At 67.7% G+C, this 60,911-nt stretch overlaps 6 protein-coding genes across 11 annotated transcripts; 3 read left to right on the top strand and 3 right to left on the bottom strand.

Moving 5' to 3' along the window:
• Positions 1 to 483: 483 nt before the first annotated feature.
• On the bottom strand, positions 484 to 1,792 carry LOC128903599 (cell surface glycoprotein 1-like; the record flags this gene model as incomplete). Its single annotated transcript, XM_054187604.1, has 2 exons — positions 1,719 to 1,792; positions 484 to 1,549 (listed from the first exon to the last, which is right to left on the bottom strand). Coding segments are annotated over exons 1-2 (1,130 nt in total), but the record flags the coding sequence as incomplete, so codon positions are not given.
• Positions 1,793 to 1,812: 20 nt separating this feature from the next.
• Positions 1,813 to 10,290, bottom strand: GPAA1 (glycosylphosphatidylinositol anchor attachment 1). 2 transcript variants are annotated; one of them, XM_054187615.1, is made up of 12 exons: positions 9,930 to 10,290; positions 9,664 to 9,843; positions 9,456 to 9,567; positions 9,174 to 9,321; positions 7,299 to 7,400; positions 7,022 to 7,218; positions 6,111 to 6,283; positions 5,835 to 5,988; positions 5,656 to 5,739; positions 5,370 to 5,566; positions 4,248 to 4,418; positions 1,813 to 2,065 (listed from the first exon to the last, which is right to left on the bottom strand). In XM_054187615.1, exons 1-12 carry the CDS (start codon positions 10,001 to 10,003, stop codon positions 1,822 to 1,824), a joined length of 1,836 nt encoding a protein of 611 aa, XP_054043590.1. In that variant the 5' UTR covers positions 10,004 to 10,290; the 3' UTR covers positions 1,813 to 1,821. The 2 variants fall into 2 exon arrangements, with proteins under 2 accessions (XP_054043590.1, XP_054043589.1); XM_054187614.1 differs by having other exon boundaries at positions 6,087 to 6,283; positions 9,930 to 10,288.
• Positions 10,291 to 15,569: 5,279 nt separating this feature from the next.
• TMEM276 (transmembrane protein 276) lies at positions 15,570 to 18,484 on the top strand. Its single transcript, XM_054187608.1, has 3 exons — positions 15,570 to 15,644; positions 15,726 to 15,829; positions 17,976 to 18,484. The coding sequence occupies exons 2-3, from the start codon at positions 15,755 to 15,757 to the stop codon at positions 18,456 to 18,458; spliced, it is 558 nt and encodes a 185-aa protein (XP_054043583.1). The 5' UTR covers positions 15,570 to 15,644; positions 15,726 to 15,754; the 3' UTR covers positions 18,459 to 18,484.
• Positions 18,485 to 20,565: 2,081 nt separating this feature from the next.
• On the top strand, positions 20,566 to 30,033 carry LOC128903600 (zinc finger TRAF-type-containing protein 1-A-like). Of its 3 annotated transcripts, none has more exons than XM_054187606.1 (4): positions 20,566 to 20,913; positions 24,963 to 25,201; positions 25,817 to 26,028; positions 29,626 to 30,033. In XM_054187606.1, the coding sequence occupies exons 1-4, from the start codon at positions 20,581 to 20,583 to the stop codon at positions 30,015 to 30,017; spliced, it is 1,176 nt and encodes a 391-aa protein (XP_054043581.1). In that variant the 5' UTR covers positions 20,566 to 20,580; the 3' UTR covers positions 30,018 to 30,033. The 3 variants fall into 3 exon arrangements, 2 of the variants coding, with proteins under 2 accessions (XP_054043581.1, XP_054043580.1); XR_008464132.1 differs by lacking the exon at positions 20,566 to 20,913 and adding an exon at positions 23,381 to 24,652 and having other exon boundaries at positions 25,817 to 26,474; positions 29,626 to 29,714; XM_054187605.1 differs by lacking the exon at positions 20,566 to 20,913 and adding an exon at positions 23,381 to 24,652.
• A 6,266-nt stretch (positions 30,034 to 36,299) lies between these two features.
• On the top strand, positions 36,300 to 48,166 carry TONSL (tonsoku like, DNA repair protein). The gene is made up of 25 exons (XM_054187609.1): positions 36,300 to 36,343; positions 37,289 to 37,384; positions 37,521 to 37,663; positions 37,746 to 37,938; positions 38,048 to 38,177; positions 38,270 to 38,441; positions 38,543 to 38,657; positions 39,073 to 39,218; positions 39,312 to 39,464; positions 40,320 to 40,445; positions 40,549 to 40,723; positions 40,837 to 40,901; positions 41,259 to 41,348; positions 41,456 to 41,528; positions 41,939 to 42,102; positions 42,208 to 42,331; positions 42,440 to 43,181; positions 43,317 to 43,467; positions 43,570 to 43,648; positions 43,920 to 44,227; positions 45,128 to 45,269; positions 46,631 to 46,803; positions 46,903 to 46,976; positions 47,727 to 47,860; positions 47,980 to 48,166. Exons 1-25 carry the CDS (start codon positions 36,313 to 36,315, stop codon positions 48,153 to 48,155), a joined length of 3,975 nt encoding a protein of 1,324 aa, XP_054043584.1. The 5' UTR covers positions 36,300 to 36,312; the 3' UTR covers positions 48,156 to 48,166.
• Positions 48,167 to 48,229: 63 nt separating this feature from the next.
• On the bottom strand, positions 48,230 to 51,321 carry VPS28 (VPS28 subunit of ESCRT-I). 3 transcript variants are annotated; one of them, XM_054187610.1, is made up of 9 exons: positions 51,197 to 51,321; positions 50,693 to 50,721; positions 50,547 to 50,584; positions 49,344 to 49,433; positions 49,138 to 49,243; positions 48,918 to 49,019; positions 48,762 to 48,815; positions 48,579 to 48,670; positions 48,230 to 48,485 (listed from the first exon to the last, which is right to left on the bottom strand). In XM_054187610.1, the coding sequence occupies exons 1-9, from the start codon at positions 51,231 to 51,233 to the stop codon at positions 48,368 to 48,370; spliced, it is 666 nt and encodes a 221-aa protein (XP_054043585.1). In that variant the 5' UTR covers positions 51,234 to 51,321; the 3' UTR covers positions 48,230 to 48,367. The 3 variants fall into 3 exon arrangements, with proteins under 3 accessions (XP_054043585.1, XP_054043588.1, XP_054043586.1); XM_054187613.1 differs by lacking the exon at positions 50,547 to 50,584 and having other exon boundaries at positions 51,197 to 51,272; XM_054187611.1 differs by lacking the exon at positions 50,693 to 50,721 and having other exon boundaries at positions 51,197 to 51,239.
• Positions 51,322 to 60,911: the final 9,590 nt, after the last annotated feature.

Genomic DNA, 60,911 nt, shown 5'->3' with positions numbered 1-60,911 from the left:
CCCCCCCCACCGGAACCGACCGGGGAAAGACACACGGACCCCCCCCCCTCCCGTACAGACCGTGCTGGGACCCCCCGGTACAGACTAGAGAACCCCCCTCCCCGTACAGACCGGGCCAGGACCCCCCCACCCCCCCGGGACCGACCGGGCAGAGACATACACACCCCCCCCCCCCATACAGACCATGCCGGGACCCCCCCCCCCCCCCCCATACACACCGTGCTGGAGAGGCCCCCCCCACCCCCTCCGTACAGACCATACCAGGCCCCCCCCCCCACTAGAGACCGGGGACCCCCCCTGGGACCGAAGGGGGAGATCTCCCCCCCCCCCCCCGGATACAGATGGGGGACCCCACCAAGCCCCCCCCATACAGACCCCCCCCGTACACACCAGACAGCGATCGACCCCCCCCGGATACGGATGGGGAAGAGACACCCCCCCCATACACACCGTGTCGGGACCCCCCCCATCCCCAGGACCGACCAGACCATGGCAGGACCCCCCCAGTACAGACTGGGGAGCCCACGGACCCCCCCCTGCACACCCGGCACACACCGACCACCCCCCCATACGGACCAGGGAGAGACACCCCCCCCACAGACCGTGCCAGGACCCCCCCGGTACAGATGGGGCCCCCCCCCGGCCCCCCAGGAGTGACCAGGGAGAGACACCCCCCCCCCGTAAACAGCGGGGGCTGCAGCCCCAAGGGGTGGTCCCCATGCCAGCACACACCCCCCCCCCCCCCAACCCAGGGCAGGACCCGCTGCCAACCCCGGGGGGGCTGGGCTGGGGCCGGTGTCCCTGTGCCATGGGGACAGGGACGTCACCCTGCCACCCCCCCGGCCGTGGGTCTGTCCCTGGGTCTGTCCGTGGGTCTGTCCATGGGTCTGTCCGTGGGTGCAGCTGTGGGGTCTGTCCATGGGTCTGTCCGTGGGCCGCTCCGTGGGTGTCTCCGTCCATGGGTCTCTCTCTTGCATTCTGTCCGTGGGTCCAGCTGTGGGTCTGCTCTCTGTGGGTCTGTCCGTGGGTCCCTCTCTCCAGCAGGGATAGGTGCCAAGGTCCATCTGTGGGTCCGTCCGTGGGTCTGTTTGTGGGTCTCTCTGTGGGTCCATCCGTGGGTCTGGCCATGGGTCTGTTGGTCTTGACGTAGGTCCGGCCGTGGGTCTGTCTGTGGGTCTCTGCCGGTCTCCCTGTGGGTCTGTCCCGGGGTCTCTCTCTTCTGTTCTGTCCGTGTGTCCAGCTGTCGGTCTCTCTGTTGGGTCCATCTGTGGGTCCGGCTGTGGGTCTCTGTGGGTCCGGCCATGGGTCGGCCCCTCACTTCCAGCACAGCACGTTCCAGAGCAGCAGCCAGCAGGGGTATGCGCTGAGGTCTGTCTGCGGGTCCGTCCGTGGGTCTGTTTGTGGGTCCATCCGTGAGTCTCTGTGGGTCCGTCCGTGGGTCTCTCTGTGGGTCCGTCTGTGGGTCCAGCCGTGGGTCCGTCCCTCACTTCCAGCAGAGCGTGTTCCAGAGCAGCAGCCAGCAGGGGTAGGTGCTCAGGTCTGTCTGTGGGTCCGTCTGTGGGTCTGTTTGTGGGTCCATCCGTGGGTCTCTGTGGGTCCGTGTGTGGGTCCGTCCGTGGGTCCATCCATGAGTCTGTCCGTGGGTCCGTCCGTGGGTCCGCCCCTCACTTCCAGCAGAGTGTGTTCCAGAGCAGCAGCCAGCAGGGGTAGGTGCCGAGGTCTGTTTGTGGGTCCATCCGTGGGTCTCTGTGGGTCCGTCCGTGGGTCCGTCCGTGGGTCCATCCATGAGTCTGTCCGTGGGTCCGTCCGTGGGTCCGCCCCTCACTTCCAGCAGAGCACGTTCCAGAGCAGCAGCCAGCAGGGGTAGGTGCCGAGGGCGAGGAGGGGGCAGAGGAAGGACCCGTAGAGGTGGTGCTGCAGTAGCCCCTGGGCCAGCGCGGCCAGGAAGAGCTGCCAGCCCTCGCCCGCCGCCGCCGGCGCCTCCACCAGCTCCCGCTGCAGGAAGATGCCCAGCAGCAGCGTGGCCGCCGGCGTGGCCAGCACCAGCAGCGCCGCCAGCAGCACCCTGCGGCCCCGGCGGGGTCGGGGTGGGCGGGGGGGGCACCGTCAGCCCCGGCGGGGGACGGGGAGACACCCCCCCGGTGTCCCCCACCCCCGGGGAGAGACCCCCTGGCATCCTCCCCCCCCTGCCCCCGGCATCCTCACAGCCCGAGGAGAGACACCCCCGGCGGCGGCGTCCCCCCCCCCAACCCCAGGGAGACACCCCCCCGGCGTCCCCTTGCCCCATGGAGGACCCCCAGCGTCCCCCCACCCTGGGGAGAGATCCCCCCCCCAACCCCAGGGAGGAGAGACCCCCCCAGCATCGTCACAGCCCGGGGAGAGACACCCCACCCCCCCCCCCGGCGTCCCCTTGCCCCATGGAGAACCCCCAGCGCCCCCCCCACCCTGGGGAAAGATTTCCCCCCCCCGCCAGCATCCCTCTGTCCTGGGGAGAGACGCCCCCCGCCCCCCCCCCCCCCGGCATCCCCCTGCCCCACAGAGAGCCCCCAGGATCCCCCCGCCCTGGGGAGAGATCCCCCCAACAACCCCAGGGAGAGACCCCCCCCCCCAGCACACCCCCTGCCCCACGGAGAGCCCCCAGTGTCCCCTTGGCATCACCCCACCGCAGGGAGAGCCCCCCCCAGCATCCTCACAGCCCAGGGAGAGCCCCCCCCGGCATCCCCCCACCCTGGAGAGAGCCCCCAGTATCCAGGAAGAGATTCCCCCCCCCCCCAGCATCAGCCCACCCTGGGGAGAGCCCCGGCATCCCCCTGATCCAGGGGAAGCCCCCAGTGTCCCCCCCACACCCCAGAGAGACACACCCCCCCCCCGCAGTGTCCCCCAACCCTGGGAGAGCCCCCCCCGCATCTCCCCAGCAGCCCCCTGTCCCGGGGAGAGCCCCCCCCCCCCAGCATCACCCTGCCCCAGAGAGACCCCCCCCCAGTGTCCCCCAACCCCGGGGAAAGAGACCCTGCCCCAGGGAAAGCCCCCCCAGCGTGTCCCCCCCCCCCACCATCTCCCTGCCCTCCCCGCCCCGGGGAGAACCCCCCCCAGCAACCCCCACCTCGGGAAGAGCCCCCCCAGCACCTCCCCACCTTGGGGAGAGCCCCCCCAGCATCCCCCCACTACGCCCCTGTCCTGGAGAGAGCCCCCCCCAGCGGCCCTGCCCCATGGAGACCCCCTCTGGCATCACCCCCAGCACCCACCAGTGCCCCCCCCCACCCCCAGGGAGAGCCCCCCAGCGTCCCCCTGCCTGGGGGACAGCCCCCCCCAGCATCCCCCCACCTCGGGGAGAGCCCCCCCGGCATCCCTGCCCCAGGGAGAGCCCCCCCCCAGCATCCCCCCACCTCAGGAAGAGCCCCCCCCAGCATCTCCCTGGCCCCCCTGCCCCATGGAGAGCCCCCTTGGCATCCCCTTGGCACCACCCCACCCCGGGGGGACCCCCAGCGTGTGTGTCCCCCCCCCCCGGTGTCTCCCCAGCATCCCCCCAATATGCCCCTGTCCTGGGGAGAGAACCCCCCCGCATCCCTGCCCCACGGAGACCCCCTCTGGCATCACCCTGGCACCCACCCGTGTCCCCCCCACCCCAGGGAGAGCCCCCAGCGCCCCCCCACCTCGGGGACAGCCCCCCCAGCATCCCCCCAGCCTCCCTGCCCCACGGAGACCCCCGCTGGCATCACCCACCCCCAGCATCACCCCAGCACCCACCAGCGTCCCCCCACACACACCCCCCAGGGAGAGCCCCCAGCGTCCCCCCACCTCGGGGACAGCCCCCCCAGCATCCCTGCCCCAGGGAGAGCCCCCAGCGCCCCCCCACTTCGGGGACAGCCCCCCCAGCATCCCCCCGGCCTCCCTGCCCCACGGAGACCCCCGCTGGCATCACCCACCCCCAGCATCACCCCAGCACCCACCAGCGTCCCCCCACACACACCCCCCAGGGAGAGCCCCCAGCGTCCCCCCACCTCGGGGACAGCCCCCCCGGCATCCCTGCCCCAGGGAGAGCCCCCAGCGCCCCCCCCACCTCGGGGACAGCCCCCCCCAGCATCCCCCCGGCCTCCCTGCCCCACGGAGACCCCCGCTGGCATCACCCCTGGCATCACACCGGCACCCACCAGCGTCCCCCCACCCCAGGGAGAGCCCCCAGCGTCCCCCCGACCGGAGCGGGGGTCCCGTCCCCTTCCCCCCCCCCCCCCGGCGTCCCCGCTCACTTGGGGCCGTTGGGCTGGACGGCGGCGGCGGTGGGGACCATGGTGGCGGCCAGGAGGAAGCCGAGGGAGAAGTTGAGGAGCGCCAGGCAGCCCAGCTGCAGCGCCAGGTACAGCAGCGCCAGCAGCTTCAGCGTCATCCAGCCCCGGTCGCTGCCGCCCCCCGCCAGCACCCTGCGGGGGACACGGTGTGAGGGGGGGGGGGACACACACACGCGCTCGCTGGGCACGCCACCGCACCGAGCGGCGGTGACACCCCCGAGGGACGGGACGCCACCCAGAGGGATCGGGACAGGCCGGAGATCCTCCCGGCGTCTAACCTCTCCCGGCTGCTGGAGACCTCCGGGGGTCAACCGGGGTGGGGGCAGCCCCCGGTGCCAGCCCAGGCTGGGGGTGGGGGGATGGAGAGCAGCCCTGAGAGAAGGGCTTGGGGGGGCTGGGGAGGGCGGGGGGAAACGCTGCCCATGAGCCGGCACCGTGCGCTGGCAGCACAGAAACCCCCCACAGCCTGGGCTGCATCCCCAGCAGCGTGGGCAGGGGGGCGAGGGGGGGATTCTGCCCCTCTGCTCCGCTCGGGGGAGACCCCCCTGCAGTGCTGCCTCCAGCCCCGGGGACATCGGGAGGACACGGAGGTGTCGGAGCGGGGCCGGAGGAGGCCCCGGAGATGCCGGGAGGGCTGGAGCCCCTCTGCTGGGAGGACAGGCTGAGAGAGCTGGGGGGGTTCAGCCTGGAGAAGAGAAGGCTCCGCGGAGACCTTCCAGCCCCTTCCAGGCCCTCGAGGGGCTCCGGGAAAGCTGGGGAGGGACTCTGGAGCAGGGAGGGGAGCCACGGGACGAGGGGGAAGGGTTTTAAACCAAAAGAGGGGAGATTGAGATTAAAAATAAGGCAGAAATTCTCCACGATGAAGCTGGTGAGCCCCTGGCCCAGGTTGCCCGGAGAAGCTGTGGCTGCCCCATCCCTGGGGGGGTTCAAGGCCAGGTTGGACGGGGCTCGGAGCGACCCGGTGCCGGTGACAATGTCCCTGCCCAGGGTGGGGGGGGTTGGACTCGGTGGCCTTTAAAGGTCCCTTCCCACCCAAAGCATCCCGTGATCCCAGCACAGCTCCCCCCCTGGGACCCCCGGCACCTGTGGGTGTTGTGGGGCAGGGCCATGCCGGCCACGTAGATGGCGATGACGGTGAGCACCACGGCCTCCGACTCGGAGACGGGGAAGTGCTGGGTGGCCACGTGCTGCCCCAGCACCGGTAGGTAGTAGAGCGCCAGGCCGGCCGCGTGGCAGATGACCAGCGGCGGCACCAGCGCCAGCAAACCGGGACGGGACTCCTGCGGAAAACGGGGTTGGGGGGGGGGATGAGGCCGGTGGGACCGCGGCGGGGGGGGTTCTGCGGGGAGGGGACGGGGAGGGTCCAGACCTCCCCGCCGGTGTGGTCACTGTCCCAGAGCCGCTCGGCGCCGCCCGTCTCGCTCTTGCTCAGCTTCATCCAGAGATCCAGGGCGTGGGGACGGTCAAGGGAAAGGAGCGGAGAAGGTTTGGACACCCCCCCACAAGCCACCCCACCCCCGCCTCCGCCCAAAAAAAAAAAAAGGATATCTTGAGGATGAGGACGAGGATGAGGAAGCCGAAGGCCGGCATGTAGACGCCGATGGAGACGAAGCGGGACAGGGAGGGCAGGAGGTAGAAGAAGTAGGACTGGTGCAGGCGCTCCAGCAGGTTGTTGAGCTTCCGAAACATCCCCTCCAGCGTCCTGCGGGCACGGCGAAGGCGGCGGGGGGGGGGAACTGCACCCCGGGATGCCCCCCAACCCCACCCCCGACCCCAGGCTGCCCCCGACCCCGCGCTCACTTGCCCACGGTGGTCATGTCGTACTTGTACTGCCGGAAGCTGTTGATGCCGCGGAGGGTGATGGCTTCGATGCGGTAGCGGAGGAAGAGGCCGTGGTCGCCGCGGGGCTGCCCCGAGGCCTGGGCCAGCACCATCAGCAGCAGCGTCTGCAGGCTGTGGGCGAAGGCGGGCAGCGAGTCCCAGTCCGAGCGCGGCAGCTGCCGGGAGGAGAAAAGCTTTAAACTGGGAGAGGGGAAGACACTCGGACTGGGATGCGACGAAGGAACATCTCCGGGCGGAGGGTGGGGAGACGCCGGCCCGGGTTGCCCAGGGAAGGGGGGGATGCCCCGTCCCTGGAGGCTGGACGGGGCCCTGAGCAGCCTGGGCTGGTGGAAGATGTCCCTGGGTGGAATGGGCTGATCCGTCAGGTCCCTTCCCACCCAAACCAGTCTGTGAGCCGGCGACCCAGCAACCGACAGGCCGGGGGCGTTCAGCCTGGAGAAGAGAAGGCTCCGGGGAGACCTTCCAGCCCCTTCCAGGCCCTCAAGGGGCTCCGGGAAAGCTGGGGAGGGACTCTGGAGCAGGGAGGGGAGCCACGGGACGAGGGGGAAGGGTTTTAAACCAAAAGAGGGGAGATTGAGATGAGATATTGGGAAGAAATTCTCCATGATGAAGCTGGTGAGCCCCTGGCCCAGGTTGCCCAGAGAAGCTGTGGCTGCCCCATCCCTGGGGGGGTTCAAGGCCAGGTTGGACGGGGCTTGGAGCAACCTGGGCTGGTGGGAGGTGGCCCTGCCCAGGGCAGGGGGTGGCGCTGGGTGGGCTTTAAGGTCCCTTCCCACCCAAACCAGTCGGTGACTCCATGACACGAGCCAGGACGCTCTCGGCCGCCTGTGACACTGGCCGGGCGGGACAGGAGCCCCCCCAGCGCGTGTCCCCGCGTGCCGGGGCGGGCCCACCTTGCCCTGGATGGTGCAGAGGAGGCCGTTCTTCTGGCAGAAGGCGTGGAAGAGGTTGAGGAGGTCGAGGTTGGGCAACTGCCCGTTCAGCCCTTCCACCGCCACGTCGAAGCTGGTGACCACGTCGCTGCTCAGCTCCAGGGAGATGGCCGCCTGGATGGCCCCCGCCCGGCCCAGCGTCCCCGAGGAGCGGATCTCTGCGGGCACCGCGTCAGCGCCGCCGGCACGGACAGGGAACGGCCACGGACCGCCCCCCGCCGCCGAGCCCCTGCCTCACCGGTGAGGTTGACGTCGTGGTAGGCTTCCAGCCAGGCCTCCATGCCCAGCAGGTCGTGCTCGTTCACCAGGAAGATGATGTCCTTCGCCCAGTAGATCTGGCCTGGAGGCAACGGGGAGGCTGCGGCAAACCGGTCCCTGCCCCGGCACAGCCCGGCACAGACCTGGCAAAGCCCGGCACAGCCCCAGTGCCTGGCACACACCTGGCAAAGCCCGGCACGGTCCTGGTAAAGCCTGGTCCCTGCCCTGGCAAAGCCCGGCACAGCCCCAGTGCCTGGCACAGTCCTGGTAAAGCCTGGCACAGCTCCGGCAAAGCCCAGTTCCTGCCCTGGCAAAGCCTGGCACAGTCCCGGTAAAGCCTGGCACAGCTCCGGCAGAGTCCGGCACAGCCCCAGCAGAGCTCGGTCCCTGCCCTGGCAAAAGCCAGAAGAGCCCCGGTGCCCTGGCACAGCCCTGGCAGAGCCTGGCAAAGCCCGGCACAGCCCAGTCCCTGCCCTGGCAGAGCCCAGCACAGCCCCAGTGCCTGGCACACAACTGGCAAAGCCCGGCACGGTCCTGGTAAAGCCTGGTCCCTGCCCTGGCAAAACCCGGCACAGCCCCAGTGCCTGGCACAGTCCCGGTAAAGGCTGGCACAGCCCCAGCAGAGCTCAGTCCCTGCCCTGGCAAAGGCCAGAAGAGCCCCGGTGCCCTGGCACAGCCCTGGCAGAGCCTGGCAAAGCCCGGCAAAGCCTGGTCCCTGCCCTGGCAAAGCCTGGCAAAGCCCGGCACAGCCCAGTCCCTGCCCTGGCAAAGCCTGGTCCCTGCCCTGGCAAAGCTCAGCACAGCCCTGGCGCCCGGCACAGCCCTGGCGCAGCCTGGCACAGCCCCAGCAGAACCCAGTCCCTGCCCTGGCAGAGCCTGGCACAGCCCCAGTGAAGCCTGGTCCTGCCCCAACAAAGCCCGGCACAGCCCTGTCCCTGCCTTGGTAAAGCCTGGCACAGCCCCGGTGTCCGGCACAGCCCTGGTCAAGCCCAGTCCCTGCCCCAGCAAAGCCCTGGCACAGCCTGGCACAGCCCTGGGAGAACTTGGTCCCTGCCCTGGCAGAGCCCGGCACAGCCCCTGTGCCTGGCACAGCCCTGGCACACCCCGGTCCCTGCCCTGGCAAAGCCCCGGTGCCCAGTACAGCCGTAGCGCAACGCCACTGCTTGGCACAGCCCAGGTGCTCGGCAGAGTCCCGGCACAGCCCGGCAGAGCCCAGTCCCTGCCCTGGCAAAGCTGGGTGCATCCCTGGCAGAGCCCCGGTGCCTGGCACAGTCCCGGCGGAGCCCGGCACAGTCCTGGTAAAGCCTGGTCCTGCCCCAGCAAAGCCTGGCACAGCCCTGGCAGAGCCTGGTCCCTGTCTTGGTAAAGCCTGGCACAGCCCTGGTGCCCAGCACAGCCCTGGCAGAGCCCAGCACAGCTCCGGCAGAGCCCAGTCCCTGCCCTGGCAAAACCCAGCACGGCCCCGGCAGAGCCTGGCACAGCTCTGGCAGAGCCCAGTCCCTGCCCTGGCACAGCCTCAGTGCCTGGCATAGCCCTGGCAGAGCCTGGCACAGCCCCAATGAAGCCTGGTCCCGCCCCGACAAAGCCCGGCACAGCCCTGGCAAAGCCCGGTCCCTGCCTTGGCAAAGCCTGGCAGAGCCCTGGTGCCCTGGCACAGCCTCGGCAGAGCCCCGGTGGGACTCGCTCCCCGTGCTGCCCCCCAGAGCAGCCGGGTCCCCCGGGACCGTGGGCACCCAGCACTCCCACCCCCCACGTCCCCACCGGGCAGGGACCCGCCTGGGGACGGGGACCCCCCCCCGGCCATCGCCCCGGCACCCCGGAGCACCCCCCCCACCTCCCCAAGGCCGGGGCTCACCTCGGAAGTAGGAGGCGAGGGCCAGCATCAGCCCCACGGCCTGGTTGTTGTGGGGCCCCTCGCTGCAGGGCACGCTCAGCACCAGCGCCTCGGTGCTGGCGGCGCGCGGCGCCCGCAGGATGCCGTACACGTTGGTGCCCTTCACCATCTGCCGAGGCAAGGGGAGGGCCGGCATGGTGGCGGGGGGGACAGGGGACGACAGCCTCGGCCGGGCCCCCCCCCGCTTCAGGATAGGGGTTTTTGGGGTTTTTTTTTTTGGGGGGGGTGGGTGTCTGTACATACGTAGCGCTCGCGGAGCTCGTCGGGGAACGGCAGGGTGCGGGAGAAAGGCTGGCGGTGCACCTCCAGCCCCAGCGTCCACATCGTCTTCTCCAGCCAGGCCACCGGCATGCCCCTGGGGAGGGGGACAGGCGGGATGGACCCCCCCCCAAAAAAACCACCCACCTCCCTGCTGAGGGGGGCACCGCCGCCTGCCAACCCCCAAGCTCACCCCGCTTTCTTCTTGTGGCCGGCAAACTCGCGGGCGTAGGAGAGGGCCCTCTCGCCGAAGAGGAACTGCTCCTCCACCATGGTGGAGCCCATGGCGTTCTCCGACATGTAGGTGCGGGGGGCCAGCGGCTGGAAGGCCAGGGCCAGGAACCAGCCCAGCCCCGCCACGTAGCTCAGGGCGCTGGGGGGGACACAGAGGGGGGTCAGGGGTGTGGGGGGTCACCCCCGACATACACACACACCCCCCCCGCGCCCCACGGCACTCACCAGAGCGGGGTGTTGAGGCGCAGGACGAGGCGGGAGAGCGCCCGCCGGCAGTGGGGGTCCGACAGCAGCCCCATGGCGGGGGCTCGGGCTGCTGGTGGGGGGGGGAAAGGGGGGAGGACGGGGTCCACAGAGGCACTGGGGGGCTGCCCCACGGCACCCCTCGCCCCGGGGCTGCCCACGGTCCAGCTGGGACCCCCGCAGGCAACCGCAGCCCCCCGGTGAGCCCCACGGGCCTGTCCCCAAATAGCCTGTCCCTGCCCCACAGCCTCTGTCCCTGCCCCACACGCACCCTATGGCCCCATACTCGCCCCACATGGCCCTGTCGCTACCCCACACAAACCCTGTGGCCACCACCCCTGCCCCACACGCACCCCAGAGCCCCATTCCTGCCCCACCCACATACCCCATGGCCCCGTCCCTGCCCCACACACACCCCACGGCCCTGTCCCTGCCCCACAGCCTCCATCCCTGCACCCCACACACACCCTATAGCCCTGTACTTGTCCCACACGGCCCCAGCCCTGCCCCACACGCACCCCACGGCCCTATCCCTGCCCCACAGCCCCGTCCCTTCACCCCACACACACACCATGGCGCCTCCCTGCCCCACACACACCCCACGGCCCCGTCCCTGCCCCACAGCCCCCCCCCCCTGCACTCCACACACACCCCACGGCCCCGTCCCTGCCCCACACACACCCCACGGCCCCGTCCCTGCCCCACAGCCCCCCCCCCTGCACTCCACACACACCCCACAGCCCCGTCCCTGCCCCACACACACCCCACGGCCCCGTCCCTGCCCCACAGCCCCCATACCTGCACCCCCACAGCCCCCAAGGCCCCGTCCGTGCCCCACGCCCCCCACAGGCCCCATCCCCTACACGCCCCCCACAGCCCCACACCCGCCCCACACGCACCCCACGGCCCTGTCTCTGCCCTACACACACACCCCCTGCCCCCTCCCCGCCCCACAGAGACCCCCGTCCCCCCCCACCTCTGGGCCCCGCCGCCCGCGCAGGCCGCTCAATCGCTGCCGGAACGGGACAGGCGCGGGGGGTGGAGCGCCGAGACATCGATGGGCACCGCCCGCCCCGCCCCGCTCTGCGCATGCGCCGTAGGGCAATGGGGGGTCAATGGGGCGGGTTTGGGGGTCAATAGGGGCGGGTTTGGTGGGTCAATGGGGGTGGGTTTGGGGGGTCAATGGGGGTGGGGGGGTCAATGGGGCAGGTTTATGGGGGTCAATGGGGCTGGGGAGGTCAATGGGGGGGTTTGGGGGGGCAATGGGGGCGGGTTCGGGGGGTCAATGGGACTGAGGAGGTCAATGGGGGGTTTGGGGGGGTCAATGGGGGGGGTCAATGGGGGCGGTTTTGGCGGTGTCAATGGGTTTGGGGGGTCAATGGGGCGGGCTGGGGGTCAATGGGGGGTCAATGGGGGCGGTTTTGGGGGTGTCAATGGGGGGGTTTGGGGGGGTCAATGGGGCTGGGGAGGTCAATGGGGGGGTTTGGGGGGGTCAATGGGACGGGTTGGGGGTCAATGGGGGGGTCAATGGAGGCGGTTTTGGGGGTGTCAATGGGGGGTTTGGGGGGTCAATGGGGCGGGTTGGGGGGCAATGGGGGCGGGTTCGAGGGGGTCAATGGGGCTGGGGAGGTCAATGGGGGGGTTTGGGGGGGTCAATGAGATGGGTTGGGGGTCAATGGGGGGGTCAATGGAGGCGGTTTTGGGGGTGTCAATGGGGGGGTTTGGGGGGTCAATGGGGCGGGTTTGGGGAGCCCAGGAGCTGCCCCCCCCCCGCCATGGGGACACCCGGGGGGTCCGGGGATCCCCCCCCGCCACGGGGCACCCCAGGGGCAGGGGGTTCCACCCCCCCCGTATGGGGCACCCGCTGTGTGGGTGCGGCGGGGGGGGTCCCGGGGTGTCGCCCCCTCCCCCCCCACCTCGTCCCCGGCGGGGGGGTGGCCGCGTCGTGACATGGGGGGGGGGGGGGGGGCGACGGGGGGGGTCCCCCGTCTGTGGGACACCCCGGGAGGGGGCTGGGGGGGGTCCCGCTGCGGGACACGCTCGGGTGGGGGTCGGGGATGGGGCTGGGGGGGATCCCCACTGTGGGACACCCCTGGGTGGGGGTCAAGGACAAGGCTGGGGGGGGGGGGGTCCCCACCGCGGGACACACATGGGGGGGGGGGGGGTCCCCGCTGCGGGATGTGCTTGGGTGGGGGTCAGGGTGGGCTGGGGGGGTCCCCATCTGTGGGACACCCCTGGGGGGGGGTCGGGGGGAGGTCGGGGTGGGGGTCCCCATCTGTGGGACACCCCTGGGGGGGGGGTCGGGACAGGGTCGGGGGGGGGTCCCCATCTGTGGGACACCCCTGGGGGGGGTCGGGACGGGGCTGGGGGGGGGGTCCCCATCTGTGGGACACCCCCTGGGGGGGGGGTCGGGGGGAGGTCGGGGTGGGGGGTCCCCATCTGTGGGACACCCCTGGGGGGGGGTCGGGACAGGGTCGGGGGGGGTCCCCATCTGTGGGACACTCCTGGGGGGGGTCGGGACAGGGTCGGGGGGGGGTCCCCATCTGTGGGACACTCCTGGGGGGGGTCGGGACGGGGCTGGGGGGGGGGTCCCCATCTGTGGGACACCCCTGGGGGGGGGTCGGGACGGGGCTGGGGGGGGGGTCCCCCATCTGTGGGACACCCCTGGGGGGGGGGTCGGGGGGGGGGTCCCCATCTGTGGGACACCCCTGGGGGGGCGTCCCCGCTACAGCACGTGCCCGGATGGGGGTGGGGGTCGGGTGGGGGTCAGGACACCCCTGCACACGCCTGCACGACCCCCCCGGGGGGGACATTGCCCCACACCCGTGCACGCTCGCACGGTGACACACACACCCGGCACACACCTGCACGGTGACACACACACGTGCACACCCTGCGCACCCCTGCAGGGTGACACACACACTGCGCACACCTCTACGGTGACACACACACATGCACACCTGCACAGTGACACACACACTGCGCACACCCTGCGCACCCCTGCAGGGTGACGCACACACTGCGGACCCTGCACAGTGACACACACACTGCGCACACCTCTATGGTGACACACACACTGCGGACCCTTGTACGGTGACACACACCCGGTGCACACCTGTACGGTGACACATACACGCATGCATGACCCTGCACACCCCTGCATGGTGACACACACACGTGCACACCTGCACGGTGACACACACACCGCGCACACCTTCATGGTGACACACACACTATGCACCCCTGCACGGTGACACACACCCAGCGCACACCTGCACGGTGACACACACACACGTGCATGACCCTGCACACACCTGTTCAGTGACACACACCCTGCGCACACCTGTGCGGTGACACACGTGCATGCATGACCCCCCCACACCCTTGCACGGTGACACACACACTATGCAACCTGCACGGTGACACACACACATGCACACACCTGCACAGTGACACACACTGCACACCCCTGCACGGTGACACACACCCAGCGCACCCCTGCACGGTGACACACACACGTGCACACCTCTACGGTGACACACACCCAGCGCACCCCTGTACGGTGACACACACCCGGCGCACACCCTGCACAGTGACACACACCCTGCACACACCTGCACGGTGACACACACCCGGCGCACACCCTGCGCACCCCTGCAGGGTGACACACACACCCTGCACACACACACGCACACGGTGCCCCGCACGCCTGTGCACGCCTGCGCCGTGTCCCGCACGCCCCACGCCCCCTCCGCGCCCCACGGCCGCCTGCGCACACTCGCACACCCCCGCACAACCCCCCCACACCCCCCCGCGCACCCCCCGCGCACCCCACGCACACACCCCCCCGCTCCCCCCCGCACACACCCCCGCACACCCCCCGCACACACCCCCGCACACCCCACGCACACACCCCCCGCACACACCCCCCGCACACACCCCCGCACACCCCCCGCACACTCCCCGCACAGACCCCCGCACCCCCCGCACACACACCCCGCACACACACCCCCGCACACCCCGCACACCCCCCGCACACACCCCGCACACCCCCCGCACGCACCCCCCGCACACAACCCCCGCACACACCACACACCCCCCCGCACACACCCCCCGCACACAACCCCGCACACAACCCCCGCACGCACCCCCCGCACACAACCCCCGCACACACCACACACCCCCGCACACTCGCACACCCCCCCGCGCACCTTGACACGCGCCCCCCCCAAACACACCCCCGCGCACACACGCACGCCCCCCCGCCCCCCCACGCTCACCTTTATTGCACCCCCCACGAGCCCCCCCACACCCACACCCCCCCCCGCACACCCACGTGTGCCTTTACCCCCTTTTACACACCTTTACCCGCCTTTTTACCCCCCTTTACTCCCCTTTGCACACCTTTACCCCCCTTTACACATCTTTTACCCCCCTTTACCCCCCCTTTAACCCCTTTATCCACCCTTTACCTCCCTTTACATACCTTTTACCCCCCTTTACCCCCTTTTTACCCCTTTTTTTACCCCCTTTACACACCTTTTACCCTCTTTACTCCCCTTTATCCCCCTTTTTACCCCCCTTTACTCACCTTTTACCCCCCTTTACTCACCTTTACCCCCCTTTCTGCCCCCCTTTGCCCCCTTTTACACACCTTTTACCCCCCCTTACACACCTTTACTCACCTTTTACCCCCCTTTACTCAGCTTTACACCCCCTTTTTACCCCCCTTACCCCCTTTTACCCCTCTTTTTACCCCCTTTACTCACTTTTTACCCCCCTTTACTCACCTTTACCCCCCTTTTACTCCTCTTTGCCCCCCTTTACACACCTTTTACCCCCCCTTACACACCTTTACACACCTTTTATCCCCCTTTACTCAGCTTTACACCCCCTTTTTACCCCCCTTTACCCCCTTTTTACCCCTCTTTTTACCCCCTTTACTCACCTTTTACCCCCCTTTACTCACCTTTACCCCCTTTTTACCCCCCTTTGCCCCCCTTTACACACCTTTTACCCCCGTTTACACACCTTTACACACCTTTTATCCCCCTTTACTCAGCTTTACACCCCTTTTTACCCCCCTTTACCCCCTGTTTACCCATTTTTTACCCCCTTTACTCACCTTTTACCCCCCTTTACTCACCTTTACCCCTCCTTTTACCCCCTTTGCCCCCCTTTACACACCTTTACACACCTTTTATCCCCCTTTACTTAGCTTTACACCCCTTTTTACCCCCCTTTACCCCCCCTTTACCCCCTTTACACACCTTTTATCCAACTTTACCCCCCTTTTCCCCCCTTTACCCCCTTTTTACCCCCTGTACCCACCTTTTACCCCCCTTTACCCACATTTATCCCCCTTTTTACCCCCCTTTGCCCCCCGACGTCCACTCGTGCACCCCCCTCCCCGCCCCCTGCGGGCTCCCCACGGCCCCGCCCCCGGCCCTCAGACCCCGCCCCAGCCCTCAGACCCCGCCCCCGGCCCTCAGACCCCGCCCCCGGCCCTCAGACCCCGCCCCCGGCCCTCAGGCCCCGCCCATCTCCCCGCCCACCTCCATCTCCCCGCGCCACCGCCCCGCCCGGATGATGGCCCCGCCCACATCCCCGCCCACCTCCCGGCCCCGCCCCCCGCGACGCTCCATCCCGCGTCTCGGTGGCCGCGCGCGGAGGCCGGAAGTGGCGGGAGCGGGGCCGGTAACGGGGGGGGGCCGGGGGGCACCGGGGGTAGCGGGGGGTCGGCTCCGGCCTGACACCCGCCTCTCCTTGTCCCCCCAGGCCCCGGGTTCCCCCCTCCCATCCCAGCCATGGGCGCCGGCGGCGGGTGCGGCCCGGTGCTGCTCTGCGCCGTCTGCCTGCTCTGCGCCCGGCGGGCCCGGCAGGTGCGGGCGGCGGGGGGGGCGGGCGGTGGAGGGGACAGCGGGATGGCGGGGACAGTGGGGACACCGGGATGGAGGGGACAGCGGGATGGAGGGGACAGTGGGGACAGCGGGATGGAGGGGACAGCGGGATGGAGGGGACAGTGGGGACACCGGAATGGAGGGGACACCGGAATGGAGGGGACACCGGGATGGAGGGGACAGTGGGGACACTGGGATGGAGGGGACAGCGGGATGGCGGGGACAGCGGGGACAGCGGGATGGAGGGGACAGCGGGGACAGCGGGATGGAGGGGACAGTGGGATGGAGGGGACAGTGGGGACAGTGGGATGGAGGGGACAGTGGGATGGAGGGGACAGTGGGGACACCGGAATGGAGGGGACAGTGGGATGGCGGGGACAGTGGGATGGAGGGGACAGTGGGGACAGTGGGATGGAGGGGGACACCGGGATGGAGAGGGGACAGCGGGATGGAGGGGACAGTGGGGACACCGGGATGGAGGGGACACCGGAATGGAGGGGACACCGGAATGGAGGGGACAGTGGGATGGAGGGGACACCGGGATGGAGGGGACAGCGGGATGGAGGGGACACCGGAATGGAGGGGACAGCGGGATGGAGGGGACAGTGGGGACACTGGGATGGAGGGGACAGCGGGATGGAGGGGACAGTGGGGACACCGGGATGGAGGGGACACCGGGATGGAGGGGACAGTGGGGACACTGGGATGGAGGGGACAGCAGGGATGGTGGGGACACCGGGATGGCAGGGATAGCAGGATGGCGGAATGGAGGGGACAGTGGGGACAGCAGGATGGCAGGGACAGCGGGATGGAGGGGACAGTGGGGACACTGGGACAGCGGGGACACCAGGATGGAGGGACAGCAGGGATGGCGGGGACATCGGGATGGAGGGGACAGTGGGAACGGTGGGGGACACCAGGATAGTGGGGATAGCAGGATGGCAGAATGGAGGGGACGGTGGGGACACTGGGGACAGCAGGATGGAGGGGACAGTGGGGACACTGGGAGGGCGGGGACAGCGGGGATGGTGGGGACAGCAGGGATGGTGGGGACACTGGGATGGCGGGGACACCAGGATGGCGGGGACAGGGGAGACAGCGGGGACACCGGGGTGGCGGGGGGGCCCAGGAACAGCAAGGACACCGGGATGGCGGGGATGGTGGGGACAGTGGGGACACCGGGATGGCGGGGACGCCGGGGACGGCAGGGATGGTGGGGACGTGGGGGACATCGGGAACAGCGGGGACACGGGGGATGGTGGGGACACCGGGGATGGTGGGGAGGGTGGCACCAGGAGGGGGTTGTCACCCAGGTGGGGCTGCCTGTCACCGGGCTGCTCCCTTGTCACCCAACTGGTCCGATGTCACCGGCATGGTCCCTTGTCACCCAGCCAGCCCCACGTCCCCGGGAGAGTCCTGTGTCAGCCTGCCAGCCCCATGTCACCCGGCCGGTCCTGTGTCACCAGGACGGTCCTGTGTCACCAGGACAGTCCCGTGCCACTGCGCTGGTCCCCTGTCACCCAGCTGGTCCCATGCCTGTCGTCTAGCTGGTGCCACGTCACCAGGAGAGTCCTATGTCACCCTTCTGGTCCCCTGTCACCCAGATGGTCCCACGTCACCAGGACAGTCCTGTGCCGCTGAACCGGTCCCCTGTCACCTGGCCAGTCCCGTGTCACCCAACCGATCCCCAGTCACTGGGCCAGTCCCCCATCACCCAGCTGGTCCTTTGTCACTGGGCCAGTCCCGTGTCACCCTTCCAGTCCCATGTCACTGGGACAGGCTTGTGCCACCCAGCAGGTCCCGTGCCACCCTGCCAGTTCCCTGTCACCCAGACAGTGCCGTGTCAGCGGGAAAGTCCCGTGTCACCCAGACGGTCCCACGAAACTGGGATCCTCCCATGTCACCCAGGTGGTCCAACGTCACCCTGCCAGTTCTGTGTCACCCGGCTGGTCCCCTGTCACCGGCACGGTCCCTTGTCACCGCGCTGGTCCCCTGTCACCAGGACGGTCCTGTGTCATCGGGCTGGTCCCACGTCACCCGGCCAGTTCCGTGTCACCCGGCTGGTCCCGTCTCACCCGTCTGGCGCCCTGCCACCCACCGTGTCCCCTCCTGTCCCTCTGTCCTGCAGGTGACGGCGGGGCCGGCGGCCGGGTTCCTGCTGCAGGCGCTGGGGGCGGCGAGTGACGCCCTGGAGCCGCTGTGGCCCGGGGGGACAGCGGGGGGACACCCCGACCCCCTGCCCGGCGCCTGGGTCTCGGCCGTGCTGGCCCAACCCCTGATGGCCTTCGGCTTCCACCGCCTCAGCGGTGACCGGGCCACCGCCAACCTGCTGCTGGGACTGGCCACCGCGCTGGCCCCCGTGGCCGCCACGTTGCCCGAGGAGGGCCGGCTGCTGGCCGCCCGCGCTGTCACCGTCCTGACCGCCACCAGCGTCCTCACGCTGGCCGCCCTCACCGCCAACGGGCCGGCGGCGCTGGGCAGCCTCCTCCTGGCCGCCGGCAACCTGCTGCCCTTGCCCGGTGGCCGGCACGGGGGGCACCCGTGGGTGCTGGCCGCCGGGAGCCTGGCGCTGCAGCGGGGGCTGAGCCACAGTAAAGCCGCTGCGCGGTGACCCATGGTCCCCTCGTGTCCTTGTGCGGCGTCACCCCGTGCCACCGGCGTCACCCCCGGGTGGCTCGGGCTCGTTAAGGGCCCTCGTTAGCGCAGGGCCGGGGGCCAGCGCGGTCCCCGAGGGGGCTGGCGGGTCCCCAGCGCCGGGGCTGTGGGATGGGGCCAGCAGCCAGCGGGGCCACCGTGGCCACGGCACGGCTGGCACCGGTGTCACCGCGGCTGGGGGGGGCACTCGGGCGGGGGCACTGGGACAGCAAACTGGGGGGGGGACTGGTCACACTGGGGTGGGGACACTGGCCAAACGGGGGTGCGGGCACGGGGGGCACTGGTGGCACTGGTCACACTGGGACTGGGGGCACTGGGGCACTGGTCACACTGGGATGGGGGCACTGTGGGTACTGGTGGCACTGGTCACACTGTGACTGGGGGCACTGTGGGTACTGGGAGTACTGGTCACACTGGGACTGGGGAGACTGGGCATACTGGTCACACTGTGGTGAGGGCACTGGGGCAGTGGGGGCACTGGTCACACTGGGGCTGGGGGAACTGGTGGCACTGGTCACACTGGGACTGGGGTGAATGGGGGCACTGGTCACACTGGAGCTGGTGGCACTGGTCACACTGGGCTGGGGGCACTGGTGGCACTGGTCACACTGGGACTGGGGTGAATGGGGGTACTGGTCCCACTGGGGCTGGGGGAACTGGTTACACTGGAGGTGGGGCACTGGGGGCACTGGTGGCACTGGTCCCACTGGGGCTGGGGGCACTGGGAGAACTGGTGACACTGAGTGGGTTTGGGGAGTTCCCGTGTCTGTGGGGTGCTGGGGCCGCTGGGGGTACTGGGAGGTGCTGGGGGCACTGAGGCATACTGGGCCGCACTGGTCTGTACTGGGCCGCACTGGTCTGTACTGGTCTTTACTGGGCCGTAATGGTCAGTATTGGTCTGTACTGGGCCGTACTGGTTTTTACTGTGCTGCACTTGGTCGGTGCTGGTCTGTACTGGGCCGTGCTGGTCTGTACTGGTCTTTACTGGGCCATACTGGTCTGTACCGGATTGTACTGGGTCACACTGGTCTCTACTGGTCTGTACTGGGCCGCACTGGGTCACACTGGTCTCTACTGGTCTGTACTGGGCCGTGCTGGGCCGCACTGGGTCACACTGGTCTCTACTGGTCCATACTGGTCCGTACTGGGCTGTGCTGGGCCGTGCTGGGCTGTACTGGGTCACACTGGTCTCTACTGGTCCGTACTGGGCAGTCCTGGACCGCACTGGGTCACACTGGTCTCTACTGGTCTGTACTGGGCCATGCTGGGCCGCACTGGGTCACACTGGTCTCTACTGGTCCATACTGGTCCGTACTGGGCCGTGCTGGGCCGCGCTGGGCCGTACTGGGTCACACTGGTCCATACTGGTCCGTACTGGTCTGTACTGGGCCGCACTGGGCCGCGCTGGGCCATACTGGGTCACACTGGTCTCTACTGGTCTCTACTGGGCCGTACTGGGTCACACTGGTCTCTACTAGTCCGTACTGGGCCGCACTGGTCTCTACTGGTCCGTGCTGGTCCGTACTGGTCCGTACTGGTCTCTACTGGGCCGCACTGGGCCGTACTGGGTCACACTGGTCTCTACTGGTCCGTACTGGTCCCTACTGGTCTCTACTGGTCCGTACTGGTCCGTGTTGGTCCGTGCTGGTCCGTACTGGTCCGCACTGGGCCGCACTGGGCCGCACTGGTGGAGCGCCCCCCGCCCCGCCCCCCCCGGGAGCTCCCCGCCACGCGCCCCGCCCCCGCGCGCCGGCCCCGCCCCCTCGGGCGCCCCCTCGCCCATTGGCCCGCTCCCTCTCTGACGTCACTCTGGGCCCCGCCCCTCCGCCTCCCCCGCCGGGGAAGGGGGGGGGGAGCGTGTGATGGCGTTGAAGTTTGCGACTCCGGGCCCGCCGGCGGGGGGCGTGGCGCCGGCGCCGGCGTGGCCTTCGATTGGTCGCTTGGGCGTTGGCACCGCCTCCCGCGGGCGGCGATTGGCCGGGGCCCTGACGGGCCGGGAAGGCGGGGCCGGTGGAGGGAGAGGGGGGCGGCCAAGATGGCGGCGGCGGCGGTGGCGGGGTGAGGCGGCGGTGGCGGCGATGATGTCCGGGGCGGAGGATCGTGAGGCCGGCGGGGGCCCGGCCGCCCCCTCCGCCCCCTCCGCGGCCCTCCCCGGCCCCGCGGCGGCGGCGGCAGGCGGCCCGGGCGAGGCGGGAGGCGCCGAGGAGGCGGGTTCGCTGCTCGGTGGGGCCCGGCCTCACGGCGAGGCGGGCGCCGACCCCGACGCGCCGCCCAAGAAACGGTTGAGGGCGGCGGGGACGGGAGCGGGGGGGGCCGAGGGGGCGGCGGGCAGCGTCAAGCTGGAGGAGCGGCTCTACTCCGTCCTGTGCTGCACCGTCTGCCTCGACCTGCCCAAGGCCTCGGTCTACCAGGTACGGCCGGGCCCCGCGGGCCCCCCCGGGGCCTCCCCGGCGGCCACCGACCCCCCCCGGGGCCGCCTTGTCCCCTCATGGGCCACCGATCCCCCCCGGGGTCTCCCCGTCCCCTCATGGGCCACCGATCCCCCCTCCTCCGGGGCCTCCCCGGTGGCCACTGACACCCTCCCCCCCCCCCGGGTCCTTCCCGTCCCCTCTTAGGCCACCGACCGCCCTCCCCCTCCTCCGGGACCTCCCCGGTTGCCGTCGAGCCCCCCCCGGGTCCTCCCCATCCGCTCATGGGCCAACGACCTCCCCCCCCCCCCCCCCCCCGCCCCGGGACATCTTTGTCCCCTCATCGGCCGCCGAGCCCATCCCCCCATGGGCCAACGACCCCCGTTCTCCGGGGCTTCCCCAGTGGCCACCGAACTCCCCCCAGGGCCTCCCCATCCCCTCATAGAGCATCGGCCCCCCCCGTTCTCCAGGGCCTCCTCGGTGGCCACCAACCCCCCTCTGTGGGGCCTCTCTGCCGCCGACACTGGTCCCTGATGTCTCCCCCCCCCCCCCATCACTGACACCCATCAAACCCCCCCCTTCTCCCTCGGAGCCACCCAGGGCCCCCTCCCCCAATCCCCGGTCACCCTCAGCCCCGGTGGGGGCTTCCAGCCGGGGCACTGGACCCCCCTGCCCCCCCTCAAACCAGGGGGACCCCCCTCATCTCCCTCCCCCCCCTTTCCCCAAAACCTGGGGGGCTCCCCCCCCCCAGTCCTTGTCACCCCGTGGCTTTGAGGAACCCCCGCCCCAGCTACTGAGCCCCCCCCGGGTCCCCTTGGGCACCCATCCTGCTGGGGGCCCTCCCCCGACACCCCCCACCCCCCCTGCTCAGTGGGGAGTTCAGGCGCCCCCCCCTCCCCTTGGGGGCTTTAGGGTCCCCTCCTCCTTTAAGGACCCCAGGGTGTCATCCCCCCCCCATCCCTGAGGATGCCAGACCCCCCCAGCACCCAGAGGCCCCCATGCTGCCTCCACCAACAGCCCCCCGGAACCTCCACACCCACCGCTCGCCCTCCCCTGCCCCCTCTGTGCTGACCCCGTGGGGGGGCTAGGTTCAACGCCCCCCCAGTTTATCCCAGTTTGTGGCACACCGGGGGGTTTCCCATGCCCAGAGTGGGGGGGGGGTGTGGGGGTGTGTGTCCCGGCAGGGAGCGGGACGGGCAGTGCCGGCGCTCACCGGAGCGCAGCCGCCGGTTACGTAAAGGTGCCGGCCTCTTTCCCTCCGGCCAGCATCCATTTCGCGGCACGCGGACCCACCGGCAGCCCCGTGCTGACGGGGCAGAGCCACCGGCATGGCAGCCCCACGGTGATGGCAGAACCACCGGCACGGCAGAGCCACCGGCACAGCAGCCCCGTGGTGACGGCAGAGCCGCCGGCACGGCCGCTCCGTGCTCCACCGGTCCCGGCCGGTTGCTGCTCGATTTTGGCAGCGTCAGAGCCCAGACACGAAGGTCATGGCTTCGGTGATCTTACACTTTGCCGGTCACATACTAAGAATATCCGGCGACGGCGCGGCTGGGGGGAGCGACCCCCCTCCCCTCTGCCTGGGGGGTTGGTTTTGGGGGGTGCTGTAAGATGGCCGCTGGCTCAGGGCGGAGGGATCCCCTCGGCCGTGATGATTCAAACCTCACCGGAGCCGCGCCGGGGGAGAGATCCCCACTGATCCAGTGCCGCGCTTGCCAAACCGGCTCCGCGTGCCTGGGGGGCAGGGCAGCATCCTTCGTCACATCCTCCTCTTCCTTCTCACTCCTGTGGTCACTCGTCCCCCTCTTTAATTATGTATGACGAGGGCTTTGCCGGGGCTGTAATTAAAACCGGGAGCGACCGCGGTGTTGTGGCCGTGCCGGTGCCTTCCCACCGTCGGGTGGGTTCGTCAGGGCCCGAGCGCTAACGAGCGGCTGTAATTACACGCTCCGGCACCGCGGCGGTTGTGGGAGCGCTCAGCCGGCGTTCTCCTCTTGTTTTGGCTCGCTTGCCGGTATTTTTAGCGCAGCGGCGGTGAGGCACTGCGGGGGAAGCCGGCGGCTCACCGGGACCGTGCCCAGCCGAAACCATAGCGGGTTTTTAGCTGGAATCGTGCCGGGGCTCATCCTGAAGCCGGTGCGGGTGTTTCGGAGCTGGGACCCTCATCCCGTAACTGTGGTTCGGCAGCATCGTGTCAGGGCCGGTTTAATGCCCGGCTGCCGCGCTCCGGGCCCGGCAAAAGGGAAAAATCCAAAAGCTTTTGGGAGGCGGAACAATGGATGTCCTGGGTAAGCGGCTCCAGCGCTAATCCCTGCGCAGGGTCAAGCCTTTCCCAGCCTGGCTGAGGATTAAAGCTTTTCCTGGCAATCCCGAGAGGCGGGTAACGAGCTCCCGGCCATCCCGCCGGCAGGAATTTGGGGGACGACACCCTCCCAGGACAGGCTGAACCCCGCTGCTGTTTCCCGGCCAGGCTCTGAAGCTACCTGGAGGTGACAACGTTCCAGCCCGGAGAGCTCCAGCCTCCCACCGGATTCAAGGGAAGGATTTTCACCGCAGGAATCTGAAGACGCTGGTGGGAGCTTCCCCATCCCTTGGGAACAGCCGCGTGTCCCTTGAATGATCCCTGCTGTCACCGGCGATGATGGAGACCTGTCTGGCTCGGGTGCCGTCTGCCTCCTCGCCCCCTCCGGCAGCTCCCGATGGATTTGGTGGCTCCTTCACCCGCTCCGTGGGGTGTTCCGTGAGCGATGCCTTTGCCCGGACACCTGCAGCGATGGAGACGGCATCACTTTGTGGCAAACTCCAGAAATCCAGGGCTCTTTGCACTTTCCCTCTGGTTTTGGGGGCGGATGGAGGAGCGGATTGGGATTGTTCCGGTGCCTGAGGTGCTGCTGGGATCGCTCCGGTGCCGCTCGCTTGGACAGGGACTGCCACGAAGCAGCCTGGCCCCGTGCCCTCTTCTTCCTCTCCTCGAGGGCTTCGCCCAGCACAGCTCGGCAGCTGCCGTAAATGCTTCTTAAACTAATTTTTGCCTAAAAACCTGCGATTTTTTTGATGCACAGAGGGAAAAACCGAGGGAGCACTGGAAGAAGAGGGCGATTCCGGCAATCCGGGGGGAGGCTGACACCTCTTGTCACCCCGTATCAAAACCTGAAGCAATTGGAGTCGAAGAGATTTATCGTGTTATTTCTATCACCCCGCGGAAGCCCGCTGGGAAGCGGGATGCCGTGTTTGGCTCCGGAGCCGTTCCCGGCACGGAGCCGAATTCGCTGCGCTGATGGGAGACCTGAGTCCCACCCCGGTGATCCAAGGCCTCGGGGCTGATTCCCGTCGCTTTGCCGGGGGGTTTGTCTGCGCCGATGGGTTTTCCCCAGTCAGGCTTTGTGCTGGTTTAACTGGGGATCTCCTGTCGGCACTAACGTGGCGGCCAGGGAATGTTCTGGCCTTTGGGATCCTCCAGAGCTGGGGGATACGGGGGGGTGAAGGAATCTTCCCCCCCCGCCCCCATTTTAGTGTAATTCCCCTCATTCCCCGCTGCAGGAGGCACTTGGGGGGCTCCGTCCCCCTCTCCCCATCTGCTTTTGGTTACCCCAAATCCTGCGGGATTGGGGGGTGGATTACACCCCCCCCCCGCCTTCCGGACACAGGGAGTTGGATTCCCGTGGGATGGATGGAAACCAAGGGAGGAGGAGGGAAGCGGGGAGGAAGCCTTTCCCTTCCCCTCCGGTGCGAGGCAAACGAGGTCAGTCCTAATTACAGAAGCGACGTGTCGGATGGGACGTGTCGGGGCCGGCGCGAGAGCTGGCAGCCGAGGCCGGAGACGCTGCTCTCCCTGCCCGGCCTCCGGCTTTGCCAAAACGCCGGCAGCCGGTGCCAGGGCTCAACCGGAGGGAGCCGTGTGCCGGGGTGGTTTGTTGGGAGGAGCAGGGATGGCAAAGTGTCTTTCTCCAGCGCCGACGTGTCCAAATTCACTTTATTTGCCTTTTTGTGACTCAGTTTCCCCGATGATGGACCCCGCGAGAGTCTGATGCTTTATTTCTCCCCTCCCGCAGTGCACCAACGGGCACCTGATGTGCGCCGGCTGCTTCATCCACCTCCTGGCGGACGCGCGGCTAAAGGAGGAACAAGCCACTTGCCCGAATTGCCGCTGCGAGATCAGTAAGAGCCTCTGCTGCCGCAACCTGGCCGTGGAAAAAGCCGTCAGCGAGCTGCCCTCCGAGTGCGGCTTCTGCATGCAGCAATTCCCCCGCTCCCTCCTGGAGAGGCACCAGAAAGAGGAATGCCAGGACAGGTAAAGACCTTCGCTTCCCTTCGGCGAGGTGCCGGTGCGGCTCGCGGTGCTCCGCCGGCCTGGCACAGAGACACAGCGGGGTTGGGAAACCTCGCTGCCCGGAGCGGGGCGTCCCGGTGAAGCCAGGGCTCACGTGGCACCGAGCCCCCACAGTCGGGGCACGGCGGGTTTCTCCGGCTTGCCCGCACTGCCGGAGCTGGTCTGGTGTCGCGGCAAAGCCGTTGGTGCTCAGCAGCACCCTGGGCCCCCTCCAGCCCCCGGCACGGCCTGGTCCTGCCCCGAAATGCCCACCAGCCGTGTCCCACCGCCCTTGGGGAGGTGCCGGTGGTTTGAGGGAGGACAAGGTGCCGCAGAGACCCCCCTCTCCCTGCCGGCGTCTGTGTGCCGCCGTGTCCGGTCGGCAGCTGCCAGCGTCCCACAGTTTTCCATGGGGCGTGAAACGGCTCTCCTGGAATTGCTGTTCTTGCTGCTGGATCCGAATTGATCCGGACGAGCCCCTGCGCATCCCTGCCGTCCTGGCTGCCCTTCCCGGCACTGGGGTGGCCGCATCTGCCTCGTGTTCTGCGCGGCGTCCCCATCCGGCGAATGTTCATCCTTGTTCCCTCTCCCCGCCAGGGTGACCCAGTGCAAATACAAGCGGATCGGGTGCCCGTGGCAGGGTCCCTACCACGAGCTGACGGTGCACGAAGCCGAGTGCACCCACCCCACCAAAACCGGCAACGAGCTGATGGAGATTTTAGACGAAATGGACCAAACGCGGAAAAAAGAAATGCAGCTTTATAACAGCATCTTCAGCCTGCTCAGCTTCGAGAAGATCGGCTACACAGGTAATGGCTCGCTCGGGACGGCGGCGCCGGCTTCCCCGACCCATCCGCTGCGTCTCCTCCGGCGCCGACGCTGTTTCTGTGCTGCCGAAACCTGGTTTTATCTCGCGCGGCGATCGATTTGGTAGCAACAAAGGGCCTTGCCGAGCACATTGGCGGCGTTTCGGCTTGAGCCTCCGTCCCCTGCCGCGAGCCAAGCGATGGGAGTTTCAAACCAACCCCATAAAACGACGTTCCCTGAGATGTTTTATCGAGTTCCGGAGAAGCACCGGCGACGCTTCGCCCTTCCGTCGCCTTCTCGCCGTTCTTGCTTTGCCGAGGGGTTTTACCGAACCCCTCTCCCACCCGCCGGAAAGCTGCCGGTGCCGCGACGGTTGTGTTGGCAGCGGGGCAGTGCGGGACGTGGCCGCTAACGGGTGTGAGAAGCCCCGTTTGAGCTGCGGGAGCAGGTAAGCTGGGTCTTCGCCGCTACATCGGTGCTAAAACCGGGGCAAGAAGTGCTGCCGAACGCCGGGTTTGGCTTTAAACACCGCGAGGCCAATTAACCCGAGAGGGAAACGGCAAATTGGGGCTGGAGAGGGGAAGGGGTTTCCCCTCAGCCGGCACCCCGGGGATGGAGGGTGCTCCCGGTTGTACGTCTGGCTCGCTCCGGCATCACGGGTGCGCGCGGGGATCCGGTGAGAGCGACTCAGGCGTTTTGGTAGCCGGTTGTGCCAGGAGCTGGGGCTGCAGCGCCCGGCCCCGCTCCAGCCCTCGCGTCCTCCGTGCCGGGGCTCAGCCCCGGTAAAGCCGGGCAGCTTGGTGCCGAGACGCTGCGGTGCTGGGCTGCGGCAGTGGCAGCGAAGCCCCCGGCGATGGGGCTGTGGCGTGGCTGGAGTAACGGCCACCCCTCTGCTGCCCAGGCTGCGCCGCCGGGCCCTCTCCTCCCTCTCTCCCTCCTGGAAGCGCCGGCGATGGTGTCAGTGCTGCCGAAGGGCACCGCGCCGTCCCTTGCGCTCGGCAAGCGCCCAGCTCGTCCCTAAACCCCCTGGGGCCGAGCCGGCAGCGTCTCGGTGCCGTGCACCCACGCCGGGAGCCTCTGGGATGTGTCACCGGTGTCTGTGCCCCACGGGGACGCTTCACCGCGCCGCCTCGCTCGCCGCTTTGTACGACCAACCCAATAAACTCTGCCTTGTGACCCAACCGTCTCCTGGCTCTCTGTCCTGCCGCGCCGGTGGACGCCTGCAAAGCCTTTCGGTAACCGGTGGCAGTTGCCGACGCACCGTAGAGTGCTGGTGAAGCCTTTTGGCAACCGATGCCCCTTGCTGGAACTCTGTTGGACACTGGTAAAGCCTTTGGGCAGCCGGTGGTGGCTGCTGGTGTGCCGTGGGACGCCGGTAAAGCCTTTGGGCGACTGGTGGTTGTTGTTGGTGTGCCATAGGATGCTGGTAAGCTTTCTGGCAACCAGTGGTGGTTGCCGGTAACCACCGTCGGATGCTGCTAAAGTCTTTTGGCAACCAATGGTGGTTGCTGGTTTGCCGCAGGACACTGGTAAAGCCTTTTGGTGGCTGATGGTAGTTGCTGGTGTGCCGTAGGACACTGGTAAAGCCTTTGGCAACCGGTGGTGGTTGCCGATAACCACCACAGGACTCTGGTAAAGCCTTTGGCAACCGGTGGTGGTTGCCTGTGTGCCGTAGGACACTGGTAAAGCCTTTCGGCAAGCAGTGGTGGTTGCTGGTAACCACCATAGGATGCTGGTAGAGCCGTTTGGCAGCCAGTGGTGGTCGCCCGTGCACCACAGGACACTGGTAAAGCCTTTTGGCAACCGGTGGTGGTTGCTGGCACGCCGTAGGACGCTGGTAGAGCCTTTTGGTGGCTGATGATAGTTGCTGGTGTGCCGTAGGATGCTGGTAAAGCCTTTTGGCAACCGGTGGTGGTTGTCAGCATGCCGTAGGACACCGGTAAAGCCTTTTGGCAGCTGGTGGTGGTTGCCGGCAACCACCGTAGAGCACTGGTAAAGCCTGTGGCAGACAGAGGTGGTTGCCGGCAACCACCGTAGAGCACTGGTAAAGCCTGTGGCAGACAGAGGTGGTTGCTGGCATGCTGTCGAACGCTGGTAAAACCTTGTGGGCAGCTTTGGCGGTTGCTGGCACACCGTAGGATGCTGGTAGAGCCTTTCGGCAGCTGGTTGTGGTTGCCAGCAACTGCCATAGAGTGCTGGTAAAGCCTTTGGGCAACCAGGGGCGGCTGCTGGTGTGCTGTGGGGCACTGGTAAAGGCTTTTGGCAACTGATGGCGGTTGCCAGCATGCTGTAGGACGCTGGTAAAGCCTTTTGGTGGCCGATGGTTGTTGCTGGTGTGCCGTAGGACGCTGGTAAAGGCTTTTGGCAACCCGTGGTGGTGGCCAGTGTACCGTAAGGTACTGGTAAAGCTTTTTGGCAAGCAGTGGTGGTTGCTGGTAACCACCAGAGGACACTGGTAAAGCCTTTTGGTAACCAGTCGTGGTCGCTGGTTTGCTGTAGGACACTGGTAGAGCCTTTTGGTGGCTGATGGTTGTTGCTGGTGTGCCGTAGGACACTGGTAAAGCCTTTTGGCAAGCAGCGGTGGTTGCTGGTAACCACCATAGGGTGCTGGTAGAGCCTTTCGGCCGCCGGTGGCTGTTGCCAGCACACCGTAGGACGCTGGTAGAGCCTTTCGGCCGCCGGTGGCTGTTGCCGGCACACTGTAGGACGCTGGTAGAGCCTTTTGGCCGCCGGTGGCTGTTGCCAGCACACCGTAGGACGCTGGTAGAGCCTTTCGGCCGCCGGTGGCTGTTGCCGGCACACCGTAGGACGCTGGTAGAGCCTTTTGGCCGCCGGTGGCTGTTGCCAGCACACCGTAGGACGCTGGTAGAGCCTTTCGGCCGCTGGTGGCTGTTGCCGGCACACTGTAGGACGCTGGTAGAGCCTTTCGGCCGCTGGTGGCTGTTGCCGGCACACCGTAGGACGCTGGTAGAGCCTTTCGGCCGCCGGTGGCTGTTGCCGGCACACCGTAGGACGCTGGTAGAGCCTTTTGGCCGCCGGTGGCTGTTGCTGGCACACTGTAGGACGCTGGTAGAGCCTTTTGGCCGCTGGTGGCTGTTGCCGGCACACCGTAGGACGCTGGTAGAGCCTTTTGGCCGCCGGTGGCTGTTGCCGGCACACCGTAGGACGCTGGTAAAGCCTTTCGGCCGCTGGTGGCTGTTGCCGGCACACCGTAGGACGCTGGTAAAGCCTTTCGGCCGCCGGTGGCTGTTGCCGGCACACCGTAGGACGCTGGTAGAGCCTTTCGGCCGCCGGTGGCTGTTGCCGGCACACCGTAGGACACTGGTAAAGCCTTTTGGTGGCCGGGAGCCGCCCCTTGCGGCACCGTCTCCCATCACCAAACGCCCGTCCCCATCACGTCCCTTGGCCTGGCTGCGCCGGCTCGCCGGGTTGAATTGTGGAGCTGAGGTTCGGTGCGGGGTTGCGGGTTGAGGAGGAGGAGGAGGAGGAGGAGGAAGGGGAGCTGGCGGTCACCCCAACGTCCCCCTTTTTTTTTTTTTTTGTTTTGTTTTGTTTTTTTTTTTCTTTCTTTTTCTTCTCTTCCCGGTGGTTTCCGTCAGAGGTGCAGTTCCGGCCGTACCGCACGGACGACTTCATCACGCGCCTGTACTACGAGACGCCGCGGCTGACGGTGCTGAACCAGACGTGGGTGCTGAAGGCGCGGGTGAACGACTCGGAGCGGAACCCCAACCTCTCCTGCAAGCGCACCCTCTCCTTCCAGCTCATCCTGAAGAGCAAGGTGAACGCGCCGCTGGAGTGCTCCTTCCTGCTGCTGGAGGGGCCCTACGACGACGTCCAGATCCGCCCCGTCATCTACCACTTCGTCTTCAGCAACGAGAGCAACGAGACCGACTACATGGCGCTGCCCATCCTCGACTCGGTGGAGTGCAACAAACTGCTGGCGGCCAAGAACATCAACCTCCGCCTTTTTATATTCCAGATCCAAAAATGAGACTCGGGGAGCTGGGGGGGGGGGGAGGGGAGGGAGGAAAAGGGGAGGTTGGGGGCGGCGGGGAGAGGGGGAGGTTGGGGTGGGGGGGAGGGGGTGGGGGGAGGGAGGAGGGGGAGGGGGTAAGGGGAGGGAAATCGGAGAAAAAAATAAAACGACGACGACGACAAAAAAAAAAAAAAAAAAAAAGCGAAACGAAAAAGCGAAACGGACGGAGCCGGGCGGGGTGTGGGGGAAGGGAGGAAAGGCTGGGGGGAATTTTAAAAAAAAAAAAAAAAAAAAAAGAGAGAGAGAGAGGGAGGAAAGGTGAAAAAAGTGGGGGAAATTTAAAAAAAAAAAGGGGAAAGGGGGGAAAAGCTGGGGGAAATGTGAGAAAAAAAAGAGGAAATGTGGGAAAAGCTGGGGGAAATGTGAGAAAAAAAGAGGAAAAGAGAAAGAAGTTGGGGGAAATGTGAGAAAAAAAAGAGGAAAAGTGAAAGAAGTTGGGGGAAATGTGAGGAAAAAAAAGAGGAAAGGTGGGAAAAGCTGGGGGAAATGTGAGAAAAAAAAGAGGAAAAGTGAAAAAAGTTGGGGAAATGTGAGAAAAAAAGAGGAAAAGTGAAAGAAGTTGGGGAAATGTGAGGAGAAAAAAAAAAAGGCCAAAAGGCCAAGAAAGCTGGGCGGGGCGTTAAAAAAATGGAGGAAAGGCAAAAAAAGCCGGGGGAAATGTTATTATATAAAAAAAAAAAAAAAAAAGGAGGAAAGGTGGAGAAAACCGGACAGAATGTAAAAAAAAAAAAAAAAAAAAAAGTGGACAAAATGTCAAAAAAAAAAAAAAAAGGTGAAAGGCACAAAAAAAAAAAATTGGGCGGAACGTGAAGAAAAGGACAAAATGTAAAAAGAAAAGGGGAAAGGGGGAAAAAAGTGGACAGAATGTTAAAAAAAAAAAAAAAAAAAAAAAAAAAAAGAAAAAAGGATGAAAAAAGCCACCCCCGATGAAAATAATTTTAAAGTAATTGACAAAAAAACAAATCCCAGAGAAAAAAAATTGACGAAAGAAAAAAAAAAAACCCAGACAAAAAAAAAAAAAAAGACAAAAATACCTGAACAAAAACCACTAAAAAACCGGACAAAATACAAAAAAACGAGACACGAAACAAGCAAAAAGGACAGAAACCCCCCAAAGCTGGTCAAACCCCCCAAAAACGGACAAACCCCAGAAAATCCCGACAAATAAACCCAAATAAAAAAAAAACCAAACAACAAACCCCCAACAAACCCCCAACCCCCCCAGAACAGCAAAACTCACCCAAAAAACCCACCGAAACCCCCCCAACGGCCCCTCCCCCACCCCCAAACCCCCTTTTTAAAGCAAAAAAAAAATTAAAAAATAATTCACTCTTGAGCCAAAGCCGGGGGGGGGGGGGTGGGGAGGGGCTGCGGCTTTTACTTCTGGAATAAAAAATGGGGAATTTTCCAATTATTCGGGGCTTTTTTTTTAAGCTCGGCCCCTCCTGGGGGGGGTCCCACCCCCCCTAATTAAAACTGTGCCGTTAACGAGCTCGGCAGCGGCTGGGGCCTTTTCCCAGCTTTCGCCAAAATCGGCGGCGTTTTCCCCCAAAGTTGAGGATTTTTTTCACCAAAATTGGAGGGTTTTTCACGAAATTTGAGCGTTTTTCGCAAAAGTTGAAGTTTCTTTTCACCAAAGGTCGAGGGGCTTTTTTTAAACCCAAATTTGAGGGGTTTTCTCCCAAATTTGAGGGGGTTGGTGGTTTTTTTTACCAAAATTTGAGTGTTGGTTGGTTGGGGTTTTTTTAACCCAAATTGGAGGGTGGGGTTTTTTGGTTTTTTTCACCAAAATTTGAGGATTTTTTTTTGCCCCCAAATTGGAGGGGTTTTCACAAAAGTTGAGGGTTTTTTCACCAAAATTGGAGGGTTTTGCAAGAAATTTGAGGGGTTTTTTACAAAAGTTAAGGGGTTTTTCACCCAAAAGTTGAAGTTTCTTTGCACCGAAACTTGGTTGGGTTTTTTTTTTTCACCAAAATTTTAACTTTCACCAAAACTGGGGGGTTTTTTCTCACCAAAGGGGAAGTTTCTTTTTACCAGAAGTCGAAGATCTTTTTTTAAGGCAAAATTTGAGGTTTTTTTCCCCCAAAAATTGGAGCGCGTGGGGTTTTTTTTTTTACCAAAATTTGCGCGATTTATTTTTTTCACCAAAATTGGAGGGTTTTTCACTGGAGTCGAGGGGTTTTCTCACCAAAATTTCAGGTTTTTTTTCACTGAAGTCGAGGGGTTTCTCACCAAAATTGGAGGGTTTTTTCCCCCAAATTGGAGGCGGTTTTTTTCCACCAAAATTTGAAGTTTCTTTTCACCAAAACTTGGGATTTTTTCACCGAAAGTTCAGGGTCCTTTTTTAAACCAAAATTGGGGAGTTTCTTCCCCCACATTTGAGGTTTGGTTTTTTTGTGGTTTGGGTCCGTCCGTTCCCCCCCCCCCCGGAAATGTGAGTGTCGTATCTGGGGTTTTTTACCCCGAATTGGGGGGGGGGGTTGGTTTTTTGGTTTTTCACCCGAATCGGAGGATTGTTTTGCCCCGTTTCCTGCAGGGGGCAGGGCCCAGCTCCCCCCTCCCGGGTAATTAAGCAGTTTCAGAGCCTGAGAATAATTTTGAATTCATTAAATCGGGGCTGGGGGGGGGGTGTCACCCCCACCCCCACTCTGGGGGGTGTCGTCCCCCCCCGGGGGGCCCGATCCTGCCCCCCCCCCCCCGGGCTGGGCTGGGGGGTGTCCCTCGTTCCTCATCCCCCCCCCCCCCCCCCCCCCCCCGGCTAATTAGCTCTTCCCTCGCCTGCGGTAATTGGGGGGGGGGGGCAACTGGGGGCACTGGGCTGGGGGTTACTGGGGCTACTGGGAGCACTGGGCTGGGGGTTACTGGGGGAACTGGGCGAGGGGGAGGGGTGATACTGGGAGCACTGGGCTGGGGGCTACTGGGAGCACTGGGCTGGGGGCTACTGGGGCTACTGGGAGCACTGGGCTGGGGGTTACTGGGGGAACTGGGCGAGGGGGAGGGGTGATACTGGGAGCACTGGGCTGGGGGCTACTGGGAGCACTGGGCTGGGGGCTACTGGGGCTACTGGGAGCACTGGGCTGGGGGTTACTGGGGGAACTGGGCGAGGGGGAGGGGTGATACTGGGAGCACTGGGCTGGGGGCTACTGGGGCTACTGGGAGCACTGGGCTGGGGGTTACTGGGGGAACTGGGCGAGGGGGAGGGGAGATACTGGGAGCACTGGGCTGGGGGCCACTGGGGCTACTGGGGGCACTGGGCTGGACGAGGGGGAGGGGAGATACTGGGAGCACTGGGCTGGGGGCTACTGGGAGCACTGGGCTGGGGGCTACTGGGGCTACTGGGAGCACTGGGCTGGGTGTAAGGGGTATACTGGGAGCATTGGGCTGGAGATACTGGGGATACTGGGAGCACTGGGCAAGGGGGAGGGGAAACACTGGGAGCACTGGGCTGGGGGTTACTGGGGAAACTGGGGGCACTGGGATGGAGATGCTTGGGGATACTGGGAGCACTGGTCTGGGTGTAAGGGGCACACTGGGAGCACTGGGCTGGGGATACTGGGAGGTTTTGGAGGATTACTGGAGAAACTGGGCAGCCCAGGGCTGTAGGGGTGTATGTGGGGGGGGGTACTGGGAGGCACTGGGTAGGGGATACTGGGAGCTGCTGAGGCGTACTGGGATGTCGGACTTGGGGTACTGGGAGTACTGGGCTGCGTGGTGGCAGGACTGGACTGGGGGCACTGGGAGTACTGGGGGGGCATTGGGGGACACTGGCCTGAGCGTAGCGGGGTGTACTGGAGTGCACTGGGGGATACTGGGAGCACTGGGGCTGCTGGGCTGGGGGATACTGGGGAGGACTGGGAGCTACTGGAGTGTACTGGGAGCACTGGGAGTGCTGGGCTGGGGGATACTGGGGAGGACTGGGAGCTACTGGAGTGTACTGGGAGAACTGGGAGTGCTGGGCTGGGGGATACTGGGGAGGACTGGGAGCTACTGGAGTGTACTGGGAGAACTGGGAGTGCTGGGCTGGGGGATACTGGAGAGGACTGGGAGCTACTGGAGTGTACTGGGAGAACTGGGAGTGCTGGGCTGGGGGATACTGGAGAGGACTGGGAGCTTCTGGAGGGCACTGGGAGCACTGGGGCTTACTGGGAGCAGTGGGGCCACTGTACTGGGAGCACTGGGGCCGCCGCACTTGGAGCACTGGGGGTTACTGGGAGCACCGGGGCTGCCAGACTGGGAGCACCAGGGGTTACTGGGAGCACCGGGGCCGCTGGACTGGGCGTTACTGGGAGCCCTGGGGCCGCTGTACTGGGAGCACCGGGGGTTACTGGGAGCACCGGGGTCGCTGTACTGGGAGCACTGGGGGGCACTGGGAGCACTGGGGCCGCCGGACTGGGAGCACCGGGGGTTACTGGGAGCAGTGGGGTCGCTGTACTGGGAGCACTGGGGCCGCCATACTTGGAGCAGTGGGGGTTACTGGGAGCACCGGGGCCGCTGTACTGGGAGCACTGGGGGTTACTGGGAGCACCGGGGCTGCTGGACTGGGCGTTACTGGGAGGCCTGGGGCCGCTGTACTGGGAGCACTGGGGGTTACTGGGAGCACCGGGGCCGCTGTACTGGGAGCACTGGGGGTTACTGGGAGCACCGGGGCCGCTGTACTGGGAGCACTGGGGGTTACTGGGAGCACCAGCGTCGCTGTACTGGGAGCACCGGGGGTTACCGGGAGCACCGTGGTCGCTGTACTGGGAGCACTGGGGGTTACTGGGAGCACCGGGGTCGCTGTACTGGGAGCACTGGGGGTTACTGGGAGCACCGGGGTCGCTGTACTGGGAGCACCGGGGGGCACTGGGAGCACCAGGGTCGCTGTACTGGGAGCACTGGGGGTTACTGGGAGCACCGGGGTCGCTGTACTGGGAGCACTGGGGGTTACCAGGAGCAGTGGGGCCGCAGTACTGGGAGCACCGGGGGTTACTGGGAGCACCGGGGTTGCTGTACTGGGAGCACTGGGGGTTACTGGGAGCAGTGGGGCCGCTGTACTGGGAGCACCGGAGGTTACTGGGAGCACCGGGGTCGCTGTACTGGGAGCACCGGAGGTTACTGGGAGCACCGGGGCCGCTGTACTGGGAGCACTGGGGGGCACTGGGAGCACTGGGGCCGCTGTACTGGGAGCACTGGGGGGCACTGGTAGCACCGGGGTCGCTGTACTGGGAGCACTGGTGGTTACCGGGAGCACCGGGGCCGCTGTACTGGGAGCACCGGGGGTTACCGGGAGCACCGGGGCCGCTGTACTGGGAGCACTGGGGGTTACCGGGAGCACCGGGGCCGCTGTACTGGGAGCACTGGGGGTTACCGGGAGCACCGGGGTCGCTGTACTGGGAGCACTGGGGGTTACCGGGAGCACCGGGGTCGCTGTACTGGGAGCACTGGGGGTTACCGGGAGCACCGGGGTCGCTGTACTGGGAGCACTGGGGGTTACCGGGAGCACCGGGGTCGCTGTACTGGGAGCACTGGGGGTTACTGGGAGCAGTGGGGTCGCTGTACTGGGAGCACTGGGGGTTACTGGGAGCACCGGGGTCGCTGTACTGGGAGCACTGAGGGTTACTGGGAGCATCGGGATCGCTGTACTGGGAGCACCGGGGGTTACTGGGAGCACCGGGGTCGCTGTACTGGGAGCACCGGGGGTTACTGGGAGCACCGGGGTCGCTGTACTGGGAGCACTGGGGGGCACTGGGAGCACCGGGGTCGCTGTACTGGGAGCACCGGGGGGCACTGGGAGCACCGGGGTCGCTGTACTGGGAGCACCGGGGGTTACTGGGAGCACCGGGGTCGCTGTACTGGGAGCACCGGGGGTTACTGGGAGCAGTGGGGTCGCTGTACTGGGAGCACTGGGGGTTACTGGGAGCACCGGGGCCGCTGTACTGGGAGCACTGGGTGTTACTGGGAGCACCGGGGCCGCTGTACTGGGAGCACTGGGGGTTACTGGGAGCACCGGGGCCGCTGTACTGGGAGCACTGGGGGTTACTGGGAGCACCGGGGCCGCCGCTCTTCCCATCACCCCCCGCGGACGCTCTCGCGCCGGGCCGGCGGCCGTATTCCCCCGCCCCGCGGAGGCGGGTCCTGCTCCCCGAGCTGACCAATGGCAGCGGCGGGCTCCCGCCCCTGCCCCGCGCGGATTGGCGGAGAGCGCGGAGCGGCGGCCAATGGGGGTGGCGGGGCGGGGCCTGACGGGGCGCGCGGCGCTCGGCGGCGGGAGATGAGCGCGGAGCGGCCGCGGGAGATCCGCCGTGAGTCCGGCCTGCACCGGGCCTACACGGGCCTCCGCGGGGCCTGCACCGGCCCGCAGCCTCCCCGGGCCCCCCCGGCCTGAGACACCCCGATCTCGGCCCCCCCCCCGTGGCCCCCGGGCCCCCCGGTTTCCCTCAGGCCGCCCCCCGCCTTCCCCGTGTCACACAACCCGGACCCCCCCCCCCCGCCCCCGAGCTCCTCAACCCCCTGCCGGCCCCTCGGTGCCCCAGCTCGGTCCTGGTCCCCTCCATCCCCCGCCGTGTCCGCTGCCGAGCTCTTCACAACCTCCCCACACGCCGGGGGGGGGGGCAGCAGAGCCTCCCCCCGGGCTCAGGGCCAGGCCGGGGGAGCTGGGGGGGGGTCCCTGGGGTGTTTCACCGGTCGCGGGGCTCCCTGGGGAGGGTCTCACTGGGCTGGGGAGGACGGGGGGGGGGGTGTCTCTGGGGGGGGTTTCCCCAGGCAGGAGGATCCCGGGGGGGGTGTGTGTGTGTCTCACCGGGCTGGGGGGGGTCCCTGGGGGGGGGGTGTCTCACATGGCAGGGGGGGTCCTTGGAGGGTCTCACCAGGCAGAGGGGTCCCTGGGGGGCTCTGACCGGTCTGTGGGGGGTCCCTGGAGGATCTTGCTGGTCTGTGAGGGGTCCCTGGGGGAGGGGGGTGTCCTGCTGGGCTGGAGTGGACAGGGGGGGTCTCTGGGGAGTCTCACCAGGCGGGGGGGTCCCTGGGGGGGTTTCACTGGCTGGAGTAGGCAGAGGGGTCCCTGGGTGTGTGTGTTTGTGTGTGTGTGTGTGTGTGTCTCACTGGGTTGTGGGGGGTCTCTGGGAGGGTCTCACCAGGCAGAAACATCCCTATGGGGGGGGGGTGGGGGTGTCTCACCGGGCTGGGGGGGGGGACCCTGGGGGGTGTCACTGGGCTTGAACCCCCCCCCGCCCCGTTCCACCCCGCAGAGCTGCAGAAGGCGAAGGAGAAGGCCCAGCGCGGCGGGAGCCTGGTGGAAGAGGCTGCGGTTTGTAACCAGCTCGGGGAGATTTTGGCCAGCCATGGTGCGTCCCGGCTCGGCTCGGCTCCAACCTCCGCCCCCCCCACAATTTGGCGGGGGGGGTCCTCACCCTCCCCAGGGTACGCGGGAAGCCCCCCCCCCCCCACCTCTGACAGCCCCCTCGCTCCGCTCGCCGGCAGGACGCTACGAGGAGGCTCTGGAGGAGCATCGGCAGGAGCTGCGGCTGCTGGAGGGGGCCGGGGACAGCATCGGCTGCGCCGTGGCTCACCGCAAGATCGGCGAGCGCCTGGCCGAGCTGGAGAACTACGAGGCGGCGCTGAAGGTGGGCTGCCAGTTGCCGGGGGGTGCCGGGGGGGGGGGGGGGTTTGTCTGCGGGGGTCTCAAGCTTCTCCCCCACCCCACAGCACCAGCGGCAGCACCTGGAGCTGGCCCGGTCCCTCTCGGATGACACGGAACAACAACGGGCCTGGGCCACCATCGGCCGGACCTACATGTTCATCGCCGACAGCCGCTCGCCGGAGGAGGCGGTGCCGGCGCTGCGCGAGGCCGAACAGGCTTTCCGCACCAGTCTGGCCATCGTGGAGGAGAAACTGGAAGGTGAGGCTGCGCTGGGTGATCTCAGAGAGACATCCCAGCCGCTCCCAGGGCCCTCCGATGGGTTCCCGGGGACCTTCCCCAGCTCCCGGAGCCGCCGTTTTTTCACCAGGAGCCGTGCCGAACCGGGAGCTGACGGAGATGAGGAGCCGGCTCTACCTCAACTTGGGTTTGGTCTACGACAGCCTGAAGGAACCGGCCAAGTGCGATCACTACATCAAGAAAAGCATCTTCCTCTCCGAGTAAGGAGGGGCAGGAGGCGCCCGGCAGCGGGTTTTGGGGATCCGGCAGCGGGTTTCGGCGGGGATCCGGCAGCGACGGTGGCTCTTGGCAGGCAGGGCCAGCTCTACGAGGATCTCTATCGCGCCTACTTCAACCTGGGGAACATCCACCTGCGGGAGGGCGAGCACTCGGGGGCCCTGCGCTGCCTGGCCCGGGCGCGCGACTGCGCCCGCAGGATGAAGGAGAAGGGGATGGAGAGCGAATGCTGCGGCAGCACGGCCCAGGTGGGCGCTGGGGGGGGATGGGCTTCAGACCCCTCCCCACGCTCCCCCCGGGGGTTTGGCGGCCCCCCCCCACTGATGGGGCGTCCCCCTTTGTCACCCAGGTGCTGCTGAGTTTGGGCGACTTTGCGGCCGCCAAGCGCTCGCTGAAGCAAGCCTACGCGCTGGGCTCGCGGCAGCCCTGGCAGAGAGACCTCATCTGCTCCAACCTCCGCTACGGTGAGCCGGTGACAGCGTCCCCAGGGGCAGGACGACGTAGCCGGGGGAGAGGTGGCGTCCCCACAGGAGGGACAGTGTCCCTAGGGGAGGGACGGCGTCCCCAGGAGCAGGATGGTGTCCCCAGGAGCAGGATGGTATCCCTACGGGAGAGACAGTTTTCTCAGGGGAGGGACGGTGTCCCTACAGGAGAGACGGCGTCCCCGGGAGCAGGACAGTGTCCCCACGGCAGGGACAGTGTCCTCAGGGGGCTGCCAACCCCCCCGCCTCGGCTCCGTCCCCCCTGCCCCTTCTATGCTGCTGTGGGTCGGGGCTGGGAGGGCACACGCGGGTCCCCAGGTGACACTTGAGGGGACACCGAACCCCCCCAGGGATGGCTCTGGAGGTCCCCGGCATGCCCTGATTGTCACCCTTGCAGCCACCAAGGTGACGCGGCTGCAGGAGGCTCTGGAGGAGGTAGCGGCCAGTGACCCGCTGGCGGCCCTGGCCCTCTGCGAGCAGCTCGGGGACACCTTCTCCAAGCACGGGGACTACGGCCGGGCCGTGGACTACTACCAGAGGCAGGTGAGCGGGGCCGGGGAGGGGTTCGGGGGGGGGGGGGGGGCGGGGGGTCCCAGGGGGGGTTGTTCCCACTGACGGGGGGGTCCCCGGGGGCAGCTGAGCTTGGCCCAGGCGCTGCAGAGGCCGGCGGGGGAGCTGGCCGTCATCCATGTCTCGCTGGCCACCACCTTTGGGGACCTGAAGGATCACGCGCGAGCCGTCCACCATTACCGGCAGGAGCTGGCCCTGCACCGGGGCAACGCGCTGGAGGCGAGCTGGGGCCCGGGGGGGGGTCTTGGGTCATTAGGGGGGATCCCCAAGTCCTCAGGGGCCTCCCCGGGGGGCTCCCCTGGTCCTTAGGGGGGGCTCATTGGGGGCAAGGGGGGTGTCCTTGGGTCCTTAGGGGGCCTCCCCAGGTCCTTAGGGCTCTCCCTGGGGGGTCTTCCCTCATCCTTGAGGGACTTCCCAGGTCCTTGGGGGGTGTCATCGGGGTTTGTTGGGTCCCTGGGGGGGCTTCTCGGGTCCTTGGGGGGGCTCCTTGGGTCCTTAGGGGGGGGCTCCCCAGGCCCCTGGGGGAGGGTTCGTTGGGTCCCTGGGGCAGGGGTCTTCCCGGGGGGGGGGGGGGGGCTCCTTAGGTGGGGGTCCCTGGGGGGGGGGAGGGCTCCCTGGGTGCCTCAGATGTGGGGGGGGGGGGGCACTTGGCGAGGCCGTCCCCGGGTTGGGGTGGGAGGTGGCGAGGGCACGGTGGCTGTGGGGACCCACGGTACCGTGTGGGGCTGGGTCCCCGTGCCCCCCTGGGGAGGGTCTGTGGCTCAGTGTGCGACCCCCTCGTGTCCCTGGGGGGGGGCATGGCTTGGCACAGGGCACCCAGGTCCCTGGGGGGGGTCCATGGCTTCGTGTGGGAGCCTTCCGTGTCCCCGGAGAGACGTCCGTGGCTTGGTGTGGGACCCCCGTGTCCTGGGGGGGGTGCCCACGGCTTGGCGTGCGACTCCTCCCCGTCCCTGGGAGAAAGTCGGAGTCTAGGGCTCGGTGGGGGACCCCCCCTGCCCCGGGGGTGTCCGTGCCTCGGCGTGGGTCCCCCCCCCTGCCCGTGGCGCCGGGCGCTGACTCCCCCGTGGTGGCCAGGAGGGAAAGACGTGGCTGAACATGGCGCTGGCCATGGAGGAGGCGGGCGAGCCCCCCGCCGCGCTCCAGTCCTGCCTCCGAACCGCGCTGGAGCGAGCCGAGGCGGCCGGAGACCCCCGGCTGCAGGTGAGGGGGCGGGGGGCGGCACGGGAACCCCCCCGCCCCCATCCTCAGCTTCCCTCCCCTGGAGGGCTGGGGACTGACCTTCCTCCCTCTTCCTCCTCCCCAGAGGCAGATCCTGCGGCATCTCCACTCGCTGCAGCTGCGGGACGGTGACACCGAAGCCGCCGCCAGCACCGTGGCCCGGCTGGGGGGGCTGGGGGGGCCCGGCGAGGAGGAGGAGGAGGAAGAACCGGAGAGCAGCGAGGCCCAGGATGAGAGCGAGCTGGAGCTGTCGGAGAGCGGTGAGGCGGGGGGGGGGGTGTCCTTGGGCGGCTCGGGGGGGTGCAGGATCCCTGGGGGGGGGTCTTCCTCACTGGGGGGGTCTCCCTCACTGGGGGGGGGGTGTCTTTTCCAGAGGGGGAGGAAGATGAGCTCGAGGGCTACAGCAAGAGCGTCCCCGGGCGCCGGCGGATCAGCAAGGTGAGAGGCAGCGGGTCTCCCCCCAGCACTCCCCACACTGACACCCCCAAAGGAGGAGTTGGGGGTGTCCCCCCTTCCATTGACACCCCCAAAATGGGGTGGGGGGGGTCTTCTGCTTCCGCCTGACACCCCCAAAGGAGGGTTAGGGGTCTCCCCCTTCCCCTGACACCCCCGAAGAGGGGTGGGGGGGGGGTCTCCCCTGTCTCCCCCTTCTCCCTGGCACCCCCAAAAAGGGGTTGGGGGTCCCTCTCTGACTCCCCTGAAGAGGGATGGGGGGGGTCTCCCGGGTGCTGGGGTGCATCCCTGGGGGTCCCCATCGTCCCTGTGACCCCCCACCGTGTCCCCCAATGCCGACAGTGGAACCGGCGGAACGAGCGGGGCGAGACCCCCCTGCACCGCGCCTGCATCGAGGGCGACCTGCGCCGCGTCCAGCTCTTCCTCCGGCAGGTGGGGACGGGGGACGGGGGGGGTCCCTACACTTCTGGGGGGGCGCAGGGGGTCCCCGTGACCCCTTGGCAAAGCCCGATGTGACTCTCCCCTCCCTTCTTTTCTAGGGGCACCCCCTGAACCCCCGCGATTACTGCGGCTGGACCCCGCTGCACGAGGCCTGCAACCACGGGCACCTGGGTGAGGGGGGGGGGGGACGGGACAGAGCCCCCCCTGGGAGCAGTCAGACACCCCCCTCGAGTGGGCAGATGCCCCCGGGGTGCAGGCAGAGCCCCCCCTAGTGCAGGTAGACACCCCCCCCCCCAGGACACGGGTAGAACCCCCCCTCGAGGTGGGGAAGCCCCCCAGGAGCAGGCAGAGCCCCCCAGGAGCAGGCAGACCCCCCCGGGGCGCAGGCAGAGCCCCCCAGGGTGTAGTCAGCCCCCTTCCCTCCCCGCCCCGAGTCGGCAGAGCCCCCCAGGGTGTAGTCAGACCCCCTCCCTCCCCCCCCCCGAGTCAGCAGAGCCCCCCCTGGGATGCAGGCAGAGCCCCCCACGGCGCAGGCAGAGCCCCCTCCTCCTCACCACCGTCTCCCCCCCCCGTCCCCCCAGAGATCGTGCGGCTGCTGCTGGAGCGGGGGGCGGCGCTGGACGACCCGGGGGGGCCGGGCTGCGAGGGCATCACCCCCCTGCACGACGCCCTCAGCTGCGGCCATTTCGAGGTGGCCGAGCTGCTGGTACGGCGAGGAGCGTCGGTGACGGCCAGGAACGCCAGGGTCAGCCGCCGGGACCGGGGAGGGGGGGGCCCCAATATTTGGGGGGGGGGACACGACACCCTGGGAGACCTTTTTGTGTCCCCCCCCCCCCCCCGACCCTCGTAGGGCCTGACGCCGCTGGGGACGCTGGAGGAGTGGGTGCGCACCTACGGCAAGGAGCTGGACCAGGAGACGCGGCAGCGGTGCCGGGCGGCCGAGCGCCTGCTGCGGGAGACGGCGGCGGCACGAGGTGGGACTCGGCCTGGCAACGCCGGCACCCCGCTCCCCTCCGCTTTTTGGGGGGGGGGGGGGGGGGGGCTGAGGGTGATGTGTGTCCCCCCCCCCGCCACGCGCACAGCCCCGCCGCAGCTCTCCCAGGACTCGCTGCTCTTCGACGCTGAGCTCACCGAGCGGCAAACGCCGCAGCCGCGCTCCCCGCCGGCGGCAGAGCCGGAGGACGGTGACATGTTGCCGCTGAGGCCGGTGAAGAAGCGGCAGCGGTTGCCGGGGCTCGGTAGGCAGGAGACGGCGGAGCCAGACCCGGAGCCAGATGAGTACGAAGCCGCCATCCGAGGTCTCGGCAGCGCCAAATCCCTTCTTGGCAGCGCCAAATCCCTTCTCGGCAGCGGCGCCGCGACGGCGTGCCGGCAACCGGTACCACAGCCGGCCCTCATCCCGGCCGAGCAGTACCTGGAGGAGGAGGACTGGCTGGAAGACGACCTCGGGGAGTCCCGGGGGGGCCGTAAGCGGCTGCGCCGGGAACCCCAGGGACCGGCGACCACTTCGGGGGACAGCACGGGGCCGGAGAGTGATGGTGAGGGCTCTGCGCCGGCCCGGCACCAGCCGCGGCGTCGCCGGAATGTGCAGAGCCGGCTCACCCGCCTGGTGGAGAGGGTCTCGCTGGGGCGCTGCCGGGAACGCCGACCCCCCGAGGTGGCCGGGACCCCCCTCCCCGCCGAGGACGAGGGCGAGGGGAACCCCCCACCAGCGCCGGCACTGCTGCCCGTGCCGCTGCCGGCACCGCTGCCGGCACCGCTGCCTGCCCTCCGCGTGCGCGTCCGGGTCCAGGACAACGTCTTCCTCATCCCCGTGCCGCAGAGGTGAGACTTTCCCCCCTCCCATTTTGGGGATTCCCCCTCCCATTTTGGGGATTTCCCCCGCCGTGTCCCCTTGGGGACCCCGGGGCGGGGCGGCAGCGCTCGCCGGTGATGGTGCCGGCGCTGCTGTCGCGGCAGCGAGGGCCGCGCCGTGGGCTGGCTGGCGGAGCAGGCGGCCGAGCGGTATTACCAAACCTGCGGGCTGCGGCCGCGGCTCACCCTGAAGAAAGAGGGGGCTCTGCTGGCCCCCCAGGACCTGGTGGGGGACGTCCTGCAGAGCAACGAGGAGGTGAGAGCCTGGACCCCCCCCCCAACCCAACTCGCTCCGTGCCGGGCATCGCCACCCGTGGTGGCATCGGTGGTGGCATCGGTGACGGCTCCGGCGTTGCAGGTGCTGGCGGAGGTGACGTGCTGGGACCTGCCGCCCTTGGCCGAGCGGTACCGCAGGGCTTGCCAGAGCCTGGCCGTGGGTAAGGACCCCCCCCGTGTCCCCCCCAGGTGGTGGGCAAGGACCCCTGTCCCCTCCCTGTCCCCTCGGGGCCCGTCCCCACCGCGGGACAGGGCTGGGGGTCCCCGCGCCCGGGGGAAACGCGTGCCCTTGGCCGGCGTGGGGCCGTCAGCGGGACTACGGGGTCCCCCAGGGGGCTCAGGGCTCCCCTGGAGGGGGGGGGGACGGTCCTGTGGGGGGTGTCCTCGGGGCCACCAAAAGCCACCAACCCCCCCCCCGCTCTCCGCCGGCAGAGCCTCACCCGCTGCTGCTGAAGGTGACGGAGCAGCAGGAGCAGAGCCCGGGGCTGGAGGTCGGGGCGGGCCTGGCCCTGCGTCCCCCCCACCTCCCCCCGCTGCTGCGGGCCCTCAAGCTTCAGGCGCCGCTGCGGCAACTCCGGCTGCGCGGCTGCAGGCTGCCCGACGCCGCGGCCACCGACCTGCTGGCCACGCTGGCCACCCTGCCCGCCCTCACCCTCCTCGACCTGTCCGGGAACCAGCTGGGAGCCCAGGGGCTGCGGCAGCTCCTGCCCCAACACCCCGGCACCGCCGGCGCCTTCCAGGTAGGGCTTGGGGGGGACACGGCACGGGGCGGGGGGACCTGACACCGCCCCCACGGGACCCGGCGCTGGCTTCGCCTGGCTGAGGGTCACGGTGTGGGTGTCCCCCCCCCCCCCAAACCTCTCCTCTGTCCCTCAAAACTTCTCATCTGTCCCCCCCAAACCTTGTCCCTGTCCCTCAAACCTCTCCTCGGTCCCCTAAATCTTGTCTTAATCCCCTAAATCTTGCATTAATCCCCTGAATCTTGCATTAATCCCCTGAATCTTGCACTTATCTGTCCCCTAAACCTCTCCTTCCTCCCCCAAACCCCTCTCCCCCGTCCCCCAAACCTTACTCCGGCCCCCTGAATCCCTCCTCTGTCCCCCCCTTGAACCCCACGTCCATCCATCCCCCAAACCTCTCCCTTGTCCCCAAAACCTCTTGCTCTCCGTCCCCGAAATTTCTTCATCTGCGTCCTGTAAATCTGTTGCCCGGCCCGTCCCCCCCCAACCTCTCCTTTGTCTCTCCATCCCCGACACCCCTTGTCTGTCCCCTAAACCTCCTCTTTGTCCCCCCAAACCTCCTCTTTGTCCCCCCAAACCCCTTGCCCGTCATCTCCAAAACCTTCCTTTATCCCCTAAACCTCTTCATCCGTCCCCTAAACCTCGTGTCTGTCCCCCGAATCTCTCATCTGTCCCCTAAACCCTTCCTCCGTCCCCTCAGCCCTGCGTCCGTCAGTCCGTCCCCCCAACCCCTAATCTCTCCTTTGCCCCCCCCAACCCCTTGCCCGTCCCCCCGACCCTCTCCTCCTCCACCCCCCGAATCTCTTCTCCGTCTGTCCCCCAAATCTCGCGTCCGTCCCCGTTTCCACCTCGCCCCCATCCCTCAAACCCCTCTTCTCTGTCCCCGGCCGGTGCCGGCAGAGCCTGGAGGAGCTGGACCTGAGCCTGAACCCGCTGGGGGACGCCAGCTGCCAGCCCCTGGCCCTGCTGCTGCCGCGCTGCCCGGCGCTCGCCACGCTGCGGCTGCAGGCCTGCGGCTTCACCCACGCCTTCAGCCTGGCGGGTAAGCGCCCGCGGCACCGCGACGCCACCGCGGGGTTCTCTCTTCCCCGCGCGGTCCTCCCGGCGCGGTTCTCTCCCCGCACCGTTGTTCTCATGGCGCGGTTCTCCCCGCGCACGGTTCTCCTGGCACGGTTCTCTCTCTCCTCACGTGGTTATTCTCATGGCGCGGTTCTCGTACGGTTCTCTCTCCCGGCACGGTTCTCCTCATACGGTTCTCTCTCCTGGCATGGTTTTCTCCCAGCACGGTTCTTCTTCTCATGGCACGGTTCTCATGACATGGTTCTCCTGGTGTGGTTCTCTTCCCGCACGGTTCTCTCCCAGCGTGGTTCTTCTCCCGGCACGGTTCTCTCCCCGCATGGTTCTTCTCCCGGCACGGTTCTCTCCCTGCATGGTTCTCCTGGCACAGTTCTCTCTCCTGGCGTGGTTCTCCTGGCACGGTTCTCTCCCCACATGGTTCTCCTGGCACGGTTCTCTCCCCACATGGTTCTCCTGGCACGGTTCTCTCCCCACATGGTTCTTCTCCTGGCACGGTTCTCTCCCCACATGGTTCTCCCGGCACGGTTCTCTCCCCGCATGGTTCTCTCGGCACGGTTCTCTCCCCACATGGTTGTTCTCCCGGCACGGTTCTCTCCCCGCATGGTTCTCTCGGCACGGTTCTCTCCCCACATGGTTCTTCTCCTGGCACGGTTCTCTCCCCACATGGTTCTCCCGGCACGGTTCTCTCCCCGCATGGTTCTCTCGGCACCGTTCTCTCCCCACATGGTTCTTCTCCTGGCACGGTTCTCTCCCCACATGGTTCTTCTCCCGGCACGGTTCTCTCCCCACATGGTTCTCCCGGCACGGTTCTCTCTCCTGGCGTGGTTCTCCCGGCACGGTTCTCTCCCCGCATGGTTCTTCTCCTGGCACGGTTCTCTCCCCACATGGTTCTTCTCCTGGCACGGTTCTCTCCCCGCATGGTTCTTCTCCTGGCACGGTTCTCTCCCCACATGGTTCTCCCGGCACGGTTCTCTCCCCGCATGGTTCTCCCGGCACGGTTCTCTCCCCGCATGGTTCTTCTCCTGGCACGGTTCTCTCCCCACATGGTTCTCCCGGCACGGTTCTCTCCCCGCATGGTTCTTCTCCCGGCACGGTTCTCTCCCCGCATGGTTCTCCTGGCACGGTTCTCTCCCCGCATGGTTCTTCTCCTGGCACGGTTCTCTCCCCACATGGTTCTCCCGGCACCGTTCTCTCTCCTGGCGTGGTTCTCCCGGCACGGTTCTCCCCCCGTTGTTCTCCCGGCACCGTTCCCTCTCCCCCCCGCCACGTTCTCACCCCGCGGTTCTCTCTCCCCACACAACTCTCCCGGCGCCGGCGTTTCCCCAGGAGCCGAGCGGCTGCAGACGTTGTCCTTGTCCCACAACGCCCTGGGCCCGGCGGCGCTGGCGCGGCTCCTCGACAGCCTGCCCTGCCGCAGCCTGGGCCGCCTGGAGCTGGGCTCCGTGGCCGGGCCGGGCCAGCGGTCCCTTGCCGGGGCCCTTGGCAGGTACCTGGGGCAGGTGAGAGCCGTCCCCGAGGGGACACGGGGGGACGTGGGGACCCCGCTCCCCGCGCGGTGCCGCCCGCGGTTGTGCCGATACGGTGCGACTTCCCTGCAGGAGGGCTGCGCCCTGAGCCACCTCACGTTCTCCGGAAACCGCCTGGGTGACGGTGACGTCCTGGAGGTGGCCAGGTGAGGGGACGGGGGGACCCTGGGGACATTTTGGGGGGACAGGTGGCGGTGGCGGGGGGGTTCCTGGCAGCAGGATCCTCACCCTCCGCTTCCCAACGGAGACCCAGCTCCGGCACCGGAGCACGGCGCGGGGACTTGGTGGGGACGGAAGGGACCTCCCCAGGGACAAGGGGGTGGCCGGGCAAGGGGACCCTGGGGACGTCTGGGGGTGACAGACGGTGGACGGGGGGGTCCTGGCAGCAGGATCCTCACCCTCCGCATCCCGAGGGAGACCCCGGGCTGGCTCCAGCCACAGGAGCGTGGGGTGGGGGGGACACTGGGGATGGAGGGCACCCCCCCTGGGGACAACGGGGTGGCCAAGTGAGGGGACAAGGGGACCCTGGGGGCGTCTGGGGGTGACACGTGGTGGATGGGGGCGTCCTGGCAGCGGGATCCTCACTCCCTGCCTCCCAGCGGAGACCCCGCGTCGGCACCGGAGCACGGTGTGGGGAGACACTGGGGACGGAGGGGACTCCCTCGGGGACAAAGGGACCCCCCCTCCCCGGGGACAAGGGGACCCTGGGGACGTCCGGGGGTGACACAGAGCATGGGGGACGGTGGGTCGTGGCAGCGACATCTTCACCCTCCGCCTCCCGAGGGAGACCCTGCGCGGGCTCCAGCACAGGAGCACGGAGGGGACTCCTTTCTGGGGACAAGGGGGGGGGACCCCCCACCTCGCTATCTCCCCCCTACCCCCCCCCCCACGCGCAGGTGCCTCCCCGCTTGCCCGGCTCTGGTTTCCCTGGATTTCTCGGCCAATCCCGGGATCAGCACCGTGGGGCTGCGGGCGCTGCTCTCCGCCCTGGAAGAGAGGAGCCGGGGGCTCCAGTTCCTCAGCCTGGCAGGTAGGACGGTGGCACAGGCCGTGACGGCGGCACAGGCCGTGACGGCGGCACCGGCAGAAAGGGGGTGGGCAACCCCCGCCCCCCCCCGCCCCGAGCTCACGGTAGCCCCTTCTTCGCAGGCTGCTCCATGGCGGGACCGTTGGACGACGCGACCTGGGCCAGAGCCGCCGACAAGATCCGGGATCTCCGGCTCTGCAGCCGGTTCGTCCGACGGAGCGACCAGCGGGACGTCGGCACCGCGCTGGGGGCCGGCGCCGTCACCCGCCACCGCAACCTCCTCTGCAAGAGCCTCTGAAGCGCCGGCATCGCCGGCGGCTCCTGGTTTCAACCGGCGCAGCCATTACACACTGTCTTTATCAACGTGGCTGGTGGTTTTTGGGGTCCCGGCGTCACCGGCAGGTGACGGATGAGGGTTTTATTGTCCCCGGCTTCATCTTAACACCAGTAAGGACTGGGGGGGGGGGACTGGGAGGGCTGAACCGGGAGGGAACGGCGCTGCCGGCTGGCTCAGGCGTGGAGGAAGCGGTTGAAGGCGTTGTAGGCGGATTCCAGGTCGAACAACATCTGCCGGACCTGGGAATCGTCCAGCTCGTCCGACGCCGACATCCCGCTGAGCGTCTGCAGCCTGGGAGAAGTTGCGGGGGGGTGGGGTGGGGGGGCTGCATTAGCGGCATCCCAAAAACGGTGCCGGTAACGGCGCCGGCGCCCCGGCACTCACCACTGGTTGACTTTCTGCCGGCCCTCGAAGTCGGGGGGCAGGTGGCTCATGCGGTTCATGGTCTCCATCAGCTCCCGCAGGTCCGGCTGGATCTGGGGGAGGGAGCTGGGGGTGAGCCACCGCGCCGGCCTGGCCAAACTGGGGCTGCCGGCGCTGCCGCCGCGGCACGTGGGCGAAGCCTACCTCGTCCATGGCTCGGATCTCCAGGCGCAGCTTGTCCATCACCGTGATGAAGAGCTGCAAGAAAAGGGAAGTTTGGCTCAACCGCGACCCTTCCCACCCCCCCAAAACTACCGAAGCTGCCCCCAAAACCACCGCGGCCGAGCCCCGGCACCGTACGGAGACGATGTCGGCGATGCAGCGGTTGAGGTTGCCCTTGTCGTCCTTGATGGTGATGGGCCGGTCCTCCTTGATCCTCTCCATGGCCAAGGGGCAGTCGAGCTGCGGGGAGACGACGCCGTCAGCGGCGCAACCGGCGCCCGCCCGGCCCCGCTGCCCGGTGTGTGCCGGCGCCGAGCGAGCCGGTGGCACCGAGGGATCCAGCAGCGGCTCGGCTCACCCGGAACTTGCGGCAGAAGTCGTCGATGGAGCTGATCTCAGAGCCCTGCACTTGCTTGAGGGCGGCTTTGAACTGGACCAGGAGGCGGGAGCAGGCGGCCGTGTACCTGGGGGGGGGACGACACAGGGACGGGCTTGTCCCCTCCCTTGGGGACACGATGGCACCTCCGCGGCGCGCCATCGCCCTGCTCGGTGCCGAGGACTTACTCGTTAGGAGAGACGCAGTCCTTGATGTAGGCTTTCTCCAGGGCCTGCAGCGTCTTCACCACCGCAAAGAGCTCGGCCATGTTGTCGTACCTGCAACCGCAACGCGGACCGCGGTGGGCAACCACGTCCCGGGAGGCAGCGCCGTGGAGGAGGAGGGGACCGCGACGGAGGACGGGGGACCGCGACGGAGAAGTGTTCCAGGAGGGACCACGATGGAGGACGGGGGACCGCGACAGAGGACGGCGGAGCACGTTGGGAGAACGGGGTCCCAGGAGGAGCTGGGATGGAGAACCGGGGACGGCAGGGGACAACTCCCAGGATGTACCGCAGCGGAGAAGGGGGGACCGGGAGGGACCCTGATAGAGGATGGGGGACCACCATGGAGAGAAGGGGACAGTGGGGGACCGTGACGGAGAGCTGTGTCCCAGGAGGGACCCTGATGGAGAAGTGGGGGACTGTGACGGACAAGAGGGGACCAGGAGGGACCCTGATGGAGAAGGGAGTGCCGCAATGGACAACCGTGTCCCAGGAGGGACCCTGATGGGGAGAGGTGTCCTGGGAGGAACCACGACGGAGAACGGCGTCCCAGGAAGGACCATAATGGAGAACGGGGGACCGTGATGGAGAAGAGGGGACCAGGAGGGACCGTGATGGGGAGCGGAGGACCGTGATGGGGAGCGATGTCCCGGGAGGGACCGTGATGGAGAGAACGGGGACCACAGTGGAGAATGGGACGCTGTGATGGAGAACGGTGTCCCAGGAGGAACCGCGATGGAGAATGGGACGCTGTGATGGAGAACGGTGTCCCAGGAGGAACCACGATGGAGAACAAGGGGACCACGATGGAGAACGGTGTCCCAGGAGGAACCGCGATGGAGAATGGGACGCTGTGATGGAGAACGGTGTCCCGGGAGGGACCATGGTGGAGAACAGGGGACCGCGATGGAGAATGGTGTCCCGGGAAGGACCGCGATGGAGAACAAGGGGACCACGATGGAGAACGGTGTCCCAGGAGGAACCACGATGGAGAACAAGGGGACCACGATGGAGAATGGGGGGGACACACTGATGAACAACCGGGGACCGCGATGGAGAACGGTGTCCCGGGAGGGACGGTGACGGAGCGCGGTGTCCCAGGCTGTCCCACCGGAGCCGGTGGCCGCCTGGGGCTCGTCCCCCGTTCCCTGGGGGGGCTGGACTCACTTCTCCCTCTCCCTGGCGTTCTTGTAGAGCTTCACCTCCTGCGGGGACGGGGACAGGGCTCAGCTTCGCGGGGGCGGGGGGGGGGAGGCGACATGGCTCAGCCAGGGGCTGGTGGCCAGTGCCCTGCCGGGGGTGGCCACACTCACCTCGTAGAGCTCTGGCTTGTTCCCGGGGGCTGCGGAGGGAGGGGGAGGTCAGAGGTGGGGGGGGGGGGGGGCGCTGGGGGCCACACAGACACCCCACTCGGTAGCCCCGCTGTGTGTCGTCGTCCCCCCACCCCACGCCGGTAGCCCCGGGCCCCCTCAGTAGCCCGGGTCCCCCTGGGTAGCCCCTGCGGCCACTCCCCCACCTCCCCCGGGTAGCCCCGGGCCCCACCTCTGTAGCCCTGTCCCCGCCCCCCCCCCCCCCCATCAGTCCCGGCTTCTCCCCGGTAGCCCCGGTTCCCACCTCGGTAGCCCCGGGCCCCCCCCCCAAGTAGCCCCGGCTTCCCTCCGGTAACCTCGAGACCCCGCTCCACCCCCCCGCCCCCCCGAGTACCCCTGGTCTGTCCCCACCCCGCCCCCTCCCGGTAGCCCCCGTGTCCCCTCCGGTAGCCCCGGTGCCCTCCCAGGCCCGCGGGGAGCAGCGGGCCCCGCTGCCGCCGCTCTCACCTCCCATCCCGGGCGGCCCCGCGATACCGTGAAACATCCCGCCGGGGTCCCCGCCTCGCCCGGAGGGGTCTGGGACCCCCCCCCCCCTCCCCCTTTCCCCCCGGTGCCGGTCCGGGACCCCCCCGCCGCCGCCGCCGCCGCCCCCGGTCCCGCCGCCGGTGTCCGCGCTGCGCTTCCGCAAAATGGCGGCGGGTCGAGGATGCGGCGCTCGGCTGGTCGGGACTGGCGGGGAGGGGCGGGGCTTAGCGCTTTGGGCGGGGAAAGGCGCCCGTTTTAGCGGGAAAAGGCGATGGTTTTGGCGGGAAAAGACGCTCCGAGGGCTTAATGCCGCCCCCCGCGTCTTGGGGGGGGCCCGGCCCGGCGGGAGGGGGTCGAGGGGGGGATTCTGCCCCTCTGCTCCGCTCGGGGGAGACCCCCCTGCAGTGCTGCCTCCAGCCCCGGGGACATCGGGAGGACACGGAGGTGTCGGAGCGGGGCCGGAGGAGGCCCCGGAGATGCCGGGAGGGCTGGAGCCCCTCTGCTGGGAGGACAGGCTGAGAGAGCTGGGGGGGTTCAGCCCGGAGAAGAGAAGGCTCCGGGGAGACCTTCCAGCCCCTTCCAGGCCCTCAAGGGGCTCCGGGAAAGCTGGGGAGGGACTCTGGAGCAGGGAGGGGAGCCACGGGACGAGGGGGAAGGGTTTTAAACCAAAAGAGGGGAGATTGAGATTGAAAATAAGGCAGAAATTCTCCACGATGAAGCTGGTGAGCCCCTGGCCCAGGTTGCCCCGAGAAGCTGTGGCTGCCCCATCCCTGGAGGGGTTCAAGGCCAGGTTGGACGGGGCTTTGGGCAACCTGGGCTGGTGGGAGGTGTCCCTGCCCAGGGCAGGGGGTGGCACTGGGTGGGCTTTAAGGTCCTGTCCCACCCAAACCATTCGGTGACTCCATGATCAGCTGTGGGCAGACGTTGGCGCCGCAGCCCTGCGGGAAGGCAGGTTTCCGAAGGAAGGAAGGCAGCAGCTGGCTGGGAATGGAGGAGGAAGAGGAGGAGGCGGCCGCTGGCCTTGGCTGCCGTGCTGGCGGGTCAAGGATCGCCATGAGGTGGCAGCTGACGCAACCGTGGGCAGCCATAAACCCGCCGATAGCAGGGTCAGGGAGGTGAAGGCCGGGTGCTGGCGGCACCGGGGCAAAGGTCATGGGCAAAAGAGCCCCCACGGCGGGGGGAGCACCATGACCTTGGCCGTGGGGCGGTGCCATAAAACTCCCGGGGGCGGCGGGTTCATGGCGGGTCCGGTTCTGTGCCGGTGACTGAGGTGGGGCCGGTTGTTCCTCGGAAAGAGGCAACAGCAAAATAAAGGGAAGAAAGAAACCGCAGGAAAAGCCGTCGGCGTCTCCGCAGATTTCCGGTGCCGAGATGATGATGTCGAGGGGATGCCAAGAAGATCTCAAGATGATGCCAAGGAGACGTCGAGATGATGGCAAGAAGATCTTGAGGTGATGCCAAGAAGACGCCAAGATGATGCCAAGAAGACGTCAAGATGATGCCAAGAAGACGTCAAGATATTGGCTCTTTCGTAACGGCGTTCCCACACCCGTACGTGCTCCAGGCACGCGGGTCGGTGAAGGGATCTGGTTTTTGGTTACGCACCTGGTTACGGCGAGCCTGGAAAACAACCCTTGTGCTACGGCCACGGCCGCGGCTGGTGGCCGTCCCGCTCCTCGCGGCTACCTGCGGGTGACAGCCACCATCCGGGTGTCCCTTGGTCCTGAGAAACACCGTTGAGTTCTTCTGGTCACCTCCGAAACGGGGTTAACGAACGTGGCTCTGCATCCTCAGGGCTCCCAAATTGGGCAGGTGCCGGGTCGGTTCGTGGTTTATCGCCGGATCACAATTCGAGCTCGGCTGGAGGATTCCAGGATTCCTGAAACCTGGAGCGTCTTCTGCTTCGGAAAACCGCGGAGTTAAAGACAAAACTAAAGAGGAAAGTCCCTGAGATGCTCCGTGGCGTCACCACGCAAAGAAACCCCCTCGTCACCCGTCAGCAGAACGGCCCAGAAAAGGAAATCCGTTTTAAGGAGGAAAAACCCCAAATCTGCTTTTTCTTCTGGAGGCTTCAGAGGGGCCCCGGCTGGGACAAACCTTTGGGGGGGGGAGGGATTTGCCGTCCCCAAAGAGGGACAGAAGAGCCGAAGCGCCCCCGGCCGCGGGCGGTGGGATGGAGGAGCCCGGTTTGGGGGCAGACGTGCTCCCCACCGCTGCGTCCCTCGCCACGGGGGGACGTCTCCTCCCGCCGCCTTCGCACGGGTCTCGCGCTCTGCAGCCGGGTGAAATTTGCACTAGGGAAAAAAAGGGGGGAAACTTGAAAAAAAAAAATGACCCCGATTTTCAGCAGGAAAGGGTTGTCCAACGGCAACTTGGGTTCAACATTGAGGGGCCTTCGGGAGAAGCCCTTCGGCTTCGCGCCCACCGGGAGCGGGACGAGCCCCCGGTTTGGTCGGTGCCTGTCCATGAGCTCTTCCCTGTGCCCGTGGGCTCTTCCATGAATGGCAGCCCCGCCAAGGGGAGGAGGAGGAGGAAGAGGAGGAGGAGGAGGCGAGGTTGCCCTCCTTGCGCCCACCCTAGCCCACGGCGCGGCTTCCCCCTCGCCCCCGGAGCTGGGCCGGCTTCTGCGGTGAAGCTTTTGGGGAGATTGGGGACCGCGGTGCCCAGCCGCGCCGGTGACGTCAAGCGGGCGGCGAGGTGGACGCGTCAGACGGACGCGGCGTCTTCTGGAGAGCCCTGGACCCGTGGCCAAGAGCCGTGTGAAGTCCAAGGAAGACAAGGGCAAGGCCGTGGCCCGAGAGCCCGGTGCGGGCTGGGCCCTGCTGGGTTGGGGAACGGCCTTGCGGAGAAGGACCCGGGGTGGCCGAGGAGGTGAGGAGGAGTCAGGAGCTGGGCAGCGATGAAGGCAGCAGGTCCTGGGCTGGATCGGCAGGGGATGGACGTGCTCATCCCGCTCCACCCAACGGCTGGAGTCCTGCATCCCGCTCCGCTCCCCGCAGCTGGAGGAGGACGCGAACGCGCTGGGGAGGCTCCAGACGAGGGCCACGGAGACGATCCAGGGGCTGGAGAACCTGCGCCGGGAGGGAAGGCTGGCGGAGCCGGGTCTCACCTCCCTGGAGAAGAGAAGGTTGAGAGGGGACCTCGGCGCGTATTTCGGCGCTTGCGGGGCGGTGGGTTGGGTTTGGGGGGCTGCGGCGGGGGGAGGGGGGGCTTCTGTGAGAAGATGCCGGGAGCTGGTCCCGCGTAGGACAGAGCCAATTCCAGGTGGCTCCAGGACGGACCCGCCGTTGGCCAAAGCTGAGCCCGTCGGTGGCGTTGGTGGCACCTCTTGGGGTGAGGTGGAGGGAGACAAGGGGAGAGGAGCAGCCCTGCGGAGCCCAAGGCCGGGGAGGAGGAGGAGGAGGAGGAGGAGGAACTCCAGGTGCCGGAGCAGAGATTCCTCTGGAGCCCGTGGAGGTGACCGTGGAGGAGCAGGTTGTCCCCTGGAGCCCATGGAGGTGACCGTGGAGAAGCAGGTTGTCCCCTGGAGCCCATGGAGGTGACCATGGAGAAGCAGGTTGTCCCCTGCAGGCCATGGAGGTGACCGCGGAGAAGCAGGTTGTCCCCTGGAGCCCATGGAGGTGACCGTGGAGGAGCAGGTTGTCCCCTGCAGGCCATGGAGGTGACCGTGGAGAAGCAGGTTGTCCCCTGGAGCCCATGGAGGTGACCGTGGAAGAGCAGGTTGTCCCCTGGAGCCCATGGAGGTGACCGTGGAGAAGCAGGTTGTCCCCTGCAGGCCGTGGAGGTGACCGTGGAGGAGCAGGTTGTCCTCTGGAGCCCATGGAGGTGACTGTGGAGAAGCAGGTTGTCCTCTGGAGCCCATGGAGGTGACTGTGGAGAAGCAGGTTGTCCCCTGCAGGCCGTGGAGGTGACCGTGGAGGAGCAGGTTGTCCTCTGGAGCCCATGGAGGTGACTGTGGAGAAGCAGGTTGTCCCCTGGAGCCCATGGAGGTGACCGTGGAAGAGCAGGTTGTCCCCTGGAGCCCATGGAGGTGACCGTGGAGAAGCAGGTTGTCCCCTGCAGGCCGTGGAGGTGACCGTGGAGGAGCAGGTTGTCCCCTGGAGCCCATGGAGGTGACCGTGGAGGAGCAGGTTGTCCCCTGCAGGCCATGGAGGTGACCGTGGAGGAGCAGGTTGTCCCCTGCAGGCCATGGAGGTGACCGTGGAGGAGCAGGTTGTCCTCTGGAGCCCATGGAGGTGACTGTGGAGAAGCAGGTTGTCCCCTGCAGGCCGTGGAGGTGACCGTGGAGGAGCAGGTTGTCCCCATGGAGGTCCCCATGCTGGAGCGGTTGGTGGAGGACGGTCTCCCACGGGTGGGACCCCGCAGTGGGGCAGGGGAAGAGCGTGAGGAGGAAGGAGCCGGCAGGGATGAAGCGTCACGGACTGACCCCGTTCCCCGTCCCTCGGGGGGGAGGAGGAAGAGGAGTCGGGAGCGAAGCTGAGCCTGGGATGAAGGTGGGTGGGAGGGAGGTGGGTTTGGATGCTTGAGGTTCTTGTTTCGCGTGATCCCGCTCCGTCGTGGGTTGGCAATAAATGAAATGGATTTCCCCGAGCGGGTTTCGCTGTGACGGGGGTCGTGGCACCACGGCGGGTGCCCCCAGGAGCGGGTGAGCGTTGTGGGGGGGGGGGAACAGCCGCCGTCGGCGTCCACCGCGCGTCGGGGTCACCAAAGCGTTTGGCGAAGGAGGGAACCGCCGATGGCAGCACCTCCTCTTGCCCGTGGAGAGGGTGGCGCGTCCCCTTGGGGGGGACCCTCTTCCCACGGTGGCCTGGGGGTGTTTCGGGGCCCCTCGTGGGACCCCGGCAGCGCGGGGGGGCCCGTGGTTTTCACCGCCGCGTGCGGCAGCTCGGCAAACGCCGCGGCCAACGCCGGTTGTTGGGAGGAACAAGGAGGCCGTGAAATGCCCGGTGGTGGCCGGGACTCGTCTGTCGTCCCCCCCCTCCACCGGCACCGGGCTGGTGGGGGCAGAGACTCCCCGAGACCTGCCTTCCCCGCGCCGCGAGCTCGTGCCCAAGGCGAAACCCCGGCCAAACCGGCGCTGGCTGGCGCCGGGGAGGAGAAGGGAGGGATGCCGGGGATCATCCCGGAGCCAAACCCTCAAATACGGTGGTTTTATCCGGAAAAACCACCTCTTTTCCACTGGTGCCCACCCGCCAACGCCGCGGTGCTGCCACCTCTCTGCCGGAGCATCGCCCCGGCATCAAACATTAACCGCCCCGGCAGCTTGGCCGATGCCTCGCCGCGATAACGGCGGCCGGAATATCGCGTGGGAGGTTTATTCCTTTATTACCCTTAACGAGACTTGGCTCGTTGCCGGGATATTAACTGCCGAGGCGGCGGCGGGACCCCTTCCCCCGTCGGCGTTTCCTGGTGCCACCGCGGCGCTGCGGAGGGCTCCGGCCACCCGCCGTGGGGCAAAACCCACGCTCCCCCCCCCCCAACCCGGGTGGACTCGAGCCCACAGTCCCTGGCGCCGGAGGCTGATCCCATGGGGCCGCCGGGCCCGGCCGTGGCGCGGTGGGCGCGCGGCGCTGGACACCGCCGGCAGTGCCGGGAGCGCCGATGGGCGCCAGGGCGTCACTGGTGACAATGGGGGACGCCGGGGCGGACGCCGGTGGTGCCACCAGCCCGGCTGCGCTTTGGCTGTGGGGAGAGACCACGGCGGCACCAACCGGTGTGCCGGGACGGGCGGGCACACGGCGAGGGAGGAATCCCTGCCCGCCGGTTGGGTACGGGCCGTCGTGGTGCTCGGCCACGCCGGCCATGGTGACGCCTCGGAGGCCACGACGGCCTCTCTACCCGTCCCTCTGCCGGGGCACAGCCATGCCAGCACCGGGCACGGGAGCCGTGGGGCAACCAGGCAGCTCCTGGGGCACCGGCGTGGGCCGTGTCCGTGGGCCTGGCGGTGCCATGCGGTACCACACGCTGCCGCGCCGCGCCGCGCCACTCAGACCTGCCGTGCACCGACGTCCATCAAGGCGGCGCGGTGTGTCACCGTGTCCCCCCCTGAGTCCCTTCCCCTAGGCAGGGCGGTGGCGGCGGCGTGCGGTGCCGGCTCCTCTCGCACCCCGGTGCCGCGGACACCGCGCTCCTGCGGGCGACGAGACGCTCGGCGCGGCCCCGGCGCCAGACACCGTCCCTTCCCGGCGGGGTGTCACCAGGACGGCGCGCGGGGGGGGGAGCCCGGCACCCAAAAGCGGGGGACGCCAGCACCCGGGCACGAGCTCGGCACCGGAGCCGGGAGCCAGGGGGGTCCCAGCACCCCCGGGAGAGGCGGGGGCGGGGGGTGCCGTCGGCGGTGCCGGGGTTCGGGGGGGGCCGGGCGGAGGTGCCGGGCCCTGAGGAATGGTTAACCCGGGACAATCTCTCCCGGAGCCAATCACTGCCGCGGCCCCGGGCGCTTTTACGGCCCCGGCGCCCCACGGCCGCACCGGCACCCGCTGGCAACCCCCGGGGCAGGCGGCACGGCGGCCCACCGGCACGCACCGCAACCCCCGCGCCGCCATGCCACCGCTGCCCGCTGCTGCTGCTGCTGCTGCTGGTGGCCCCGGGGGCCGGCGGCCGGGACCCCCCCGGCGCGGCCACAGGCCATGGCGGCCCTGGAGGCCCTGCTGTCGTCGGGCCGGGGCTCCCTGTCCCGCGGCACGGTGCGGGCCCTCGTGGGCATCGCCGGCGGCCGTGCGCAGTGCCGCCACGCCGGGCCGTGTGGAACGGTAAGCGCCCGCGCCGCCGGCACTCGGGGGCCGTGTGGAAAGGGAGGACGGGGGCGGGGGGTCAAACTCCAGCGGGCCGGCACGGCGCGGCACACGGCACGGCGCGGTGCCGCGTGGCGGCGGCTGGCGCCCTTGCGGGTGGCACGGCGTGGCGTGGCGTGGCGTGGCGAGGGATGCTGCATCGCTGCGCGGCATTGTGCCGCGGCGCACGGCACGGCATGGCACGGCGTGGCGCGCCGCGTCGCCGTGGGGCACCGTGCCGCACTGCCTGGCACGGCGTGGTGTGTCGCGTCGCCGCACGGCACGGCACGGCACGGCCCGGCACGGCCCAGGCACCTGCTGCCCCCCCCCCCCCCGGGTCCCCGTCCCCCTCCCCGGGGGTCCCGGCGGTGCCGGCGCTGCCGTGGGGTGCAGGGGGGGTCCCTGACCCCATGCAGGGTGCCAGGGGGCCCCCATGGCCCCTGTGGGGTGCCCGGTGCCGTGCCGTGCCGTGCCGTGCCGTGTCACGGCGTGTGCTCCCCGTGTCCCGGGGGGTGGGTCAGGCCCCCGTCACCTTGACCCCCCCCCCCCCAAACCCACAACAAGGGCTTTGGGGTGCCCCACGGGACCCCCATGGGGAGGGGGGTGTGGGGGGTGCTCCGAGGGGGGGCCACGTTGGGGGGAGGGGTGTGTTTTGGGGGGTCCTGACCCCCCCCCCCCTCTCCGCAAGGCACCCTCATCTCCCTGTGTCACCCTGACCCCCCCGTGTCACCCCTGTGTCACCCCCATGTCACCACCCATCCCCCGTCCTCCTGCCCCCCCTGTGCCTCCCATGTCACCCCCCCATGTCAGTCACACCCCCCATGTCACCCTGCCCCCCCACGCCACCCCCATGTCACCCCCCCGTCCCCTGCCCCCCATGTCACCCCCCCGTGTCACCCCATGCCACCCTGACCCCCCATGTCACCCCTCATGTCACCCCCCATGTCACCCCCATGTCACCCTGACCCCCCCATGTCACCCCCCATGTCACCCCCCCGTATCACCCCCACGTCACCCCAGCCACCCTGACCCCCCCATGTCACCCCCCCATGTCACCCCCCCATGTCACCCCCCATGTCACCCCCCGTATCACCCCCCCATGTCACCCCATGTCACCCCCCCACGTCACCCCCCCACGTCACCCCATGCCACCCCAACCCCCCACGTCCCCTTCTCCCCCCACGTCCCCCCCCCCGGCGTCCCCGTCACCCCCGTCCCTGTCCCCTCAGTGCCTCTCGGCGGACGCCGTCCTGGCGCTGGCGGGTGCCGGGCCCCGGCTGGAGGCCCCCGACCTGCCCTGGCTGGGGGCCGCCGTGTTGGCCACCCTGCGCCAGCCCCCGGCCACCTGCACCCGCGGCACCGCGGGGGACTGGGCCGCCCGCGCCCGCGCCCTGCACCGCGCCTTCGCCGGCACCAACACCGACAACGGCACCGGCACCGACACCGACACCGGCAACGGCACCGGCAACGGCAACGGCAACGGCACCGACACTGACACCGACACCGGCAACGGCAACGGCACCGGGACCGACACCGGCAGCGGCACCGGCAATGTCACCGACCCCGGCAGCGGTGTCCCCCGCGCTGCGGGCGGTGGCGGAGCTGCTGGCGGCCGTGCAGCCCAACTACCGCAGCGCCGCCGGGCAGGAGGTGAGGGGACGCGCGCGCCGAGGGGAGCTGACACGTGCCATGGCCACCACCGCGTGGGTACACGTGGCCCAGGGAGGGGACGCGTGCCGTGGCCACCAACTGTGTGGACACACATGGCCCAGGGAGGTGGCATGTGCCAAGGCCACCATTGCGTGGACACCTGTGCCCTGGGGAGGTGACACTTGATGTGGCCACCGCTGTGGGGACACCTGTGCCACGGGGAGGTGACATGTGCCAAGGCCACCATTGCATGGACACATGTGCCCTGGGGAGGTGACACATGATGTGGCCACCAACTGTGTGGACACACATGCCCTGGGGAGGTGACACGTGCCATGGCCACCATTGGATGGCCATGTGTGCCCCAGGGAGGTGACACTTGATGTGGCCACCATAGTATGGCCATGTGTGCCCTGGGGAGGTGACACGTGCCATGGCCACCAACTGTGTGGACACACGTGTCCAGGGGAGGTGGCATGTGCCATGGCCACCATTGCGTGGACACCTGTGCCCCGAGGAGGTGACACATGATGTGGCCACCGCTGTGGGGACACCTGTGCCACAGGGAGGTGACATGTGCCAAGGCCACCATTGCGTGGACACACATGCCCCGGGAGGTGACACATGATGTGGCCACCATTGTATGGCCATGCGTGCCCTGGGGAGGTGACACGTGCCATGGCCACCACTGCACGGACACACGTGCCCTGGGGAGGTGACACATGATGTGGCCACCAACTGTGTGGACACACATGCCTGGGGAGGTGACACGTGCCATGGCCACCATTGCATGGACACGTGTGCCCCGGGGAGGTGACACTTGATGTGGCCACCATAGTATGGCCATGTGTGCCCTGGGGAGGTGACACGTGCCATGGCCACCAACTGTGTGGACACACATGTCCAGGAGAGGTGACATGTGCCATGGCCACCATTGCATGGCCACCTGTGCCCCGGGGAGGTGACACGTGCCGTGGCCACCACCGTATGGCCATGCGTGCCCCGGGGAGGTGACACTTGATGTGGCCACCACTGCCCGGCCGCGCGTGCCCCGGGGAGGTGGCCCGGGTGGCCCGGTGGCCCCCGCGTGCCCCGCGGGTGACGGTGGCCGTGGCGCAGGGCTGCGTGGACGCGGCGCAGGTGCTGGCGGCCGGCGCGGCGGTGTCCCCCGCGGGTGGGGGGCCGGCCGGGACAGCGGCTACTGGCCGCACTGGGAGCACTGGTGCTGCGCGGGCGCTGCCTGCGCCCCCCCCCCGCCCCCCGGCTGCGCCCCA

Source organism: Rissa tridactyla, unplaced genomic scaffold (assembly GCF_028500815.1).
Source record: "Rissa tridactyla isolate bRisTri1 unplaced genomic scaffold, bRisTri1.patW.cur.20221130 scaffold_487, whole genome shotgun sequence".
Lineage (NCBI taxonomy): Eukaryota > Metazoa > Chordata > Aves > Charadriiformes > Laridae > Rissa > Rissa tridactyla.
The sequence above is the reverse complement of the archived record's forward strand: the minus strand, read 5'-3'. Positions and strand labels throughout refer to the sequence as shown.

What these genes read in the sequence shown, in the direction of transcription:
- GPAA1 (XM_054187614.1), bottom strand. Translation starts at nt 10,003, where the DNA reads ATGGGGCTGCTGTCGGACCCCCACTGCCGGCGGGCGCTCTCCCGCCTC. An exon ending in GGCCACAAGAAGAAAGCGGG is followed by an intron (nt 9,568 to 9,663) that starts GTGAGCTTGGGG and finishes CCCCCTCCCCAG; the next exon opens with GGGCATGCCGGTGGCCTGGC. An exon ending in TCCTCGTCCTCATCCTCAAG is followed by an intron (nt 5,740 to 5,834) that starts ATATCCTTTTTT and finishes GACCGTCCCCAC; the next exon opens with GCCCTGGATCTCTGGATGAA.
- TONSL (XM_054187609.1), top strand. Translation starts at nt 36,313, where the DNA reads ATGAGCGCGGAGCGGCCGCGGGAGATCCGCC. An exon ending in TGACGGCCAGGAACGCCAGG is followed by an intron (nt 42,103 to 42,207) that starts GTCAGCCGCCGG and finishes CGACCCTCGTAG; the next exon opens with GGCCTGACGCCGCTGGGGAC. An exon ending in GGAGACGGCGGCGGCACGAG is followed by an intron (nt 42,332 to 42,439) that starts GTGGGACTCGGC and finishes CCACGCGCACAG; the next exon opens with CCCCGCCGCAGCTCTCCCAG.
- LOC128903600 (XM_054187605.1), top strand. Translation starts at nt 24,188, where the DNA reads ATGGGAGACCTGAGTCCCACCCCGGTGATCCAAGGCCTCGGGGCTGAT. An exon ending in AAAGAGGAATGCCAGGACAG is followed by an intron (nt 25,202 to 25,816) that starts GTAAAGACCTTC and finishes TCTCCCCGCCAG; the next exon opens with GGTGACCCAGTGCAAATACA. An exon ending in CGAGAAGATCGGCTACACAG is followed by an intron (nt 26,029 to 29,625) that starts GTAATGGCTCGC and finishes GGTTTCCGTCAG; the next exon opens with AGGTGCAGTTCCGGCCGTAC.
- TMEM276 (XM_054187608.1), top strand. Translation starts at nt 15,755, where the DNA reads ATGGGCGCCGGCGGCGGGTGCGGCCCGGTGCTGCTCTGCGCCGTCTGC. An exon ending in GCGCCCGGCGGGCCCGGCAG is followed by an intron (nt 15,830 to 17,975) that starts GTGCGGGCGGCG and finishes TCTGTCCTGCAG; the next exon opens with GTGACGGCGGGGCCGGCGGC.
- VPS28 (XM_054187610.1), bottom strand. Translation starts at nt 51,233, where the DNA reads ATGTTTCACGGTATCGCGGGGCCGCCCGGGATGGGAG. An exon ending in AACGCCAGGGAGAGGGAGAA is followed by an intron (nt 49,434 to 50,546) that starts GTGAGTCCAGCC and finishes TTGCGGTTGCAG; the next exon opens with GTACGACAACATGGCCGAGC. An exon ending in AGATCCGAGCCATGGACGAG is followed by an intron (nt 48,671 to 48,761) that starts GTAGGCTTCGCC and finishes TCCCTCCCCCAG; the next exon opens with ATCCAGCCGGACCTGCGGGA.